This window comes from Medicago sativa, chromosome 5, assembly GCF_051527215.1.
Source record: "Medicago sativa cultivar Bolivia chromosome 5, Bolivia_mono, whole genome shotgun sequence".
Taxonomy (NCBI): Eukaryota; Viridiplantae; Streptophyta; class Magnoliopsida; order Fabales; family Fabaceae; genus Medicago; species Medicago sativa.
The window spans coordinates 72,066,959-72,119,695 of record NC_140753.1 but is presented as its reverse complement, the minus strand read 5'-3'; the positions used below and the strand labels follow the sequence as shown (position 1 = coordinate 72,119,695).

The window sequence follows — 52,737 nt, the reverse complement described above, 5'->3', positions numbered from 1 at the left end:
TTTTGTTTGTTGGTTTTAATAAATCTTCAACTATTTAAGAATATTTTTATACTTTAGGATATAAAAACTTTTCAAATATATTTTATTATGAAATTCATCATTTCGATTTTTTCGATTATATTGAAAATAAAATTTAATTACATTTATATTATTTAATGAATATTATATTGAAAATATTTTTAAAAAAAAAAAAACATGCTTGATAAATTTAACCATGTTTAAAAAATATGTTCTTTTTTTTTAAAAAAAAAAGTTTCGATTATAAGATTAACTAAATTTGATTATATATAATATTTAGAAAAATTAAATATTTGCAAATCAATTGTCACTTCAACCGTTTCATAATAATATATGCATAAAAAAAACGGTTTATAATATTTTTTAACCTCAAATATCTACTCGCATTCACTTATAATATTTTTTTAGGCACATGTCAAAGGATTTTCCAAGTTCTAACATCTTTTGTTTTAAAACAAAATGATCTTTCAACATCTTAATAGCTCTACTTAGATCACAAAGTGTTACTATGCTGACTTGCATTCACTTGTTGTTACCATCATTTTACTATTTTGAATCCAACTAAATCATTAATTTCAAATTAATCATGTTTTTAATTTATCAACAACATAAACAACCAATTTGATAGTAGTGAAGTTTAGTTTATACACCCTCCGGTCACTAATATAAGCAAAAATCCAATTTCTAGGTTCATTCAATTAATGATGTACATAGTCTTTAATAAAGACTACGTACATCATTAATTAAATGAACCTAGAAAGTGGATTTTTGCTTATATTAGTGACCGGAGGGTGTATACCTGATTACTTGTCACCAATGTACACCCTCCGGTCACTAATATAAACAAAAATCTAGATTTTAGGTTCATTTATTTAATGATGTATGTAGTCTATAATAAAGATTATGTGCATCATTAAATGAATGAATCTAAAATGTAGATTTTTGCTTATAATAGTGACCGAAGGGTGTATATACCTGCGCATTAAATTTTTTAAACAACTGTCTAGAAGGAGATTCATTTATGCACCGTTTGTTTTCACGTTTGTGAGTTTGCCCAACTCTCCAATCTTCAGCTTTGCAAAAATCACAATTGAAAATTGCCCATATATGGTGGTGGTCACGGGGAGGGTAGGAAAGATTAACAACTACAAGAGATTGACTACTATGTATGATGTAAAACTTTTTTACAAATATATTTAAGGGTTAATTATGTTAGGTCCCTATAAATAGGCGCGTTTCCAACATTAGTCCCTACTTAAATTTTATTAAATTTTTGGTCCCTAATGTTTTTTTTCCGTTAGCAAAATAGGTCCTCACCGTTAATTGTTGTTGATTGAGCAAACAGTTAAGCACACGTGGATGCCACATCTGACTTTTTTGTTGGGTTAAATATGTTTTTAGTCCCTATAAAATCGAGACATTTTAAGTTTAGTCATTACTTAATTTTAATAGTTGTTCTAGTCCTTACAAAAATACTATGCATTCAGTATTAGTCCCTGCTCAATTCAAATTTGTTTAATTTATGCTTAAACTCTTAAGTTTTTTAACAAATTTTTGTAGACGTGTTAAGAACATTACTAAAAGTTTCTCCACAAAAAATTATCGTAAAATTTGATTTATATGTCCATATTTTATTGCTTTTATCTTTAACTTTTATCGTTTTCAAAAATTCATATTTAATTCGTTTCATGTTAAAAAAAATCTAAATTTTAGTAATTGAACCTTTCATAGTGTTCTAAACTTGTCTCAAAAAAATCATTCAAAAATTTAAGAGTTTAAGGATAATTAAACAAACTTTGTTTTAGCAGAGACTAAAATTAGAAGTAATTTTTTTTTGTAAGGACTAAAAAACCTATTAAAATTAAGTAAGGACTAAACTATAACTTGAAAAGGTATTTATAAGTAGGAGGCATCCTTCACAATACAATCTGGTTTTGTAGAATTGAATTAAGCATTACTCTTTGGTTGATCTATAGGCATCTTGTATACTGCCACTAGTTTTGCATGAAATGGGAGCATATGGGTTGGTTTGAATTAATATGGAATTATTTTCCCACGCTCACTTAATATTTTGCTCATGGTTAATGATATTAGGTTCTATTCAAATAATCTATGCCGCTTCAACATCTTTTGGTCAACGTATTTTTTAAAAAAAAAAGAATAGCTTATTCTTGGGTATCTCATATGGGTTTCATAGTTCTAGGAATTGGTTCTAGGAATTGGTTCTATAAGTGATATTGGGCTCAACGGGGCCGTTTTACAAATAATATCTCATGGAGTTATTGGCACTGCCCTTTTTTCTTGGCAGAAACTAGTTATGATAGACTACGTCTTCTTTATCTTGACGAAATGGGCGGAATGGCTATCCCAATGCCAAAAATATTCACGACTTTCACTATCTTATCGATGACTTCTCTTGCATTGTCGGGCATGAGTGGTTTTGTTGCCGAATTGATAATTTTTTTTGGAATAATTACTAGTCAAAAATATCTTTTCATGATGAAAATACTATCATAACTTGTTTTAGTAGGTTTTTTTGTCCCTACAAAAAAGATAAATTACTTCTAATTTTAGTCCCTAAAACAAAGTTTGCTTAATTATCCTTAAAGTCTTAAATCTTTGAACGATTTTTTTGAGACAAGTTTAGAACACTATGAAAGGTTCAATTACTAAAATTTAGAATTTTTTAACATGAAATGAATTAAATATGAATTTTTTTAAAACGATAAAAGTTAAAGATAAAAGTAATAAAATTTGGACATATAAATCAAATTTTACGATAATTTTTTGTGGAGGAACTTTTAGTAATGTTCTTAACACGTCTACAAAAAATTGTTAAAAAATTTAAGAGTTTAAGCATAAATTAAACAAATTTGAATTGAGCAGCGACTAATACTGAGTGCGTAGTATTTTTGTAAGGACTAAAACAACTATTAAAATTAAGTAAGGAATAAACTTAAAATGTCTCAATTTTATAGGGACTAAAAACATATTTAACCCAACTAAAAAAGTCAGATGTGGCATCCACGTGTGCTTCACCGTTTGCTAACGGAAAAAAAAACGTTGGGGACCAAAAATTTAATAAAATTTAAGTGGGGACTAATGTTGGAAACAGGCCTATTTATAGGGACCTAAAACATAATTAACTCTATATTTAATTAAATAATTATAAATAGATATTTAAAAAATAAACCTAAAAAGGTCGCATTATTGAATAATTTGATTAAATGGAAATGTAAAAGATTTTACTTAAATTAAATTCATGGAATACTCATGATTCATAAAAGTTATTACGTGTTTGTTTTTACGGTGGGGTACCTTACCCAACGCACGTTTTGTCCAAAATTCCAAATTAAAATTTTTATTTTTTACGTTTAAAGTGTATTGAGATGTGAGAATATTGAAGTCATCGCTAAACCAAACATTGCCTTAGTTAAACAACTCAATAGTTGTAAAAAAAAAAAAAACACAATAGTTGAAAAAAAATCCATTATAAAATCACATGAGAATCTTTCCTATTATTTTAGAATTTGGCCAAAAGGAACATGAATAAGACAGGTTACACACATGAACAGCAATTGCATCACTTTGAAGTGGCTTTTTTTGAATATTCAAAGGAGACAAATTGGAATGTGTTTGTGACCGGGATTTACGTCGAATCTATCTCAATGACCAACCTTTCCTACACTTTACTTCATTCCATGCCACCCCACCCACCCATCACACTCATCCATTTCACTTCCTTTTTTTATGAAATAAAATATAGTTAATTTGAGTCACATAAACTCTAAAAATAATTAGTAAATACCAACTCATAAAGTGCCACTTAGAATGTAGATAGATATTGTATTTTGATATGATTACCTTTGACTCAAATAATAATATAATCAAAATCATTGAGTAAAAAAAAATGAAACGTGTACACAAAAAAACTTGTATAGAAAATCAATTGAAAAGAATTGATAATTTAAGAAATACAATCACTTTTTTATTACATCAAGAAAATTGAATAAAATTAAGCATTTTTTTTACAAGTAAAGCAATATTTTTAATTTGTGTCTTACTTTGATTTTCTCTTTCTGACTGGAATAGTTACTTTGATTCATGTTTGAGTTTGAAGTGAATATATCCAAAATCGTATCTAATTAAAAAAAATCAAATGCTTATTTATTATTTGTTGTCAAGATTAAATTAGATGGATAAAAAATTGTGAGAACCAAATGGATCAATATTCAAATATGTAAATATTTAATTGCATGGAGAGGTAATGTACTCAAAGATATAATTCATGATGTAATCGATGAATATGAATTAGTTGATAAAAAACTGATTAACTCGTATGATCTTAAACTTTACTTTCATTCTTGATATGAAAAAAAATACTGTAAAATGATTTATAAATACTTTTATTAATTAATATCTATTAATATGGTTGAACTTTGAGATCTACATAGTCTAATTCATATCAACTTATATTAGAGAAAAAATGATGAAGACAATGACATTTCCCTTCACGTAAGCTCTCTCATCCTTTGATTATGAAATATGGATTTCACTTTACTCATAGTACATTACTTTATCACTAATTTAACCTAATTTTACAGTGACAGCTTCATGATCTCACTCACCACACTCTTCAAAACTTCAACCCTCCTTGTTTTTTTCTACTTCATTGCATTGCTTTTTTTTTTTTTGTTCAAAACCCAAAACCCCACAAATTTCTGTTTCTCACTCACTCTTTCATATTTTCATTTCTTCAAACACTTGGTACCCATTTTCTATTTTCCTAAAAAGTTTCAATCTTTCTCATTGGGCTACCTTGAATTGATGCACAAATTCAGATCCATGTAAGTGACTCTTAATTCAACAATTCAACCATATGTTTTAGCTTTTTTATTTGAGTTTCAAATTTGGGGTTTTTATAAAGTTGTGATTTTTAATGTGTTTGGTTTCAATTCCATTGATTTATGTTGTTACTGCTTTAGGGTGTTCTGTAGCACATTGATTATGCATGTATGTAACTGTTTTTGTTATTTATTTTGTTGCAGGCATTTCTTGTGGAACAAATAACTGAAATATAAGGTTGTTTGATTTGTCTCGTTAATTCTGCTAACCAACAAGAAAAATAAAACAAAGGGTTGTCTGATTTGTCTGGTTAATTCAGTTAACGAAGGAGAAAAATAAAATAAAGTGTTGTTTCTAAAGAGTTGTTTTGTTTCTATTGATTAATAGTAAGAACTGAAGTTGTGATTTTGAAGATTAGAAGAGTTGGGTAGGTTTGATAGTTCGATTCGAGATTGAGAAAGCGAAAAAGTGAATTTTTTTAAAAATGATTGTGAGGAAAAACATGGGGAGGGTAAAGTCACTACTTATGCTGCTAATGGTGTTGGGATTTTCCTTTGCAACTTATAATTTGGTCTCTATGATGATGGAACATAAGGCGGGAAATTATTTGGGATCTTTTGATGGAAAAGCAATGGAGATTAGGAATACTAATTTGAAATACCATGTTGCTGTGACGGCAACTGATGCTGCTTATAGTCAATGGCAATGTAGGATCATGTATTATTGGTATAAGAAGACGAAGGATATGCCTGGATCGGCTATGGGAAAGTTCACACGAATTTTGCATTCAGGAAGGGGAGATCAGTTGATGAATGAAATTCCTACTTTTGTTGTTGATCCTCTTCCTGAGGGTTTGGATAGGGTATGTACTTTTACGTTTCGCCTTTTCAGCATGTTATTTTGGTGAATTCCTGATTTAATATCAAGTTTACAAATCCTGATATACATAATAGAAGTGCCCATTATTTTACAAGTTGGAGAAAGAGACAATGGTAGGAGAGAAGAATGAGATAGTTGTTTGGTTAAAATAGGGTGTTATACAATTTAGTAACTTAAGTGTGAAATTATGTTAATCAGCTGTATAAAAAGATTCACATAGAATTGGAATAAAGAAGAGAAAGAAGTACCCTTTGGACTACTTCCTTGTAATCCACGGCTTATGATTGTTACCCTGTCAAATGTTATAATTATGTCTTTAAATAGTGGTTGGTGTTATCCCGCAAATCTTTATTTTGTGGTAAAATGCAGTTGTGGACACTTCAAAACCCTTTATATTGCGGTTGTGGACAGCAATTTAAAACCATGGTTATAGTCATCATAAATAGTGTTCATTTTTTTCTAAAACTGGTGAAGAAACCTTCTTTGCAGTAATGGAAATGTTATTAGGTGAGACTAAGGGGGGAATACGATTGGTTTGCATGAATGGTTTTATTTGAATATCATTAGGCTCTGTTTGCGAGTTTGGAGGGGAGGGCCTTGGGTAAAAGGAAGGAGGAAAGGGAAATGGAAGAAAGGATAATCCCCCAACCCCAAATTGAACAGGGGTTTTGTTTTTTCTTCATAGCACAAAATGTTCTCAAAATGGGGGAACTAAAAAATTGTATTGTAGGAGAGTTTTGATAAATTCTTCAAATCTAATCTATGTTGTTATAATACTGTCAAAATTAAAAACATTCGTTTATCATTATCTACGAAAACACTCTAAAAAAATTTCTCTATTCCCCCCACCCCCACTGTCCTACCTCCAACCTTCACTATTATATCACTTGTTATTTTGAACTAGTTGGTGTTTTAACATTAATTCCTTTCAATATCTTATCTTTTTAGTCTGTCTTATAGCAATTTTTGTTCAAAAGAGGTTTTGAATTTGAAGAGTTACTTTTGCTTCCTTTTTTGTCTTCAGCAAATTATATTTTTCTGTTTTGACTTTTTTTTGGTGGTTTTATTATTATCTTGTTTTAAAGTACCTGTCCTCTTGCTTTAAGTTATGGATCTTTCTATTGCTGATGGTGATTGACACACCTGCTTTTATATCCATGTTTTTTATTTAGTGCTACCTAAGATCTGATACAATACATTGACTGTGTAGTGTAGACAACATAAACTGAAAATGCAGCAAGATAATATGATAATCTGCTGTAATCATTTGAGCATGTATGTATGATTTGTCCATACTAGAATATGATCGTAACATATTAATTTTTTTCAATGGATGCATCTAAGACGGTATGTATGATTCGTGTAACAATGGATGGTTGCACTTTCTATACTGATGGATTTTACCTTTCCGGTGAGAAGGTTTTGACTTAACATTTCCAAACTTGTCGATAAGTATCCATTGCAATGTTGCCAATTATGGATCGCGGATAATAGTTTTGTTCAAATTCCTCTACACTACAGTATAGCCACTATTTGACAAACTTCTTCTAAATAACGTATCACAAAACAATAGCAATTTGTTCAAATTCTGTAACGCTATAGCGCTATAGTCACACTATTTGACAACACCGATCTACTGCATCATGAGTATATATCATTGTTCTTGATCTTTCTATATATTTGCTTACAGTTCATGCTCTTATTAATTTTGCTTTTGGTTTAGGGTTATATTGTGCTAAATAGACCATGGGCTTTTGTTCAATGGCTAGAGAAAGCGGTTATTGATGAAGAGTAAGTGTCTTAATTTTCTAGGCTTAAAATGTTTTTTTACCAATAATGAAATCTAAGAAGCATTGCATTTTATGATTGGTGCAGATATATTCTGATGGCAGAACCCGACCACATATTTGTTAATCCTTTGCCTAATTTGGCTACAGAAAATGAACCGGCAGGCTATCCATTCTTCTATATAAAACCAGCTGAAAATGAAAAAATTATGAGAAAATTCTATCCTAAGGAAAAAGGTCCTGTTACTGATGTTGATCCCATTGGCAATTCCCCTGTAATCATCCACAAGGTGAAGTTTCAATTTATAATAGCTTGCATAAGGTTGATTTTAGGTTAAAATATGTTTTTGGTCCTTGCAGATATACAAATTTTTGCTTTTCGTCCATGTAATTTTCTTTCAATGCTTGCAAATATACCACTTTTGCTTTTAATCTTTGTTGTTTTATTGTAGTCCTTGTAAAATTAGTTCACGTTGGAATTAGTCTCTGTAATATGTGTGTAATACTTATTTTAGTCTTTAGGCAGCCCAAATTGGAGGGTCGAAAATCAAATGCTCTACAAATTACAAGAATAAATTCCAACGTAAAAAAATCATTTCAGGGACTAAAAAAACTAAGGACCAAAAGCAAAATGTTGTGTATTTGTGAGGATTAGAAGGGTGGTATAATTGGAGGGACCGAAAACATATTTAAAACTTAATTTCATTTGTTATACTAAGACCCCGTGTGGTTGTTAGTTTTCATTGCTGCTGTTATAGTTATCATCTGAGTTTCTTGTGAGTTACATTGTTTCTTCCTCCAAGGGTTTGATTTTTCGGTATATCAGTATTTGTTGGAGGAAATTGCTCCCACATGGGTGAACGTTTCATTGAGAATGAAAGATGATCCTGAGACAGATAAAGCTTTCGGATGGGTGCTTGAAATGTGAGTATTGCGAATTACCATAGAAATTTGAAACATGACGGCTTTATTTCTTGTTAGTTATCTCATTCAACTGATGTTGTTTTCATTTTATTATTTCTCGTCGACAATGGTCAGTTCTGATAGACCTAACCTTCTACTACTTTAACTCTGTTGAGTAAAGGTATGCTTATGCTGTAGCGTCTGCGTTGCATGGTATAAAGCATATTCTTCGAAAAGACTTTATGCTGCAGGTTCGAATTCCTCATATCTTCTACTATATTCATTTCCTTTTCTTTGCTTTGTTACATAATAAAGTTTATTGTATGAATCGTTGGAATTTTTCAGCCGCCTTGGGACTTAGATGTAGGGAAGAAGTTTATCATACATTTTACATATGGATGTGACTACAATTTGAAGGTGAGTCCATTTCTTTTTCCTTATTCCTTTTACCTATATCGGCCGTGCACGTTTAGTTGTTTGGTTAACTAGTAATTTACTCTTTATCACATCTTCAACCAGGGGAAACTGACATATGGAAAGATTGGAGAATGGCGTTTTGACAAGAGATCATATCTTATGGGTCCTCCACCCAAAAACCTTTCATTACCACCTCCTGGAGTTCCGGAAAGTGTGGTAAGTCTTTCCATTCCAGAATTGCACAAGACTTGTTAAGTTTCACCTACAATTTGTTGTCTATATCTAAAATTAGTTTTTTGGGGGCAATAAGGTCAAATGAATAGGTTATATTGTATTAGATTAAGAAGAAACTAGAAAGAGAAAGAATAAAGACTTTGCATTGATGATTTCTTGATACTAAAAATGGCAAAGCACTAACCATTGCTATGACTCGAAATCCTAACTAAATGAGAAGAAAATTCATGTTAATAATTAAGAAATGTGGAAACTAATCACGAGATAATTTAAGATACTAGAAAATATGTAACTGAATCCATGAGATAATTAAAACAATACCAAGCTACAAGATATTTTCTTATCTTCTAATATCATGCATGCTTGAAATGTTTTGCTTCTTCATATGATATAATAATAATAATAATAATAATAATAATAATAATAATAATATATATATATATATATATATATTTTTTTTTTTTTTTTGAAACGACGAATGTTAGTGTAGTTAGTATTATGATAGGAGTGGAAATCAAACCATCGGCCTTATTATCAATCTGCTCCTTAACTCCCCCACCCAGTGACGGAGTTTGAAAGATTTATGTGAGGTGGCCAACTTGCTAATGTGTATCAGCATGTGTGTGTGTGTGTTTTATTTTGCATCAAAATGGATACAAGTGACACTTATGGTTAAGTGTTCAGCTCTATTGACCATTGTTCTATGTAACGGTTCGAATCACGATTTTTGCATTATAGTATTTTTATTTAAATAAAACTACTTAAGAACTGTTTTCGAACTTAGGACATTAATACTTGTTGCAAGTTACCTTGCCGCTCGAACGCTTGGTTTATTTGTATCTTAAGTGCACACCATAACATATATGAAATATCATGTTATAATATGTGTATATAATATAACTATTAAGAATGTTCATTTTTTTTTTTAACAATGGGAAGGTCATGGCCTTCCTATGTCCCCTATAGATCCGGTAATGCCCCCACCCCCGCCACTAAGCGAACCTTATATCTCTTATGTTTTTATTTAAAACAATATCATATCAGTCATCTACTATGAACTAGGATATTGATGTTATGCCATTAGTACAAGATGAACAGAAATGTTTGGTTTTATTTAAGTGTTTGGTAAGTTATAAGCTGATATTACATTGTTGTCTTTACAGAAACATAAAAAGTACACTTGATTGAAGCTTCAATTATGCTGTGATACTTCCCTTATTCCTTTTTTTTGTTGATAATTAAAAGATTCTGTAATGATAATTTTGCAGGTGAGGCTTGTAAAGATGGTCAATGAGGCTACTGCAAACATACCTAATTGGGATTCATTAAATAGAAGCTAAGGGAAAGATAACAAACTATAACTCCTTGTGCTGCCTCTATGCCAGTGCTTTAAGATGAGAATTCGAACACTAAATATATGTCAAAATAGGTTAGTTGTCAAAAAAATACAAATGGTCATTTTGTGCTTGCTCTGAAGATAGATTTAAAAAAAAAAAAAAAAAAATAGCCAGTTAATTCTTTTGCATTAAAACATGTACAAGACATTTACAATCTATTATAAAATAGTTTTGCCAACTGATTGTTGTCAGAGTGCAAACAATGATAAAATATGTAACTTTTTTCACCCCACCAATCTTTCTTGGATGCTGCCTCTTCTCAAAAACACTTTACCACAAGTTAAAAGCAATTTTTCACAAGTTATATAAATGAGCTTAACAAGCTAAGTCCAAACTTTTCTAACTTTAGAGTCAACACCAAACCATTCATTTTTTCAGAAGTCAAGCTCAAGTTTTAGCTTTACTCTCCGTTTTAAAATAAATGTCGTTTAAGGTTGTTACACACATATTAAGAGATGCAACAATCTTGTCTATAGACATGACACATTTACTAAAGAGAGATGCTAAAAACAAACGCTCAGGCAAACGCTTTTGAACACACGCCCATATGGGCTGCCACGTTCTCAACTTTTGTTAACTAATTACTTGTCGACCGTCTTAACAAGTTCAGAATTTTTCTTTTCTTATTTTATTGTATGATTTTTGTCACACTTTTACATAGTACAAAATGTTTTAGAAACATTAATACTTGGTCCACTTTGTGTTTTTTTTTTTCATCTACTGGTGTACTGCCTACTGTAATGCCACCGCCACCAATGGTAGCTTTGCCTCGCACTACCGGATTCAATGTTTTCTGTCGTCGGACATGGTTGCTCGTGAGAGATACAAAGGTTTGTTGACACACATCAGATGATGTCGGCGAGGCAAAGAAGACATCGGCCATGGAGGTTGACTCGCCATGGTTGTTATGAGTGATGGGTCATGACATTACAGAAACTTCAATCACCACAAGTTTTGTGTAACACAAAATCTTCAGTGTTAAATTGAAATACCATAAAATAAAAAAAAAAGGAAGAAAGAAAAAACTAAAAAACAGTACCAACAACAAAAATGGAATGAAAGTTGCAATTTAAGGAGGGGTGAGTATTTGAGATGGATAGGTTGATGACGATGGTTACTGGAAAATGCTTGATGGAGTTCGGTGGTTGTGGTTGAGAATTGTAGTTGGCAGTATCTTGTGTTGGTGGCTTGGTAATGGGTAACAAGGAGGTGCATTAAAACCCAAAATAAAATAAAAAATAAAAACAAAAGTTACTTGACAACCGGTAGCCGAATAAAATTTTAGTAGAGAGTGTGGTTGAGGGAGTGTGTTTGAGAGTTTGACCATAGCATTCCTCTTTACTAAAATAGTCTTGTTAACTGTTGATGCATTTCCCATCATTATAAGTTAAAGTTAAATGTGGTACTTTGATAGTAGTGTGCATAATAATAATTAAGGCATATTATTGAAATAAAGTAATTAATAGGATATTGAAACGTGAGAATGACATCAATTTTAAAACAATTTTATTTTGCTAAAGTGACACTCATTTTAAAACGGCGGAGTAACTATTTGTCTCATTTACGCCCCTTACTTCAATATATGTTGACTTGAAGGGGAGAGGGGGGCTCCCAGCTAGCTTGACTTCAATGGAAACAAACAGTGTTATACTCCCTCCAGTGTATAAGCGAAAAACCAAAAAAACACGCACTTTGAAAAAGTGATTTTTTTTTTTTTTTTGTGGTGGTCGAGATTCGAACCTCGGACCTTGCATATATTATACATTGACCTTACCAACTGAGTTAAGCTCACAGGTGGTTTAAGTGTATTTAAGTCATTGTAAAAAAGTGCACCTTTTCAATTTTATTTTTGAAAGTACATTGAAAAGTGTTGAAAGAATAGTTTTACTTAAAGATAAATTTTGAATAGTATCATTAAATAATTATAGTAGACTTTTTGATTATATTCAAGACCTTCAGAATTTTTTTTGTTGCCCACATTCGAGAATTTGCTAATTTTTAAGTGATGATGTTTTTGTGTGTTATGTTTATGTTGTCTAAAACTATAAGTTGCATGTCTCATGAATTACTTTTATAATCATATTTTTTTAAGTTGCCTTTAATAATGGTGAAAATAATACACACACTGATACACATTAGCAAGTTGACCACCTCACATAAATCTTTCAAGCTCCGTCATTGGGTGGGGGGGGGGGGGGGGGGGGGGGGGGGTTAAGGAGTGGAGTGATAATGTGGTCGATGATTTGATTTCCACTCCCATCATAATACTACCTACACTAAGTCACTAACATTCGCCGATTCAATATATGTGTGTATGAAGCAACATTTCAAGCATGCATGATATTAGATGAGAAGGAAATATCTCGTATCTTGATATTGTTTTAAATTATCTCATGGAATCAGTTTCATATTTTCTAGTATTTTCAATTATCTCTTGTGATTAGTTTCCACATTTCTTAAATATTAACATGATTTTTCTTCTCATTTAATCATAAACTAATTCAAATACACAGCAAATCATAAAACGTATTGGAATAAGATAAGATCAAGATGTTCTAGCTATGAAATACAAGATCAATAAGTTCAATAAGTTCTATAGCTATGAAGTATAAGATCAAGAAGTTCTGCTTCTTCAAAAAAAAAAAAAAAAGCTTGTTGAATTGCCACAGAACGAACACCACATCATAACCAGAGGATAGCAAAAAGGGATTTAGAAACTACTGAGTTTAGATTCTCTTAAACTTGTCAAAAAATGGTTTTTTAATTCTAATTAGTTGTGAAAAATTGAAATATGCATAAAAAATCCTAAACAAATTAGTTATTTCATAAAATAATGTGAATCATTATCAATACACATGTTTGTCAGAGCCCTGATTCAAGTCAAGTTTCAACTCAAACCAAGTAAATTCAGTATTCAACAGCGAATGCTAGACAGTAGACACATAAAAAGGCAAAGCATAAAATACATCTAGAAGATCCCAAGTGTCTTAGAAGTCCTTGGGTAGATTGCAAACACTAAAGACACTAACAAATGGGACAAGACAGCGCATAAAACAAACAACTCTGTCTACTTGTTTATTTAAGTTGAAAAAGTCTGGTAGAAAGTCTTGAAACTCGAGTAGATATGAAAAAACTTCATGTATTACCTACAAACAAAATATTCACATCAAAAGCAAATTTCAATTCACTCCTTGTGAGATATTGAACTAGGGTACCAGACCAACAGTTGCTACCTCCGGTCTACTTTTCAACATAAACAATCAAACATTGCTGCATAGGTGAAGATAAGAGACAACTTAATCTTATTATAGATAGATACATCATATCCACAAGGACAGAAAAGACATATTCACGACCAACAATCCAACAGATATTATTTATATATAAAGTTCAAGTAAATCCCTGACTTGAAATAAAAAAGAAAAGTGAACCAATATCACTTGTCATGCAAACAAAGTATAAGAACCTTAACGGAGTTGAAACCCCTAAACACATGTAGCAAAGTAGTTATTCGAGCATAAGCATGCTCCACAACGTCATTAGCATATCCCATTATCCAACTTCAGACAACCACTTCAAACGTATCAACCTCCCCAACTAATTTGAAGCTTTGGGGAAGAAGAAGTGCTAGCACTACGTATCATTGGCAGCTAGTTGATGGTAAAATTTCTTACATTAAAGGTGCACCGTTATGACATTTCCAATAAGCGAACAAACCACAGGCATACCACCAATACCAGAAGAAAAAAGCCCCAAGAAAACTGGATAATCTTCTATGTATCACCTTCTACTATCCGTCCCCAACCAGAAAAGGCATTTACTTAACGAACTTCGAACTGTAAAGATGCTTTCTTATCTTCCTTCCTTCGGTCTTTAGAGCTCAGTATAAACTGCAATAATTCATAAGAAAATTATGCTCGGGTAAATTCACTAGTAAACACAACAATTAATCAACAGTTTAGAAATTTGACAGCAGCAATCGCAACACAGGGGTAAAACAGAAGCCACAGCATATCAGACACAAACAAGACATGAATTTGAAAGTTCAGTGAAAGTCGGTATGTTTTGACATCAATGATGGTACAAATTTCAAGCTGTTATACAGATATCGTCAGTATTAAGAATAATTTGGTACCAACCTTTTGGAGTAGCAAGTTCCTGCAACAAGTCTAGGCCAAATAAACTCCAATAACAGTCACTGACAAGAAGCTGAGTTGGAGTTTGAATGGATCTTTAAGAATCCTTCAAGAACCACCAATACATAACTGTTAGTAATTCCAAAAATTAAAATAAAAAAAGGTAACCACCAAATAAACAGCAACAAATCCAGACTATAAACATACCGTCAATATTCTTAAACCGACATCACACCAAGTAACGACCTGTCCAGATTGACTGTCCTTGAAATTGCTCAGGCAGTGAAGTAAAATGCTGATTTCCATTTGTGAGTGGTTGTGGTGGCTGCAGTTGCTGTTGATGGTGTGCTTTTAATAGCTCAGAAGTATGCCAACCATTCTGCATACCCCCCTGCATTGCAGATGGAAGTTGTTTTCCAGGGAAGGGAAAGCAAGCTGGCCCACTCAAAATATTGTTATTTATTTGCTGGGTATTTGTTTGGGTGTAAGTCATAGGACCATCTGGACCTAAAGCTTTGGTTGATGAAGGCAACTGATATCCATCCAACCAACTGTAATCGTCCATAATGGGATTCCCACTAATTGTATCTGAAACAGTAGATTCCATGTCTAGCTTAGGAGAAACATGACTGAAACCAGGGGGAGGTCCGAGGTGCCTAGAAGGACGGCTGACTGGAGATTTTTTCAAACCAGCTTGCAAAACTGACGATGACTTCACATAAGAGTTATCAGCAATGACTCCGGAAGATGCAACAGTGTCAACTTTGAATGGTATGAAGTCTTCAGCTTTTGAGAGACCATAAAATGAATTAGTACCAGTACTACTTACAGATTGATGGATAGGAACTGTAAGTGAGGCATGGTTAATGACTGGTACAGCTTCAGGCAGTGAGAGCTCAGGTTTTACTACATGCCCATTCCCCAAGAATCCAAGACCATCAAAACTGTTGGCCAGAGACATTCCCTCCTCTACCCACCTTGAAGAATGTTGGTGAACCGGTTGCAAGTATTGAGGCCCCATATAACCAGCAGAAGCAGGCAAAAATGTTTGATGGTTTACATCATTGGAAGGGTTAAAAGCAGAATTGACGTTAAATTTTATATTCCCTCCTGAAGCTGTTGGGACAGGCTCTAGGCCTTTGTGGGATTCCCCTGACGATAAAACTACCACATCTGTTCGCTTCTCGGCTATTATAGGTTTGAAAACAATAACCTCGTCATCATCCTCTTCTTCCACATGCTGGTGGCGGTCTGGCTGAACAATCCCTAACTTTGGCTTGTCTGCTGCATTTTCTTTCAATAATCCATCCTCAACAGGTATGGCAGAGGCAAGAACAAAATCGTCTGAGATACGAGGCTCAACACCAATTATAAATTTCTTTCCCTTGGAGTCAAAATATATCATTTTCTGATCAACCCTAACAATGTTAGATAAAGCCTTTCCTGCAGCTAAAATCCTTTCGACTCGCGCTTTTCTTTCTTTTTCACTATCGCTTCCAAGGGAATGCTTCCTTGAAAAATCCAAGATCGTTTGTGCAGGGAGAAGTGGAACAAATCCTCTTAACTCAAAGTCCTCCCACAAAGCAAGCCGGTTATCAGTTTCCCCTTCTTCATACCTACTCATGTTACTAAAACAAGTATCCTCTTCATCACCTTCAATAGACATAGACCCAACTGATAGTAGCTTGTTCAAGAAGGAAATACAATGATACCAAAATTTTGATCTAATGGCCGCTTGTTTCTCATCCACATCATTGCCAGCAGCATGATCAGGGTAACATGCCAACCACTCAACAAATACCAAAATGCCTGGTAAAAGATAACTGCAAGTAGGATCCTGCAACTGGATGCATCTCTCTATTATAATACTCATCAGTTCGAAAGCTGCAGTGAATGCATTCTGAAGTAGAACAGCACGCTGTACAATTTCTGCATAAGTTTGACCTTCAGATTCCTTATTCACATTATGAACTGTGAAGACGATAATGGAAATAATTCTGACAATGGCAAGACCATTCTCAAGAGTATCCTGGCCAAAATTCAGCTTTTCATCTTGGCCTGACGACAGAAGTTCCCGCAGGCCAGTGCATATAAGAGAGAGAACTTCAGTGAAAGTCTCCAGGCTATCATCATGAAAAAAATAAAAAATAAAGAAAGGAAATAAGTCAGAATGTATCCATCCTCAATGGTGTAATGCATAAAAAGTTCAATGTGTGTGCATCTGAAATATATACCTTGTACGAGTGAACAAGATTCCATTTAGACGGACAAAGCGAGTGCAGAAGGATTTGTAAGTCTCATGTACATTGGATGCTCCTTCATTTTTAGTACAGGCTTGCACACCATTACTCCTTGTCACAAGTTTTGCTTCCACTTTTCCTCTTCCTTTGCCAGCTAATTGCCCAGACGATTCCTTGACTGCAACAGCTTTAACTTCACCAGAAAGCTGAGAGTAACTTTGTCGATTCTATCATGGTATTGTAAAAAGATTATTAGGAAAATAAAACCATAACGCCAAAAAGATCATACGCAAGGGAAAACAATCACCAGGAAAAAAGACAACACCATACATTAAGGCAACAAATCAGACGATCAAAGTCAAGGGAAAATTCCTCATCCGTAGAAGGAGCCATACCAAAGAAACAATATTTTTCGCCTGAGATGGTGTGCTGTATTGAAGTTTTAAATAAAATCATATGTAACTACATGTTTTTTAGCAGAACTACTCATACGACAGTTGCTGAAGTCTGTTATAACTTATAGCCGACTCATCCTGAGTCAGCTAGGTTGTTTATAATAGATATAGGCATATAGCTATTAAGTAATTTAGTAGTTACCCAGTTAGTACCCTTCCTAATTCTTGAACTATAAATTTATCCTGGTCTGCATTGTAAAATGTTCAATCCATTATTTCCAGTAATAAAATTCATTCAAATTCTCTAAGCTACAAACATCATTGTCCCTTACACACGGTCTCTCACATTATTGATTGAATCACTAATAATATACACACACAGTCGACAATCATGTCTGAAAAACATGTAAACATCAATGCTATATTAACTTGTAAGCCGGTCCAAAACTTACAGCTTACAAACCTCTAATTCATTTAGCTTTGAAAATCAAACACTAGTAGTATAAATGACAGAACTTGAGATGTCATAGTTGTATATCAGTTTGCAAGGAAGCCGGAAAATATCAAAGTTGAACAACAAATAAAAAACAGAACAGGATACCAACATATCAAACAGCTGAGACTTTTGAGCATAAAAAATTTAGGTGTTTCAGAATCAACTTCATGGTTGCATTACCTTCTCAAATGCAACTATCAAATTATCTCTAGCAGTTGTAAATGGACTATCCACAGCCAGACTCCGAAAATATCGATAAATAGTTGCAAGCTCATCACCATAATATGAAGCCAACAAAGCCAGCTGAAATTGATAGATTTATCAAATTAAAATCATATAGTAATAGTTGCAAGCTCATCACCAAAATAGTAATATACTACATCGTAAAATATGAGTTGCGAGACAACCAAAATAAATCACAACAAATGCAAGAGTGCCAAAAACCTGATGGTGGGGATTCCCACTTTGAGGCCAAATAGACGCAGCTTGTATATAGTAACTAGAAGCTGCTGTAAACTCACGCTTTTTTGAGTCACCTTCTCCATACAAACCTTTGTAGCGAGCAAGATCACCCAAGTATATCAAACAACGATGACAAGATATCAAACTTTTCTTCATCTCAGCTGATTTCTTTCCATCTTTCTCCATCACAATCCGATTCTCCGAGTCGTCAAAGTAACCAAGAGGAAGCCCATACTTTGCTTTGATTTTCATGATAAGATCATGGTAAAATCCAGTTGCTTCTGAAAGGAAAGTCTTCAACTGCAGCCTTATTTTAGTTATCCGCTCAGGTCGTGCAGAACCTTTCCCACCCTGAGATGATTTTGAGCTTGCAGAAGTAAGAGCAGCAGTGAAATATGCCCTCAACTCTTCAATCCGTTTGTAATGCAATTGCCATAGAGCAAACTCAATACCGTGCTTCTCAGAAAAAGCATGATCCTCAAGAATTATTGCTTCATAATTCTCACGCAACTGTGGCCAAATATTGGGATCTGACGGGACCTGTGTCTGAGCTGATTTACGGCGCTTTTTCTCCAATTCAATGACCTATTAAGAAAAACAATTAAAATTTTCTCAAAAATATTCTTATGAAGTAATTAGAAGAACAAGTAAGCCACAGCATACAAATAACAAGAGTTACATGTTCTACCGGGTTTTCCAAAGCAGAAAACAGGAAGTTATAGGTTTTCATTTTATAATCAATTAACATTCAAGAAATCTACAAGTGCATACAAGCAAGTGTGAATCTGGCAGCAAAAGGGACAAATAAATCCGAAGTAACCAAAACACCAAAATATACAACAGTTTTCGGCAACAATACAATAAAGGAGGGATAACAAGGTCTATCACTAATTCCAAAACAAACCAAAAAGCTAGTTATCTTCCCCGTTAGAGGAAGAATAAGAAAAACACCAATCCATAAAAACCTGTTCCTCTAAATCACAATCTACAAAGCTAAATGGTATATCTTCCAAAGTGAACTTTGTACATGCATATGAAAGATAGAGTTATCTTCCAATTAAAGGGTCTGTTTGGGAGGAGGGCTAAGTCTATGTTTTAAAATATATCTGATATTTTAAAAAAATTCAAAGAACAACATGACAAATGAGCATATAATACTTAAATCACACTTAATTGATTTTTAGGAAAAAAGCATTTTACGGTGTTCGTAGTTTAGTAGTTTAAAAGAGAAAAAGTAAACCCTCCCCTCCGAACATACCCTAAAAGAAGAAAATGAACCAATAAACTCATTCCATTCTAACAATCCACAACAAAAACCAGAGCATATCATGCAAAGTGTAACTTCCCACTTCCCACACGCAACCCCTAATTTGATGATCACAACAATTACAACGTAGGTACCAATGAATCAAGATGAGAGCAAAAGAACGTTACATTGTCCAAAAGGCGTTGTGCACGCTCCCGCGATGAAGGAGCAGACATTTTATCCATCTCTACTATCATCATCCATTAATCAAACATTCATTGACTAGACTTAACCTGCGCAAAACCAACAAAAAAATAGTTAAAAAAAAAAAACAAACAAATTTTAAGTAACAGAAACAAAATAAAAGCTTAACACCCTTCTCGTTACACAAAATACACCAATCATCACATTCAATATAACCGTGATAACTAAAATCATCAATTTGTTAAAATAAAAAACGTAATTGAAATAACAGAAAATAAACCCTAAAAAACTAAACCTAATAAATGGTAAATTAAATTCTCCTACGAAGCTCTTAAACATAGGAATTTCATAAAATAAAATTATATTCAGGAAAAAATTGAAATGTGTAAATCAAAATCAGATCGATGAAAATCAAAGAACAAAATAAGGATAACAATACATACGAAGAGAAGAAGAAGAAATTGGGGGAAAATTGACTTGTGAGATTGGAATGAAGGATCGGTGGAGAATCGGTGGAAATTAGGATTAGGGTTTGGTAGAGAGAGAGAGAGAGAGAGAGAGAGGTTGTTGCGTTTTGAGGGTACAAAAGGGATAATAAAGTTTCTTGCAGGCGGTGAATGTTCAACGACGCCGTTTTTAGACTGGGCCTTCAAATTTCAATACTTTGAATTGACCTTTACCGAGTATTTTATTTTCTTCTTCTTTCAAATGTATATCTAATGATTTTCTTGATTTTTATTTTTGGGGTGAATGATATAGGTATAATGTTGTGGTTCATATGGAAAAAATTAAACAATATTAAATCATCCTTTGTCATGGCGGACCATGAAGTCATAGTCAATTTTTCCGGTGCGATTTGTCAGAGAGTCGTCGCAGTGCAGTTTAACACGATTATGTAGGGGAGATTTTTTATCGATGTTGTTGATATAGTCATCAACTGCGTGTTGGTTGACGGATATATTTTGTGGCTTTTAAAATGAAAACTCAATTTTGCACAAGAGATTTCTGATCGATTTCGTTCAGTGGCGTTGTCAGGACCCTGGTTCAGGGGGTTCACACTTTTAAATTTTAATTACAATTATATTATATATATAACTAATATATATTTAAAAATTATCTAGTATTATATATCACTAGCCGAAAACGGGCACGTGCATAACGTGTCAGTTTATCCACATTTTTTATACTATCTTTTGGTTGTTTTTATCTTCTACATAGTTTTTTGATCAACATAGCTCATACCCTAGGTTATGGGGTTCAAAGCTTTTCTTTTATTTCACACCACAACCTAGTTCGACTCCGCACATATAGATTTATGCGGAATTGAATTTGTACTTGTTTTAGTGCTTCACTTTCAACACGTCTTGTGTGGGGTGAATCACTATTGGTTTTAGCAATATAGTTTTAGCAATATATTTCATTTTGACTTATTAAAAAAATATATTATAAAACCTATGAATTAATTGATATAAAGAATTATCTATGAATTAATTAATATAAGGAATTAGGAGAATGCTACACTAATTAATTAATTCAAAGTTTACTGCATAATACTATAGCTGTCATTGGACTTATTAATATTACAATACTAGCCATTCACCAAATTCAAGCAAACATGCTGTCAAGATAATAATATTACCATGCTAGCTATTAGTATTCACTAAACTAATTAATAATATGCTGCAATGTATAATACTTGTTGTTATAGGACACGTGCTATTGCAATTTCGGTCCTAAGCATTATGTCATCTCAGCATACTTAAACTACACAGTCAGGAAAAAGTGATGTAGCTGGTGCAAATGTGGTGCAATGTTAAGATTTGAGGGGATTCAACATGATAAAAACATAACAATTTGAATGTATAATTAGGAATTGAGGGGGTTCACTTGAACCCCCTGAGCTCTATGTAGCTCCGCCAGTGATTTCGTTAATATGGTCATCATCTGTGTCTTGGTTGATGGATTAAGGAGAGATATTTGATCTATTTTATGGCTTTTAAAATGAAAATGTGGTTTTGCAGAGGAGATTTCTGATCGATGTTGTTGACATGGTCATCAACTACGTGTTGGTTGATGGATTAAAGAGAGATATTGTATTTGGTATATTTTGTGGCTTTGAAAATGAAAACACTACTCCCTCTTCTTGACCAAAAAAAAAAAAAAAAAATGAAAACATCATTTTGCAAAGGAGATTTCTTATTGATGTCGTTGATACTGTCATCAATTGCGTGTTGGTTGATAGATTAAAGAGAGATATTTGATATATTTTGTGGTTTTTGAAATGAAAACACGATTTTGCAGAAGAGATTTCTCATTGGTGTCATTGATATGATCATCAATTGCGTGTTGGTTGATGGATTAATGAAAAATATTTTATATATTTCTTAACCTTTAAGATGAATGTATTGAACGATATATATAAAGTTAAGATTACTATTCTAAAATCAATAATGTTTTTTTCTAAAAACAATATTGTTGTCTAGCTTTAAATATGCAATCTAATGCCATTGCAAAAATGTTGGACCGATTATGATTGAAAAATATTTCTCACGTTGCATTAAGTTCAGTTCATTCAATCAACTTCATTTGGTGTAATTTGTTAGTCGTTCGAACATCGAACAAATCTCAAACACATTTTGCAATCTTGAAATAAATGCAAATATGATTTTGCATCATCCATAAAAAAAATGGGTTAAAAATTTCATGTTATTGGTAGTAAAAAATTCACGTTTTAATAATAATTTTTTTAAAATATTGTCATAATTTTCTACGCATTTCTGAAAAATTTAATTAAAAAATATGAAGATTAGACTCGAGTTCACTAAAAAGTCAGGATTAATTTCATGAATGAAAAATTTTTGAGAACCAAAAGCCTAAGGAATATATTAAGGGGACTAAAATCAAATGTTGATATATTTATATGGACGATTTACTTATTTAACCCTTTAATTAAATAAATAAAGATTAAATTGTAAATAAAATCGTTTATAGGCTTAAATAGGAAAAAGGTCCCTGTAAGTTCGCGAGATTTTGGTTTTCGTCCCTGTAAAAAATTTTGTTGCGAGACAACCCTTGTATATACCAAACATTTTGACATTCGTCCCTGCCGTCCAATTCCGTGAAAAAAATGCTGAGCTGGCTAACGGAGGCTTATGTGGCGCTTCGTGACTTGGCATTAGTTGATGACTGGGGTTAATATAGGGACTAAAACCAAAAACGCATTTTTACATAGGGACTAAATTAAAAAAACATAATCTTCAATTTTTGAATTTTAAAACCTAGAAATCCTCTCTCTCTCTCTCTCTCTCTCTCTCTCTCTCTCTCTCTCTCTCTCTCTCTCTCTCTCTCTCTCTCTCTCTCTCTCTTATTTCCTTCTTCTTCCTCTATTTGCGTCCTAAAACTCAAAACTCATTTCCTTCAACAATGTTCAAGTTGTGTATTTTGGTTTGTAATGGTTTGGTTTATTTCCTTTTGAGTTTGATTGTAATTGAAACATGGGTTGTAATGGTTTAATTGAATGATGGTTGTTTGTTGCCCTTTATAGTATTTTGTGTGCTAAATTTGATAACAAAAAAACATTATTAAGTACTAACAAGCAGATAGATAAAAGTAGCTAGGCATTAACTTGCCAAATTGATTGTCAATTACATGTCATATGGCTATTAACAAAAGCCAGGTTACATCAAAACATGAAAAGGCATTAACTTGACAAATTGATTGTCAATTACATGTCATATGGCTATGAACAAAAGCCAGGTTACATCAAAACATGAAAAGGTTCATAACAAAATTACTTAGATATTAAGTAGACACAGGGCCGGCCTTGAGGGGGTGCAAACAGCTCAACCGAGCTGGGCCTCCCCCAAGGATGGGCCTCAAAAAAAAAATTATACCCAGTAGTATACTATCCAGTAGTATACTATCCTGCAATAAAGGGGGTGCAAACAGCGCATGACTTTTGATTGTTTTGTGCAGGTTTAATTTTCCTCTTGCTTTTGGTGTTAGGTGGGGATTCCTCATGTATACGGTAGTTATTTTCACCTATGGGTGTACCGCATATATACGACACGTTGTATTTATCTTTTAAAAAATATAAATAGAGCATTGCTCTTTTAAAAAAAATACGTTTTGATTTTATCACTGGTCTCTTTTCATTTCCAGAGCCGAGCCTCCGAATTCTCAGGGACGGCCCTGAGTAGACATGTTCAAAGCAAAATAACTTACATAATTTAGACATGTTCATAGCAAAATAAAAGCCTAGCTAGTTGCATCTATTCTGTAGGTTTTGTGTCTCCCCCATTAGCTCCACCTCCTTTCTGTTAAGATTGATACTGATTTTGAGTGGCTTGAGCAAACTAATTTTGAGTGGATTGAGCAGGTTAAGACTGAGTTTGAGAAACAGCTTCAACTACAGTAAATTGAGAAGGCTGAGACTGTTTTTTTGCAATCACATATGCATCAATGTAGATATTTTGAACCTGGGCATATTAAAATCAAAATTAGATACACCATAGTTGAGCATATGAATGTTTACATGCTTGATGTTTACGTGTATAACAATACAAGAACTTCTAGGCCTTTTTGATGGATTTTAACTGGCTTGAGTATCCTCATCCTCAATCACCAATGGTGCATGAGCATTACTTCCAGCTCCATGCTTGTTTTTCACACACTTGAGTTTCCTGCATCTATTACTCCTCCTCACACTTGACTGATTTACAACATTAGTTGAGTTTCCTGCATCTATTACTCCTCCTCCTCACACTTCTAGGCCTTTTTCACACACTTGATTTTTGTTGAAGGAAATGAGTTTTTGAGTTTTAGGGCGCAAATAGAGGAAGACGAAGGAAAGAACAGAGAGAGGAAGAAGGAAGAAAGAACAGAGAGAGATAGTGAGAGGAAGAAGAAAGGATTTTCAGGTTTTAAAATTCAAAAATTGAAGATTACGTTTTTTTTTTTAATTTAGTCCCTATGTAAAAATGCGTTTTTGGTTTTCGTCCCTATACTAACCCCAGTCATCAACTAATGCCAAGTCACGAAGTGCCACATAAGCCTCTGTTAGCCAGCTCAGCGTTTTTTTTTCACGGAATTGGACGGCAGAGACGAATGTCAAAACGTTTGGTAAATACAAGGGTTGTCTCGCAACAAAAAAACTTACAGGGACTAAAACCAAAATCTCGCAAACTTACAGGCCTAGTTTATATAAAGGATAAAATTGAAAGAAAAAATCCGCAAATATCTCTATACATAGTAAGATATAGAAAGGCTTCACCAAGCAAAAACATGTTTTTTTTTTTTTTAACCACGTCCTCAATAGTTGTGTGTCATCGGCATGAATATTCGCATCAACTTTGTAAATCCTTTCATATTTGGATCTATCCTTAATTGGATTTATCCTTAAAATATCATTCGGAGATCTTGGATTCTTGGTTTATCATAACCAGATTTTTGAAGAGCATTTAAGGACTGTTTTAGTCACGCTTGATCCTCTCTTTGATGCGAGGAAGACAGCATTCTGTTCCCATCAACAAAGCATTAAGGAATTTTAATCAAGGTGAAAACAGTTATTTTTTTTTTTTGAGGGAAAAACAGTTTGTTATCTATAAAGAGATACACTTTTTGTTTTAAAAATTTTCTTTTATTTATACCTCTAATTTAAACTATTTTATCATTTTTATGATATTATTTAAATTATTAATTAAAAAATCAGTTAATTCTCGTTGAAATAGGAAAAATCCACAACAATATAGACACAATCCACAACAATTATTACAATATCTGACACTAGAAAAAACTTATTTCAATATTATTTATAAAAAAATATCTTATATACAATTAAGTGCAACATAAAAACCGATAGACAGACACGTCAGTATTCGTCTTTCCGTTAATAGCACTAATGACGTTATTAATCAAGATCTTCTAAGAATACACCTATATGTTGATCAAGATGCCAGAGCCTTTAGCCACGGACAACAAATCAGAAAAGGTTACAAATTTCCATTGATTTATTTTAGAAAATATTTGATAAATGTAATGTTAAACAACAATTTTAAAACCAACTCGAAATAGTTCATTGTTAGATGCTATTAACCGGCATTTACAGTGAAATCTAGTTGGTGGAAGTGTTGGCATGAGAACAAGCATGTGGTTTATTTTAAGGCCTTGGCAACCATGTTTCTAGATTACTAGCCTAAAAACTTCCAAATGACTCCGCATATATGCAACCATTGCAGTAAACTGGGTTTTTAAGATAGCTTTTGCATCAGTCCATAGTTCATCTCCGAGTTGGCAGTAGAATATCGAAGTGGTGTCCGAGAATAAAAATATGGAACAAACCTGGTCTACATTGCAAAATTGGTAAAACTTCAAGAGTAAAATAAAAAAAATAAAAAAAGTGATCTAGGGTATACGTTGTATTAATTGCGCGCCATCTATCTACGGATCCCTCTACAAACTAGAATCTACTGCATTGCTTATTTTTCTTCTCAAACTACACCTGACTATCAAAACGTTATTGACTATCAAAACATTATCAAATTGAAACAGTAATCTCTCCATGAGGTTTGCTTAGTTTAGTCCATGAAGTTATCGGTTTGCATCGATATTTACCGATTGAGAAGGAAAAAAAATGCGGGAAAGAATAAGAAAAATCAATTCTTTTAATTTTATGGTCATTTGACCTTACTAGTGTTTGATTATTATTTTTATGGTTTTTTTTAAGGAGGATAGAATATGGTTTCTGCTGCCTTTATAATTCTGTTAATATATATTTTAACAAAGTTGTGTTTGAAGTTTGGGGTCTATTAGGGGAAAAAATGGTACTTGCATCATGCTGAAAGAAACAAATACTATGTGGTTTTGTGAGTTTGTGTGCTTAATGCTACCCCGCAGGTTTGTTTGCCAAATTGTTCTCACAAATTGCGAGCACAGCTTCATGTCTTATTTGTTGTGCCAAATTGGATATGAAGGATTCAATGTGAATATTGAACACGAGCTGTAGCACCATTTGTCTTCGCAATCCCTTTTCTTACGTCATTATCAAACATTATTAATTTGTGCATCATCAAGAGGTGTATTTGTTATTAAAAGAGTCTCATACACGAAATAGTTTTCTTCTTTCTTCCAGTAGATATCTTCCTTCCATATTTTTTTCCTCCCTTAGTCAATCTCTTCTCTCTAGAGAAGAAGAATTCTTTCAATATGGAAACGGGAACTGAAACAAAAGATGGTGTCAGCTAAAAGGCCTAACCAAAAAAAACGAGAAACGGGAACTGGAACGAGTAGGCTGAGGAAGATAGATCTGGAGGTTGATGATCTATGGGATTCCCTAAACAAAATTAGCATACATGTTTAAACATTATTACTTTTATGATTTATATAATATAAATTGAATTTACTTCAAAACGTTGTAAATTGAATATGTATGAAGAACACAGGGAGAAGGCAATTAGGGATCAGTAAGGTCATGGTCTCGCAACCAAATTGAGATACATTACGTAAGTGACAATATCCAAACCAATGGTTAATCATAATATCAATATCAAGATTCACTTTACAATATCTAGATGGAAATTTGCAACTAAGGACAATAATAGACTTTTATTTTCATAAAAGGCAACAACTGAACGAATCAACAAAATATTAATGAAAGAAAAAGGATTAAAAGATAGATGACACGGTCAAAAAGACAATACTAGTGGAGATGAAATCGGAATTGAAGATCAAACATTTTTACTTCAAAAAATAGAAAGACAAAAAGAAACTAATTTCATATTGCTAAGATAACATCATTTAAAATCATTATACTCCTACGAATGAATGGCACCGATGCTTGCAAAAGGCGTGTCAATGGAATAGTAACATAAATCCTGAGATCAATTGATTTTCTGCTAAGCATTAGAATCAAAAGAGGCCAAACTAGTAGCAAAGTGAAAACTGTGAAACCTTTTCCGCATCATTTTCCTTTCCACTAAATGACTATCATGTTAAAGTGCCAATCATTTTCTACCATCAGAAGTTGATCTCAATTCACATTCTTAGATCCCATATGAGAGTATTTTCTTTACATTGACTTGCAAATGTGCTTGCCAGTAGTTACAGAATATTTCCAAAGATCTCAGTGTTACACAGGCACTCGTTTACCTCTATAGCGGTCAAAGAACTGCAAGTGGACAGAAAATTTGAAGATTCAGTTTATAAATTTCAGGTTATATACAGATGAATGTGATAAAATGTTTTCAAACCTAAATCTTTTTCCATTCTTCAGTATTGTGAAAGTTTAGCAGGAAGTTCTCTCTAATATGTCATTTTTCATGTGAATTAATGAAAAACAAGACGCTAGAATCGACCAGAATCACTAAGGATTTCAGGAACATTGATTATTGATATGGTAGCATCAATAGTAGTAAATGTGTAAGGTGCTTCAGCGAAGATTTAGTTGGAAGGTAAAAACATGTTGATTTATCGCAAATACATACCGATCGGATGAATGGCTGTTGAATGATCCAACCAAGAACAGGAATCTTCTGTAGAAAAACAGCCAATGTAGGCCAGAATCCACTGCACAATATCATCCATCATTAGCTTATAGCATATTAACATAATTAAATACAACATTAGAGTTTCTTTAAAATTCCACTAAACCTGAATAGTACGATGAACCCATATGCCTCAATAATCATGCCCAGAATAGGCCATCCCAAAATGAGAATCAAGAACCCAATACCAAATGAGATTGTCCCCTAGTAAAAAAGTAAAAGGTAAATGGGAGTTATTTACCATGGAGTACAAGACAGAAAGTGAAACAAGCAGTAAACTGACAATGGACTTACCTTAAAATTACTCCGTTTCATGAAGAATTGCATAGTGGACTTCAGTCCAATGGTTAAGGATACTCCAGACACAAACAGGACCTTATTTGAGCAACATAAAGATACCAGGACATTAAAATAGATGTTATAAATACTAAGCAAAATATAATTAGAAGCAACTACTTAAACAAAAGCAAGAAACATACATTTCCCATAGCTAGCAATCCCTTGTCGAAGAAGAAGACAATCCCAAGGAAAGAGAAAAATATACCGAAGCCAGTTAATCCTAATCCAATCTCTGCATTGCATGCCAATTACATATATTAAATATAATAAGATAACACAATTGAAAATCAGTTGACAAAATAGAATTGTATTAGATGCCAAATATGTAATGTACAAAAATAACTTATATGTGATTTAGTCAAAACAATGCTTCGGGCGGCCAGTATGATGAGACCATAGCATAAAGGCAGTAAAATATGTCTGAGAACTATATCACGTTATAAATAGGACAATTTAATGACTTATATATCTTAAGCATATGTTCTTCCACCAAGAACCTAAAGAAAATCAACATGATGATGCATTGAGATATGATTGTGTATGGCACAATAAGCAATTAGATTATTGGTAGATTTCCATTAGCTTCATTAGGTGATGGCATTAATTTTAAATTTTAAATCAACTAAAAGCCGTGGCCGACATGCTACAAGAATCAGATGACATCATACTTTTAAATAATCAATTTGAAGAAAACAGTTTCATAAAATCACAATCATAGTGTTAGATACTGGTTCAGATGTGAATAAATACCGATGATAATTCTATGGTATTTGGGAGATTATAGCATAATAATAAGGGAATGATCTATTATTATTGATACAGGAAAGTAACTGCAGAAAAGTAACCAACCTCTAGGAATTAGAGAGCCTAGTCTCTCCCAAACCAACCCACATACAAAATACCCAATGCCCACCCTTTTCCTCTGCATCTTTATTTATATAATAGTAACTCACTATAACAGTTACATAGAAGTTCTGCAGATAACAGTTACTATGTAACAGTTACTAATTAATATATTAAATAAACAACTAATATTTTATAACTTATGCCCTTAGGAGTCCTATATCTAACAATACTCCCCCCTAAAGATTCACCTTGTCCTCAAGGTGAAGGATAACATAAGTGTCCACCAGGGTCCCATAACTTGAAGTAGAGCGACAAAGTACTGCTGACCACTAGAAAAACAGCCGTGTCCTCAAGGCTGAGATGAGAGAATTGGTTTGAGTACATTTTGTCATTCCTAACTACTAGAGTAGCCTTGACACAAGTAGCTTGCAAGTCACCCAAGCAATTGAACATGAACAATTTCAGCAAGACAACTGTTGCTACAGCACAAAGTAAGGCGACAACTAGGACAATGGCGATGAGACATTGAATTTCCTGATAAATGAATTCCCCAAAAACTCTCATTGTGCTGTAGTGTTCGAAAACCGAGTCATTTCCTCCAGGATCCCATTGATGGGAGCCGGACAAGCCCATTTCAAGTGATCGAGTCATCCACACAATTCCACTCCCATTGTAATTGGTTGGCAACCGACAACTAATGTATTTCACATGCCAAGGGCCTAATACATCATCAATCAAAGCCATCACCACCATTGAAGAGATCTCAATATTAAGAGTAGATGGCAGTGACAATTCCCTTTCCACTTCCATGTTCCTCCTGCTCATAAAAAGAATTACGCGTGTCTTCAACAATATAGATAAAACCACTTTGTTGTACTTAGTAACTCCTTCACCTTTCACTTGGATAAACTTATCAGCAATCAGATATAGGCTGCTCCAATGACCTTGAGATGGAATTCCTGTTTGATCTAATTGAAAAATAGTGTGCTTCAGAATATTTGTACGTATGTTATCCTTTAAGAGCCCCTTCATCAATAGCATCTTTATGACTGAAGGATGAATCACCGATGATTGTTTGAAAAGGTTTGATGCAAAAACCTCTAAATTACAACCATAGGGTTGTCTATATTTTATGCTATTTTTGGAATCTGGTGACTCTACATTGCTCCACCTTTTAATTTCTCTCACCCACTTACTAGAATTGTTTTGTGCCTGACCCACTAGGTTTATTGTTAGATCCAACATACAACCTGACCAATTTGTTCCACTGTTTTTCTCATTCTGGTTTGTATCATCTACTATAGCCACCCCCTTTTTCATAACCCAATGGCTATCATTAAATTGAACCGAACCTAGTAACTCTATTCCTGTCCACATTTCTAATACCTTCCATACCAAACAAAAAATAACTTGGGTCTGATCCATTAGATTAAAAGATATACCAACCTTAACAATTGACCCTGTTATCCTTTTGACCTCACAATCCTTCCCAACTGAAGCGACGTTGAAACGTAACCGTTCAGTTGCAAGTGTGTTGCTCGTCGTCGGTAGCGGTCGAACCATTGCAAGTTGGTTGATGCCAGGCGGTTCCGGCCATTTCAGCGGCGGTGGTATGTGCTGAGTATTAATTGTTGGCTCTTTCCCTTCCTCCTTGGATTGGGGACAGTCTCTTGTTGCATCTGAAGACGACCAATCCGGTGGTTTGGGTGGCGGTTCTCTCCGTTGGAGATCTGTCGCAGGTTGACTAGAGTCTAGCGACTCTGGTGGTGGTGATTGTGATGAAGGCGGATCTGGTGTCTCCGGTGGAGGGTGCAGATCGGGAACAATCCTTCTCTCCTTCTCACCTATCTGTGTCCCAGTTGCTGCATTGATGATTGTCTCAAACACTACCACCGATTCATTGTGACCTGCAGATTTTTGTACCATGCATTTTGTGAAGGGTGTCACATGAAATTCCTGATGTGACCGCTCTGGTGGTGGTTCGATGCCGCTCAAACTAAGCAGCGATCCAGAGTTTGTCTCCTTACCAACCTCCTTTGACTCTTCATAGTTTTCTGTGTTCTCATTCAGAACGTACTCATGGCTTTCTTGCTCCTCGCCTTCTGCAGACTCAAGCATATCCCATAGGTCTGGGATGAATTTCTGAATAAAACCTCTTTCAAATATCTTCCATGTCGCATTCTGCTTGCCATTCTTCCAATAAGACCACCAATTGGAAGCTTCTCCTCTGAAAGCATACAGAGTAACCCAGTCGACCTTCATTTTCTCTGTGATCCAAATATTGGCTTCAAAGTACCGTTTTAACTGGTTCAACCACCAATACGCATCTTCCTTTCCATCAAAAATAGGAATTAGTCTCTCCAACATCATTGGCTCTCACTCTTCTATCAAGAACAAATGTGATTTTTGTTTTTTTTTTTGGGATCAGAACTGCTCTGATACCAGTGTTAGATACTGGTTCAGATGTGAATAAATACCGATGATAATTCTATGGTATTTGGGAGATTATAGCATAATAATAAGGGAATGATCTATTATTATTGATACAGGAAAGTAACTGCAGAAAAGTAACCAACCTCTAGGAATTAGAGAGCCTAGTCTCTCCCAAACCAACCCACATACAAAATACCCAATGCCCACCCTTTTCCTCTGCATCTTTATTTATAATAGTAACTCACTATAACAGTTACATAGAAGTTCTGCAGATAACAGTTACTATGTAACAGTTACTAATTAATATATTAAATAAACAACTAATATTTTATAACTTATGCCCTTAGGAGTCCTATATCTAACACATAGTTCACTACAAAAATTATAATCACTGTTAAGTTATAAGCGTGGCTAATATTACGTATATTGTCTAGCTTCTTGCTTTAAGACTCTGGCAAGAAATTATGTTCTTAATTCCTCTATTTCATAGTACTTCTATATGAAGTGAGACACAAAATTCCCCCTATGCCATGGCCCAAAGTTTGGAGTAGACACCAAGTGACCCAGACGTTATAGGTTTATGCTGTGGAATCAGCCTTTTGTAAAAACAAGGTAAGGCTGCCTATTATAGATCATGCAGTGAGTCCAATTTTCCCGTCCTATCCCTTTTGTCTCTTCCTTCCTTTCTTTCTTCACATTTCGCGTAAATCTCTTGCCAATACACTCAAGGCACTGGGCACACAATGTTGCATAACGAAGGAACGCAAAGAGATGGTAACCAGGTATGTGCATATTAAATAACCAAGGCTAATATAAAATAGATGCCAATAATGACTTTACAAAGTATAAACATTCTACAAAATGGAGCACTGGTTTTTTTTAAATTCAACAAACTTTCTAGTTTAAGCTCTCTATTTGACCATTAAGAAATCCCAAGAAATACGCAAAGGTAGGGAAAAGGAAAAAGACAAATATTTTTCTTTCAAAAAAATCATAGCGTTGAATAAATCAAAACAAGATATACCTATTGCACAAAATAACTGCATATAGAATAAGATCACTAATTTATGGAACTATAGCAAACTCAACAATAATTCCTTCTTCTACACACACAAGTAATAAAGAAGTAGAGAACTCATACAATATCATTATTGCTGATACAAGAAAAAAATATAATATTTTATTCCACTTACTTTTTCGGTCGTTCATCTCAAAGGAAAGCATTTTACCAGCAATTTAGATGTCCAAGCACTTTGGCTTCTCTGCAATACAAAATAACCAACAGTTAATACATGAATGAGAATCATCATCTCTACAGAAAATTTAATTCAAACATCATACTGCAACGTCACCACCTGATGAGAAAATCTTGTGCGTGTTAGGTTACCAAACTTTAGTGTCACAGTGGATTTCCATAATCACAGTGAGCCATCATGATTTTGGCAAACCCACCGTGATACCAAACATGCACTTAATCCGAGGGAAAAAAATATCCTAGGAGCAGAGACGAAGCAATGAGTGTTAATGGGGTAGCTTTGGCTACCCAAAAAATATAGATTTTTTTACTTGAATAAGTTAGTATATTTTGTAATGAGCTACCCCAATAATATATTTAGCTACCAAATGAGTTTATCTGTCAAAAACAAGAAGAAATAGGAAAGCCAACAAATATCCACTTGTTTGATAAATGTATTTCGTCTATTTTTGACACTTTCCAATCTTTTAAGCAACAAAGAAAATTTCCTAATGAGCAAAGCACAATTCTAAATTTCAATTTATCCACCCATAAACTATGAGAGATCATATTCAAACTCACATAATACATCAAAATCATGTAAACATGCATGCTTTCAGAGAAAGTTACAAAAGTTTCTAGGTAATTTGTACCGGTCAACACCAATTTAACCTCATATCCTTTTTCGTATGGTTCCTAACTCAACTACCCATGATTTTCTGAAAGTTTGTTAATAGTTATAGCCACGAAAAGTAAAGTGTATTTTAAGTTACGAATCATACAAAAAAACACCAAAGGTTAGTCCTTAACCTGCAATTCAGTACCGTAAAACTCACACTAAAAAATGAAACCCTAAAAAACGAGAAATGAAGTTTCGACAAATACACAATTAAGCATAAACCTATCAAATTATTTCAAATTACAGCATCAAATAACCAGAAATGAACATTTAAAGCAAAAAATCATTGTAAATTGAAATTGAATTTGAAACAAGTGAATTCAAAAATGAAAAGGCGAAACCGCGGTGAGATCTTATCTTAAATCAGCGAAATCGATCTGAGAAATAGATTGAGAGTTACCGGTGTTAGGAGCGTGGCGTCGTCGGAATTCGGCGGAAATGGTGACCGGAAGTGACGGCGGCGGTGGTGAAATCGATCGTAAAATATAAAACAAATATTCTGGGTGCGAAATCTATCTCTTTTCACTGATATTTCACTTCAATTCATACATCAGGAAAATGGAGATACTTTTGACACTTTTTATAATATTATGCTTATTTTAATTTTTTTTTATATAGTTGCCTTAAAAGATAAGTTAACAAAAAAAATGCAATCATTTTTACATGGTCGTCCAATAACAATGGTGTATTTTGTTAAATTAACCGGTACACCTTGCAAGGATATGACCTGAAAAAATAATTAATTTTTATTGGATGTCGATGTTTACGTTGATAAAATTTATCTATCAACACTAAAAAAATAATAGTTATTCAATAAAATTATGTAAATTCATTTTTTCACTATTTAATTTTGCTAATAAAATGTTTAGGTGAGTTTGACTCAAGTGATTTACTAAGGTCATAATATGTCTTAAGACTTAAAAACATTTATATATCATCTATCAAAGAAGTCTTCACATCGACCACCAGAGTTGAAATCATGATTTTATCTTATGGGTGAGTAAACAACCTTTCGGTTTTCCACTATCTCATTTAAAAATAAATATATGAAAATATTGAAAGTTATGCATTTTGAAAAAAAATCTTTATATGTAAAAATAGTTCTTCTCACTTATAAAAATAAAAATAAAAGTAATAGTTTTTCTCAATCATATAGTAGAAATCAACATGAACATACTTTTTGTCAATAAAAATAAAAATAACATACTATTCATAAAAAAAATGGGCATACTCATTTTCTACTCATGTATTTTAAGGCATGTAATTCTTTTTTAGACTTCAAACTGACGTTATAAGTTATCATCTATGATCTTTAACGATATCCTTTATTTTCATATATTTTTACCCCCAAAAATTATTATTTTTTCCATGAGATTTTATATTATTTGACATAATTTCTGTGAAAGGTATATTTATTTTTAGTTACAGTTAATCTCTCAAGGTAACATCAATAAAATCTCCTTTGATGGAGATCTTATTTTATCATGAAAATTAACAAGTCTTCGTCTCTTCGAACTAACTTCATAAATATAATAAGTAGTTTCTAAACTATATGAAATCCGTCAACTTGTCAATTTAGTCAATAACACTCTTAATATCTGGGAAATAGTCTTTTTGATCAGCTATCATCTTATTTCCATTTTCCCAAAGATAGGTGTATTTGGAAAGGTCCTGAATGGAAAGATTCTTTCTGAAATTTTCTTTATCAACTTTGTGCAAAAACTTGATTTTCATATTTTGATGATGTTTGTTCTTGATAAATAATGGAAGGCTTATGTTCGTTCAAAAGTTATCACAGTTACTCAATAGAAGACTAATTGTGCAACTGTTTTTTTTTTTTTGAAAGAAGACTAATTGAGGAACTTGTGATGACAATGATATCTGTGTGTTTAACATGAGTAGGAACCTAAATCTGGTCTATGTATTTATTTAGTTGTTACTTCTCTTTTCAAGTATAGTATAGTATGGAGTCGTAGAATGATTGGAGATGGTGACATCACATAATCTATTTCAGTTACACGTTCATTTATTGTCATATCAAACAGCACACTTTATAAGTGAATCTTATACATTGCGCAACATAAGAGAATGTATACATTTTTCTGTGTTTGTATACACCTTGTCCTTGGTTAGTGTTGTGTGATCTTTATATATATATATATATATAAAGTGCCCTCCTTTTTTGCCTTTATTACTATATTTAGGTCGAAATATCTCTTATACTCCTCATGAATACATATGTTTTCATAGTTATGGTAGAAAGGAGCCTAACAACTACATTAGTGAGAACCTAAAATAAGTGTAAGACCTAAAACATAATATAATAGCACCATGAATAACCTACTAAATATGCAATCACAGTATAGCATAACAATCATTTTCACATAGATTGAAATTAGTGGCAATTGCAATACAAAGAATTTGCCAAAACGTCACTAATATTTCCTCATTGAAGTTGTTTTGTTCAACAACAAAATTCTCCCATCTATCTATTAACATAACATAACATGTAATTACACCACAAACTCCACCTCCTCCCCTAAAGTAATATAGGAAATAAAAAAGATTAAAAAAAAAAAAAAACTGGTGAACCAAAAGGAAAGCATTTCAACTCCAACAACCTTTCACTACCAAAATAGAGGAAAAAATAGAAATTAATTGGAACAAAGAGAATGAAGCAGTACATTGAGACCACAAATGATAAGGATACAAATATATGCAATGAGTCAAAGGATATACAACATGTCAAGCCAAAATTCTTCACCAAGGATTATTATGAAGTTGTTATTTGGCTGGTCAACTCCATGATGGTGATGTTGGTTTGTAAACCATGTCTTGGGAAGTGGTAGAACCATAGTTCAAATCAAGGTTATGAAGCTGTTCCATCAACTGCGAACGCCTTTCCTTGAAAAAATCGAGACGAGTTGTTAACTCTACTAATGTTGAAGATGCTACAGACGGATGTCTTCCATTATATTCTGTCACCTGAAACCAATGATTGCTACTATATTAGTTCCTAGTAGAGTTACTGAAGTTATGACATGGAAGGAACTCGATTATAACCAGTGTTGTCAAATGGAGATCGCGGAAAATAGTAGTTTGATCAAATTCCGATATGCTAAAGTGCTATAGCTGACAACAGTTTGATCTAAATAGCGTATCGGAGCACAATAGCAATTTCTTCAAATTTCGTTGCACTATAGCTGCTATTTGACAACACTGGATGTAATAAAATGATGGTAATAGATTTTAATGTACAATCCTTGACCTTAACTCTTACCTCTGCTGCCCTTGAAGTGGAAGGCACTGAGCCAGAATCAACAACACCAAGCTCATCTACAGACATGCTTGTCGATGCCTCGGTGCTTTTTGAATCACTAGGACTCGAGTCTATAAATGGCTTCCGAGATGGCTGCCTACTACCATTACCAGAAGCCAATACTTGTCCTTTGATATTTCTCCAATCAGAGCCTAACACACTCTCCTGTTGAAATGAAAAGCCAAAGTTTACCTGTGTTATAGAAGCAAGAGCCCTCAAAACCATAAATGAATATAACAAGCACAAGAAATGGATTAACTTTATCACAAAAAAGAACAAACAGTAAAGGACAGATTGCATTAATATTTTCATGTTAAGAGGAGGCCATTATAATAAACTCATTAAAACTATTTAAAATTTACTTTCAGACTTTTAAAAATGCAAGTTACTTATTAATATTTACAAAGGTCGGTAGAGGCGAAAATAAAACTACAAGTCCACTTTTATGCACAGTTGAACAAAAGTTTCCATTCTGTTTTTTTTTTTTTTTTGTTCTGAAAAACAAATTATAAGACATACCTCAGTCCTTTGTTTCCTTTCATGATTACAGTATGCAAGGGTTGAATCAAAATCTTGCTGAAGAAATCTCCTGCATATGATAGATAACCTTATATAAATTCACAAGGTTTTCAAATAATCACTTTATTCCACACAATCCTTAAAGATAACATATGTCAGCATACTCACGGTTGAGGAAGATTCTGGGCATGCTGGTATCGATCACCTACGTCTGTAACTGAACCATAGTGATGCTGTCTTTGCTGATTAAGTTGATGGTGAAGTTCTGCAACCTTTTGCTTCAACCTAGCCACATCAGCTTCAGCAAGTGCAATCTCCTCTAGCTCAGCCTTTGTCTTTACATAAGTAGATTTCGTAAGATTATTTGTACTATGAAAGCAATCAAAAGGGAAGAAAAAAAAAAGTCGCGAAAATAAAGACCTTTGAATCCATCCCACGTGAATTGGAAATCTGTCCTGAAGACATGCTCAAACCAACTTCCAATGCAGCTCTAAGATCCCTCTCAGCTTGCAACTGTTCTTGCAATCTTGAAACCTTTAAAGTTAAAAATCAGTTAGATCAAATAAGAAGTGCAACAATTCAAATAGAGCAATAGGTAAATATTTAAAAAATTAGTACATCTTGTTCAAGTGCCAAGCGTCGTTCATGCAAAGCTTGTTTCCTTCTCTCTAAGCTTGCTTGTAAAATAGCATTGCCTCTAGCCTAAAATGAAAACAAGACCAACTCCATTAAAGACAAAACATCAGCATTATGTGATATGGCATAAAATAAGCTAGAAAATAAACATACCTCCTTTGCAATTCTATGTTGCAAATCATTTTTTGCAATTTCTAGCCTCTGAATAGCGAGCCTGCAAACATCAAAAGTACTATGTTAATGCTTTCTCAAGGTAAAAATACAAAATGGAAAAAAAATCGCATAATGCAAAGAACAATCCAATAATATTTCTTAACTCTAACAAGAATCACATTTAACCAAGGAAAAAATCAGTTCAAAGCTAAGAATCTTACTCCTCTTCTCCAGAAGAATCAACCGATTCCACTGACGGTGACTTCCTTGGCTGTTTAAATCAGAAAAAATTATAAGATGCCAAATACTTAAGGTAGGGACACAGCTAGAAAACTAAGCAGGAAAGAACAAAAAAACTAAAACAATTGTGTTTGTTTACCATAACGAAAATAAAACAGTTACGAAAAATAATTTTCAAGAGAAACTACTCAAACTTATTTGAAGGTGTTTTTCGATTTTTTTAGATTCTTGTTTAAAAAAAATTGACATCAGATTAAAACTTCTAAAAGTGATCCTTTTTTTAAAAAGTCACAAAAAAACCTGTAACAAACAGACCCTAAGTAAGCATATTTAAATTGCTAGCTCATAGCAAGTATATTATCAATGTAGCACAAAAGTCTCACGCAACAAACTCTTCAAACAAAAAAAATAGAATTGTCACCAAATCTAATAACAACTCGCATTCTATATTCACAACGTAAGTTTAGATCTCCTACAAAGTTGTTAGAAAGTTAACGGTCAAAAAATAACAAACTCACATTGCTCCTGCCCCAGAATGTTGACCGCTTAGTACTAAAGCTTGTGCCACTACTAGCTTTACCGGTTGTTTGCTTTCCAGAACCTGATTGCGCTTCAATCACAGGTAAATGGTTGCCAGGGTCCATTGACGATAAAATCTCACCCATGGAACGATAAGATTCTGTGGAAGGCAACACAATTGGTGGATCATCATCAACTACATTCTCATTGACCTTTCTTTGCTTGCTTTTATCCTCAGACAGATGGTTATCAGGAACAGCATTCAGATTTGAATTTTCAGCCTTAGCATGATTACTAGTAGAGGATCCAACATCAGAATCATCTCCTCCAAATGCCTGCTACAAAGGGCACACAAAAAATTAAGGAAAAGAGGGAAAAAGAACATTGCAATGATCTGCATAGCAAAAGAGAACAGAAATCGAATACTTAGGGCCTGTTCGGATCGACTTATTTGAACTTATCTGTTGACACAAGCACTTGTGATACTGTTTAGGAGAGCTTATGGAATGAACTTATGACATGTCCATAAACTGTTTTCAGCTCATTTCCATAAGCACTCAAGGATAGTTTATGAAAGCAACTTATAGTATATATAAAATCAGTTTGTTTTTTTATTTATCTATTATTATAAAAATAACTAATACATAAGCACTTATGTGATAAGCGCTTGTGCTTATAAGCGCTTAATTAAGTTGTTTTCCAAACAGGGTCTGAATAAGTATACATCAGACCCAGGATCAGAATAAGGGATGAAATAGGATGCAGTATAAGACAACCTTGTAATCATAAAGATCACTGCCAGCATAACCACTACTTTCACTTAATTTTCCACTGTGAACACGATCAGCATCATCATCTGTCTCTTGATCATTTTCATTCTCTGCATCATGGTAACCATTTTCTTTTACATCAATATTATCATCATCAGTTGAATCTTCAGACCCGCTGTTTTCAACTCGAGAATCAGCTGAAATGGAACATCTCTGTATATTTTCTTCCTGAAACAGCAGATAGAAATTAGGCTCTATATATACACAAACCAGAAAGCAATTAATCAAAAGAATATAGATTGATTGAGAGTTTCTTACATCAAATACATTCTCATACTCCTCCAACAAAGTGGTAATAATAGCTTGAGCGTTATTTGCGGCATTAGCAGCGGCAAGAAGCTGAGCTGAGCTATCACCGCTAACATCAAATTCATCCTCCAGCTCACATTCTCCAGCTAACAGAGGCCGTAAGAGCAAGGGTGCCATGCAAGCAGCAACAGCAGAAGCAGTCATCCTATTCATGTTAGAATGAGAAGCAATTGTGTGCATCATCTTCAAAATTCTGCGGAGGTAGAGATGACAATAATTAGATTAAGGACAAATCTGAGAACTTGACATGAATGTTTGAGAGAGAGAGAGAGAGAGAGAGAGAGAGAGAGAGAGAGATACCTCTGTAACAAACGTCGATTTGGCTCTGGAAAGGTCTCCAATACAGCACAGCGCATTGCATTAATCCTAGCCTCCTTGCGATCAATTTCTTGTAAAATAAAAAACAGTAACAAATATATGAACTTCTATAAGCATAGATTCCCATGCAAAGAACTAGAGGTATAGAGCGGTACAACAAAATTTGACAACTGAAAGTTAAGCAACGAAAATAAAAGTATCAGACATATCACATAGATGCAATCAAGTTGAGGAGATAATTGAAAGGCCAAAAAGAAATTTGGCCTTTGGTTTTTTGTTAACCAGGCTAACTTTTTGCTTAGATGAATGCATTCACTAGAACAACAGGTGTCTTTCCCACATATATAACAACACATGTAGAATTAATAACCTAATCTAGGTTGCCTCAAGTTGGAACAAGCTAAATAATGTTAGGAACTTGCTACTTTGGTTTGGTGGTTTTTTTATTTTCCGAGTTTTAGCTGTTGTTAGCGCAGTTGTGAAGACTGCTGTAGGAGTTAATATTCACGGTTGTACTTCTGTTTTGGTGTTTTTGTCTTGGCAACGGTTTTTTCTTGGACTTGCTACTGTTCTGGTGCGGTTTGGGGGAGTTTGTGTTAGGCTATGGTTGTGTTTTCATAGGGAGGACATTTTCTGTCTGGCCCGTCACTTGTTGTATGTCAAGTAGCAGCTGCTTTATACTTCTAGTACTAGTATGGCTAGTGAGCTTTAATAAATTTTTGCTAAAAAAAAAAAAAAATCTTCACATATTCATGAAATGTAAAAACTGAATGGCGAAGTTCAGATTACAGTGATTTATATTGAGCTCGTCCTACACCCATGTGACACAGAAACAGGCTGGCCGAGCCTGAATAACTGGTACCAAGCTGGCTGAGCTTAACTAACTGTTGTAGAGTTTCTTGAACACAGTAGAACCATCTAGATGCCGAAGCTTGTTGAGCAAGGCAGCGAATAAAGTTTTCTATTCAGTGTTCACCCAAAGAATAGGAAAAGCTCTTCCACGTCTAGGACTGAATATATGGAGTGTGATCTGAGTGACCCGATAACACGTGGCCAAACATATCTTGGATAGGATCTGATACTGTCTTCGATTTAGAATTGAGCCTAACTCATCATTACAAAATAAGCTTGAAAGATGAGAGATGCCCCCCCAATTATGAACATTTTTCAATCCATATCAGATTGAATGTGTGACTTTTCAACATTAACTAACTAGCTAATAGGGTTATCTAACAAATCATAAGACCAAACAAAAACCAATAAAAAGAGCAAAAACAAACAGAGCAATCAGCAGCATTTCACAAGACTATCATACACCATTTGTTCTTAAAATCATATGATTATAGAGAAAATAAGCACAGAACTAAACTTACTATAAGCCTCCAACAAAGCAGTACAGCATGAAGCTGGAACTGGAGAGGAAGGAAGCTCCCTTAGAACATGCTGTAAATTGACCAAGTTGAAAGTCATTCAATAAAATGCATATAACCTAACAGAACTTAAGAAAAGTAATCAAGACTAGCATTAATACCTTAACACAGTCACCAACAACATGCGCATCTTCCTCTGCATCAAACTCAACCTTTCCTGAAAATATAAAAAACAAGCCATTCCTAAGTTTCATGCAAAAAAAGCCATAAATTAAATTCAAGTTTAAGCCTGCATATTATCCTCAACGGTCTTTCATCCATAGAAGGTTCGAAAATGAAAATAATTATAACATTGGTTCTATGTAGATGTTGACTGATACAAAAAGAGGCTCCATACTTTGTAATATGGAAAGCAAGAAAGATCACATCAGATTGATGTTTTTTATTCGACGTTTGAATCCCCAATTAACTTCATTAATATCATCTGTAACTCTACTCTCTTCAAATGCACTTAACACTTAGAGCATTTAAGAAAATCACTGGTACCTTGTTCATATTCTTGAACTCTGCGGTCTACTTCCTCAACGTCTGCAGACTGCCGCAATATTCCTTCAACTTTAGTTCCTGCAAAAACATGTCTTGAGCATTAAACAGTGTTTATGCAATGCAAGCAATGATTTGGGCACCCTAACTTTTACACTAAAGAATTCTTCCAATGAGCTTTAACGATTGAACCCAAATGTTTTTATATATATATAAAGTTTCAGAAGTTCAATCTCCATTTCTGAGATTCAAGGATATTTGACAAAGGTCAAATTTTATGAAGTAATTGCATTATGACTTTCCCAACATTCCCTCTCTATTGAGTGAAATTCATGTAGTTCTCACCACTTCATATGGGATCGCAGATACCACTTTGACTTAAATTGTCAAATAAATTGGAGAATTATAATAGTGACACGTCATATCTCATGGTTAACGTGCTGTCATAGCAGAAAGTTGTAATTCCGCTACACAATAGTGCTATAAACCGCCACAACCGCTATCTGACAATATTTTGTACTAAATAGCGTATCGCAGAACAATAGTGATTTGTCTACATTCTGCTGCGCTATAGCTGCTATCTAACAACACTGATTGCCGCCAATTCAGAAATTTGTGTCAATAGTAAGATCATCATGTGCGAAGCGCTCGTTTCATTATTGTATGTGCATGAAAATGCAAGCAAATGTTATTCTTTATAAACGTACTTTACAATTATATGTGTAAGACGTTAATTAATGATAGAAATTATTATTATTTTATTTAATTATATTTTTAGTTGAGTTAATTGCTGCAAAATTTTAAAACAAAATTTTTATTTAATATTTATTATTAAGCATTTTTGCCCCCCATTTGATTCAATCATTTCTATATATGTCCCTGCCTACTCTAGCAAATAAGTTTTTGCTTACAGATGAAATAAAACTTTACCGGAAACCACTACTAAAATTTGAATTATGAAGGACAAAAAGTGAACTGAAATACAAAAGTAACGCTTAATACAAGATCATAACTTACCATACTTCTCTAGAAACCTAAGAGCTTTTTCAAGAAAAGATGGCCCTCCGTCAATATCTTCAAGTGCTAGCAGAATCGGTCTTCCAACAACCAAAGACTTGACTGGACGCTTGTCTCTCCCTGGAAGCACAAGAACAAATATAGAGAAAATGACTTCTACAGGTTGTTTGCTATCTAAATAAAAATCTAAAATTACAAAAAATCTGCAACAACCGATAAATAAATTTTTAATAACAAAAGCAATATTATTATTGGCATGAAGAAAAAATAAGTTTATAAACTTAAAACAAGTGAAAAAGATTCAATTAATAACGAGTACGAACATTGATGGAAAGACCCGTCAATAGAATCAGTTGTATCGTTCCTGAAAATTCCATTGTGTCCCATAACAAGGGCAGCACTTGGTGCTTGTGCAAGGGCTTGTTCAAGAGCTGTCTTCCATTCAAACAAATCTTCCGAAGTCTCCGCCTTAAGGGTGAATGCTCGACCATCACGCCCGTCTGGAAATAATACTGTAAGCAGCTTTTTGTCTTCTCTAACAACAACACTGAAAAATAAAATTCCCAATTTAAAAACAGATCATCAAAATTCACAACACCACATAAAAAATAAAAATAAAAAATTCCAGACATACCTTCCTGAATTGTTTAAGTCAATACCGCCCAGTGTCATGTTTACTTCCCCACCTCTCTGTGGAAGGGTACTCTACATGATCAATAAAGAAAATTCAGTCATAGATAATGGCAAAACCAATTCACAAGTATTTGAGTAAAAGAAGAAACCACCAAATTAGTAGAACTGTTTATAGTATTGCCGGTCATTTAAAGGTCTACACTCTATAGTCACATCTTATTCTAAGGACCTAATTGAATTGACTTATTTGAGCTTACCTACTAGCACAAGTACTTTAGTGACTGTTTAGAAGAGCTTATATAAACAGCTTATAGAAGAGCTTCAAAAAACAAATCGGCACTAACTATATCCATAGAATGTTAATATATCAAGTAAGCTTAACCAATCACTTATCAGTGTACGTTTTTGTGTTTTAAAAGAATGATACATACCCATGTCTGTTTAATTAGAGAGTTGCATCATTCAGAACAAAAGAAGGGAAGAAATGAACACAAAAACTATCCAAGTTAAGATCTTAAGAATCATAGGAAAGATTTGAGTGATACTAACTGGATCATTTTTGAAGAAAACCAATGATGTGCGTGTGAGTATAAACCACCGCTTTTTCCATGACTTCCATCCTATTCCTACAAAATAGGAAAGCATTGATGAATTCCTATATCATAACATTGGCAGAAAACAGGAACTACCAAAATATAATTAAAAAAATAATTTGATCGCGATTCTCTGCAAGAACAAAGATTGTGAGGCGAGCACGACTATAACCATGGTTTTAAACCTTGTAGATACAGCGGGAGGGATATGGACACTAACCTTTGGAAGATATGAAAAGTGGGCCACTTTTGAAAACCTGCAAAGTAGTAGTGTGTTAGAAATTAACCCAGTCAAACAACTATGACCAAAATACATACTGAAAAAAGTAAAAATAAAACTAAAACAGAAAAACCAATTTTATCCTTTAGTAAATACTAATAGTATCATATAAGGGAGAAAAGGAATTACGAAAATTAACATCATTCAGAATCTCTCTAGCCTATTCCTTCATGTCAGCTACCCACTATGATTTTACTTGCTTTCCTCTTATTGAAGAATGAAGATATAGTTCAGCAAGTGCATGAATAAAACAGGTTTCATTTAATTATATAATAGGTTACATCGTTTAATACGCTTCTTTTTCAACTTGTCTCACTTGCCAATCTGTTTGTTAAGTTTATATTTTATAGTCTGCCGCCTTTCTAACATGTAACCCCCTCCAGTCAAGTGTATTTGATACAAATTTGGACCAAATACATTTGACGTTTTGCTTAAATTTAAAACCAGATGGAATAATGATTACTAAGCATACGTTTATTTCTGCAGCGCATTCACCAAAATCAAGGTGAAAAAACACATTGACGCAAAGCTTAATTTTGAAGCTTCAATGAAATTGTGGTAAATACGGTCTAACACACGAGATTGAAGTCTCAAACGTGAAACCAAACATATGCTAAGCTAATTCTTAGCTTCCTATGTAATTAAAAATCCTAATTTTAACAGGACCAAGATAAACCACACTCAGCAGTAGCACACAATTCCTAATCTAGCCTCAACACTTAACTAGGAAATTGAATCTCCAAACTCTACTCAATTTCCTTCACTCATTGAATCAAAACAAACTAAAGCATAAATGAATCAAACCAAATACTCCTAATTCATTCAATAAATCAACCCCTTTAAAAATCAAAACTTCATACTCAAACTCAAATTCTAATTATCTAAAAATAGAATATATTCTTAATCAAAAAATTAAAAATGGCTAAATCTGATAAATTCCCTCCAAAAGAAAAACATACCGTATTAGAAGCCCCAGGTCTAGGTCTCTCAAAAGCCGCTAAAGAAGCAGACATTTCCACAATATATCACTGATGAACCAACATTGCCATTACCACTGAATTCAACTCAAAAACACCACATTCAAAAAAAACCTTAAAATTTCCAAACACCAAAAAAACAACCTTTGTCCCCAACCCAATCAACCCATCATAGAGATCCAAAAGCAAACTCCAACACCAACATCAACAAAACCAAAATCACTAAGATCTAACCAAAAAGCCACAAACTTTCAGTACCAAGTACTATATGTTTACATCAGATTCACCCTTCAAATCAAGAAAAATCTCAACTTTATAATACCCTTTTGAGAAAAACACATAAGGGTATAACCCTTCCCTTCTGGGGTGAAATTTTGTGTCACTTTCCAATTGATTTTCTCGCAGTTTTTTCCTCTGATTGTGTTTTTGGATTAGGTGAGATGAGGAAGGAACAGTAGTTATTATGTTAATGTGAAAAAACAAAGATGGGTTCTTTGCTTTTCACCTACTTCTACCAGAGAGTAGTTTTTTGGTTTTTGAGAGAGAGAAAGAGAAGGGTAGAGAGAGAAAGTGATATTGGGTCTGATATAGTCAAGTTTAAGTCTTGTCAGGTATGTGTCCAATGAAAATGTGCCACGTCACCAACATATACAAGGGTAAGTGGATGTAAATAAGTTAAGGATGTTACCTAAACACATAAATATGTTGTTTCATGTATGGATGGTTGGATTTGGTGTCTGTCGTGTGTGTGAGTGCGATAATTCAAATATTCATCCACCTCTTTTATTTTTTGTAACTTCCTTATTTATTTACTGTCTCAAAACATTGATTAAAGAATCAACCAAAATAAATAAATTGTTTGAATCATGGGTTAATTATGTTTCTAGTCCCTATAAAATAGCGACCTTGTAAGTTTAGTCCCTACTTAATTTTAATAGCATTTTTAGTCCCTATAAAAAAAAATTTACTTATAATTTTAGTCCCTGCTAAAACAAAGTTTGATTAATTATCTTTAAACTCTTAAATTTTTGAACGATTTTTTTGAGACAAGATTAGAACACTATGAAAGGTTCGTTTACTAAAATTTAGAATTTTCTGACATGAAATGAATTAAATATGAATTTTTTAAAACGACAAAACTTAAAGATAAAAAGTAATAAAATCTGGATGTAGAAATCAAATTTTGCGATAATTTTTTGCGGACGAACTTTTAGTAATGTTCTAAACATGTCTGCAAAAAATTGTTCAAAAATTTAAGAGTTTAAGCATAAATTAAACAAATTTGAATTGAGTAGGGACTAATACTCAGTGCAGAAAAACAAAATTAGGGACTAGAAATGCTATTAAAATTAAGTAGGGACTAAACTTACAAGGTCGCTATTTTATAGGGACTAGAAACATAATTAACCCTTGAATTATTGGTGGATTAATTGCTGTACTGATTTTTAATAATAAAGTTTTCTTTTTGAAATTTAAAGTATGTATTGAAAAATTGACTTATTAGTACATATAGTCAATTTATGTACTTTAGTGACTTACGCATGTTAAGTGTGAAGAAGTGACTTACTTGCAATTATCAACTAAATTGTACTTGTGAAATCAATTTAAGTGTATTAGTTGATTAAATATTGTATTCACAAAAAAGATAAAGAAAAAATTGGATGGTGTAAAGTTTTACGTGACTACTAAGAACAACTTCAACAACCAATTTTATCTAAAGATTATTTTGTAAGTTCTATAACTCACTCATTTTTTGGTCAAACAATACACCTCTAAAATACTCATATATTTACCTCGCATACTAATATTTTATTCAAGTTTGTTTTCATTGTAACTTATATTGGATCCCATAACAATTATTACAAGCTTGTGGAGTACTCCTGGAAAAAAAATATCGCAAAATTTGATTTATATGTCCATATTTTATTACTTTTATCTTTAACTTTTATCGTTTTCAAAAATTCATATTTAATTCGTTTCATGTTAAAAATTCTAAATTTTAGTAATTGAACCTTTCATAGTGTTCTAAACTTGTCTCAAAAAAATCGTTCAAAGATTTAAGAGTTTAAGGATAATTAAACAAACTTTGTTTTAGCAGGGACTAAAATTAGAAGTTTTTTTTTTTTTTGCAGGGACTAAAAAACCTATTAAAATTAAGTAAGGACTAAACTATAACTTGAAAAGGTATTTATAAGTAGGAGGCATCCCTCACAATACAGTCTGGTTTTGTAGAATTGAATTAAGCATTACTCTTTGGTTGATCTGTAGGCATCTTGTATAATGCCACTAGTTTTGCATGAAATTGGAGCATATGGGTTGGTTTGAATTAATATGGAATTATTTTCACACACTCATTTAATATTTTGCCCATGGTTAATGATATTAGGTTCTATTCAAATAATCTATGCCGCTTCAACATCTTTTGGTCAACGTATTTTAAAAAAAGAATAGCTTATTCTTCGGTATCTCATATGAGTTTCATATAATATCTCATGGATTTATTTGCACTGCCCTTTTTTCTTGGCAGGAACTAGTTATGATAGACTACGTCTTCTTTATCTTGACGAAATGGGCGGAATAGCTATCCCAATGCCAAAATATTCACGATTTTCACTATCTTATCGATGACTTCTCTTGCATTGTCGGTCATGAGTGGTTTTGTTGCCGAATTGATAGTTTTTTTTGGAATAATTAATAGTCAAAAATATCTTTTCATGATGAAAATACTATCATAACTAGTTTTAGTAAGTTTTTTAGTCCCTACAAAAAAAAAATTACTTTTAATTTTAGTCCCTGCTAAAACAAAGTTTGTTTAATTATCCTTAAAGTCTTAAATTTTTGAACGATTTTTTTGAGACAAGTTTAGAACATTATGAAAGATTCAATTACTAAAATTTAGAATTTTTTAACTTGAAACGAATTAAATATGAATTTTTTAAAACGATAAAAGTTAAAGATAAAAGTAATAAAATCTGGATATATAAATCAAATTTTGCGATAATTTTTTGTGGAGGAACTTTTAGTAATGTTCTTAACACGTCTAAAAAAAATTGTTAAAAAACTTAAAGTTTAAGAATAAATTAAACAAATTTGAATTGAGCATGGACTAATACTGAGTGCATAGTATTTTTGTAAGGACTAAAATAACTATTAAAATTAAGTAAGGACTAAACTTAAAATGCCTCAATTTTATTGGGACTAAAAACGTAGTTAACACAACAAAAAAAGTCCGATGTGGCATCCTCGTGTGTTTCGCCGTTTGCTCAATCAGCAACAATTAACAGCGAGGACCTATTTTGCTAACAGAAAAAAACGTTGGGGACCAAAAATTTAATAAAATTTAAGTAGGGACTAATGTTGGAAACACACCTATTTATAGGAACCTAAAACATAATTAACCCATTAATATTATATGTATCAGTTAATATATTGCTCTTTAAGTGCATCATTACTTTTATTTTTGACTCAAAATACATCAATGTTTGATAGTGATAAACTTTTTTTTAACAAATAATAGTGATAACTTAGTAAAGGCAATATTTTATCTCGTTCATTTATATATATTTTAAGAGTAATGATAAATATAGCGAAGAAAAACACCACGAATTTATCACGACACTGCACACATGTATTAGCACTAGTTTTATTTTTATTTTTTAAAGAACCACCAGTTTAATTGATCACTATCGTATGTTCCCCTCATTCAATATGTATTTTGTTATCACTTATCTATGGTCTTTTGTATTCCATCCACGTGCATTTCAACTTTCATGACACTATGTGATTCACTCTCCAACTCATCTATAATTACCAACAAGGACCATGAAATAGGTACACTCATGAAAGTGGATTAAACCAAGAAGAGATCCCATGATATATACCTTCACATACTTTACAAACAGGATGGTTTTAACTATATTCGGGACAAATTCGTGAGTGCTATTTTCGTGATATTATAGCACCGCTGTAATTTGTGTAAGATAGTTAAATAAATATTGACTACTTTCTCTTTTTCACAATGATTAACTTATTTGATATATGTGACAATTTTACATAGACAGAGAAAAATGTATAAATAAAAGAAAGAAAATATAACATAGTGAATACTAATACTTTATTGGTATCCTAAAACAATTTGTAAATAATTTTATTATTGGAGTACTATTGACCTCAACAAAAAAAAAAAACAATAGAGGGCAATTTTTCAAAACAGTTCCTCTAAGAAAAATCTTTTAAAACAATTAGTATTTATGGCAATTTTTAAACTACCGCTTAATTTTTTTATAGACAAATATTAGTTGAATACCTTAAAAAAAATATTAGTTATCAATGATTATTTTATTTTCTTGGAACGAATTAGGACCTCTTTTTAAATTTCTTTCAACATTCTTTTAACTCGTCAACCAAACTACATAGTTTGGACAAACCCATGGACTAACTAAGTGTGATTAAAAAATAGTAGTAGGATAAAGAGTAAAAACCCATTTTGCTTCTTGATAAAATGTGCAAGTGCCAAATAGTCCTTGACCGTAAAAAACTATTTATTACTTTAAAAATTAAAGGGTTAAATATGTTTTTGGTCCCTATAAAATTGTGACCTTTTAAGTTTAGTCCTTACTTAATTTTAATAGTTCTTTTAGTCCCTAAAAAAATATTCTGCATTCAGTATTAGTCTATACTCAATTCAAATATGTTTAATTTATGTTTAGGGTGCGTTTGATGGTCAAAATAGGGAGACATGATATGATACATTAATCATATCCTGCTGAAATCTCATGTTTGATGCACCAAAGAGATAGGATAAAATAAATTATTTTCCTATCCTATCCTGACTTTCCTTTGTAATTTCTATCCTGAGTATAGGGTGAGTTAGAAATTATCCTGATGGGATTAGAATATCATTCTTTATTTATTATTTTGATATTCTTCCATTTTTAAAATATTGTCATTTTTAAAATAAATGATAGCATGTATTTTCGATTATAATTAATAACATGCCATTTTTATAATATTTAATTAATTATGAGAGCAATTTTTTCATTTAATTACCATGATATCTTGTTTGTTATCATGTGCGCATCAAACACATGATAGGATTAATGTTTATCATGTCCTTATCATATCTTATCTCTATCCAGCTTTATATCATATCCTGCTGCTATCCTATCCTGACCATCAAACGGACCCTAACTCTTAAGTTTTTGAACAATTTTTTGTAGACGTGTTAAGAACATTATTAAAAGTTTCTCTGCAAAAGTTTATCGCAAAATTTTATTTCTACGTCCAGATTTTGTTAATTTTATCTTTAACTTTTGTCGTTTTAAAAAATTCATATTTAATTCGTTTCATGTTAAAAAAATCTAAATTTTAGTAAATGAACCTTTCATAGTGTTCTAAACTTGTCTAAAAAAATCGTTCAAAAATTCAAGAGGTTAAGGATAATTAGACAAACTTTGTTGTAGTAGGGACTAAAATTAGAAATAATTTTTTTTGTAGGGAGTAAAAAACCTATTAAAATTAAGTAAGGACTAAACTTATAAGTTCCCAATTTTATAGGGACCAAAAACATATTTAACCCAATATTAAACTAAAATAATTTAGTTCTTCCGTCAATATTTTTTTCCAACCGGTTTTTTCTACCTATTTTTGAACCATGATTTTAAAAAAATAATTTAGTAAATGAACCATTATTTTCTCCATTTTTTTCATATAAAAAAAGGTGATTTCTTAAACTTTAAGGGATCAAATTGACACTTCTTTTGTTGGCCGAAACAACTATCATCGCTGATACTGCTTGAAAACAGAGGGTGTAGGAAGCAGAAAGAGAAAGCAAAAACAATGAGAAGCAAGAAACGAAAACAGAAGGATGTGTGTTTAGAGTTTTTCAATTTCTCAACTCATTATTTATTTTTACGTTAAACAGTTCATTTATTCTCTTTTTGCGTTAAACACGACCATTTATTCTCTTTGTTTATGTGTTAAATGATTCATTCCTTCTCTTTGTTTTATGTTGTTTTCTCTCTCCGTTTTTTTTTAACTGAGACCTTATAAAAATTCTTTTAATTCCATGTTTACATTTAATTGACATTGTTGAAATCGCGTAGTCAAATCAAAGATACACATGGTAAGTTCAATGGTAAAAACTTATTTATGGACTAAATTATATTGGTTTAACTCTTTTTTTTTGTCTTAGATGAAGTAGTAATCCATTGAAATTAAACTCACACACAACCGTGAGGTATCAGGTTCGAACTCAAATCACGACGTCCAACTTTACAATTTCGACATTTGTCAGTTGAGCTAGGACTTTTAAACATATTGGTTTAACTCTATAAGGACTAAATATAGTCTTTTTATTTGTGGATGACTTATTTGATCTCTACATATTTTGTGAGAGATCAAAATAGATCCTCACTCTAGTATATATTACGTTGAGTTTCACGTGTATATTTAATGAGAAACGGCTAGCTTAATTAACTAGGCTTTAAATTTTGTAATTTCACTATGGATAAAAAAAAAGGTAGGTTTGGGATAGTGTTGTTAGGAATATCTCCCTGTTCCTCCATATATCCGTGATTGCCACTGCTGTTCTGCACATGATCACTAAGCTCTATGATCATTGATCAACACCTATATAGAATATTGGAATAGATTATACCCACAATAATACTTACTAGATGTGACTTTTCTGATTTTTATCCAATATATATATATATATATATATATATATATATATATATATATATAAGTT

At 32.9% G+C, this 52,737-nt stretch overlaps 4 protein-coding genes across 9 annotated transcripts; 1 reads left to right on the top strand and 3 right to left on the bottom strand.

Annotated features, from left to right (window-relative positions):
• Nucleotides 1-4,387: 4,387 nt before the first annotated feature.
• On the top strand, nt 4,388-10,683 carry LOC146924701 (hydroxyproline O-arabinosyltransferase RDN1). 2 transcript variants are annotated; one of them, XM_085709657.1, is made up of 9 exons: nt 4,388-4,533; nt 5,067-5,725; nt 7,466-7,533; nt 7,618-7,819; nt 8,356-8,453; nt 8,614-8,683; nt 8,778-8,849; nt 8,952-9,065; nt 10,352-10,683. In XM_085709657.1, exons 2-9 carry the CDS (start codon nt 5,348-5,350, stop codon nt 10,421-10,423), a joined length of 1,074 nt encoding a protein of 357 aa, XP_085565783.1. In that variant the 5' UTR covers nt 4,388-4,533; nt 5,067-5,347; the 3' UTR covers nt 10,424-10,683. The 2 variants fall into 2 exon arrangements, with proteins under 2 accessions (XP_085565783.1, XP_085565782.1); XM_085709656.1 differs by having other exon boundaries at nt 4,481-4,865.
• A 3,076-nt stretch (nt 10,684-13,759) lies between these two features.
• LOC146924700 (nonsense-mediated mRNA decay factor SMG7-like) lies at nt 13,760-20,228 on the bottom strand. 2 transcript variants are annotated; one of them, XM_085709655.1, is made up of 8 exons: nt 20,103-20,228; nt 19,644-19,748; nt 18,192-18,794; nt 17,928-18,050; nt 16,851-17,083; nt 14,824-16,739; nt 14,620-14,722; nt 13,760-14,370 (listed from the first exon to the last, which is right to left on the bottom strand). In XM_085709655.1, the coding sequence occupies exons 2-6, from the start codon at nt 19,713-19,715 to the stop codon at nt 14,846-14,848; spliced, it is 2,925 nt and encodes a 974-aa protein (XP_085565781.1). In that variant the 5' UTR covers nt 19,716-19,748; nt 20,103-20,228; the 3' UTR covers nt 13,760-14,370; nt 14,620-14,722; nt 14,824-14,845. The 2 variants fall into 2 exon arrangements, with proteins under 2 accessions (XP_085565781.1, XP_085565780.1); XM_085709654.1 differs by having other exon boundaries at nt 20,137-20,228.
• A 7,131-nt stretch (nt 20,229-27,359) lies between these two features.
• LOC146924699 (vesicle transport protein GOT1-like) lies at nt 27,360-34,281 on the bottom strand. Its single transcript, XM_085709653.1, has 7 exons — nt 34,131-34,281; nt 33,011-33,079; nt 28,679-28,770; nt 28,494-28,574; nt 28,306-28,403; nt 28,140-28,221; nt 27,360-27,823 (listed from the first exon to the last, which is right to left on the bottom strand). Exons 2-7 carry the CDS (start codon nt 33,039-33,041, stop codon nt 27,785-27,787), a joined length of 423 nt encoding a protein of 140 aa, XP_085565779.1. The 5' UTR covers nt 33,042-33,079; nt 34,131-34,281; the 3' UTR covers nt 27,360-27,784.
• Nucleotides 34,282-36,093: 1,812 nt separating this feature from the next.
• On the bottom strand, nt 36,094-46,545 carry LOC146924698 (Rho GTPase activation protein (RhoGAP) with PH domain-containing protein). Of its 4 annotated transcripts, none has more exons than XM_085709648.1 (21): nt 45,969-46,545; nt 44,950-44,986; nt 44,686-44,762; nt 44,138-44,208; nt 43,827-44,050; nt 43,504-43,623; nt 42,490-42,567; nt 42,105-42,160; nt 41,947-42,016; nt 40,556-40,643; nt 40,205-40,448; nt 39,893-40,114; nt 39,116-39,454; nt 38,579-38,628; nt 38,358-38,418; nt 38,187-38,270; nt 37,989-38,102; nt 37,737-37,903; nt 37,569-37,638; nt 37,011-37,241; nt 36,094-36,715 (listed from the first exon to the last, which is right to left on the bottom strand). In XM_085709648.1, the coding sequence occupies exons 1-21, from the start codon at nt 46,020-46,022 to the stop codon at nt 36,527-36,529; spliced, it is 2,646 nt and encodes an 881-aa protein (XP_085565774.1). In that variant the 5' UTR covers nt 46,023-46,545; the 3' UTR covers nt 36,094-36,526. The 4 variants fall into 4 exon arrangements, with proteins under 4 accessions (XP_085565774.1, XP_085565776.1, XP_085565775.1 ...); XM_085709650.1 differs by having other exon boundaries at nt 37,011-37,214; XM_085709649.1 differs by having other exon boundaries at nt 39,116-39,451.
• Between the last annotated feature and the right edge of the window lie 6,192 nt (nt 46,546-52,737).

Excerpts from the sequence above, each read along its gene's own strand:
- LOC146924698 (XM_085709648.1), bottom strand. The coding sequence starts at position 46,022 with ATGTCTGCTTCTTTAGCGGCTTTTGAGAGACCTAGACCTGGGGCTTCT. Across the intron at positions 38,419-38,578 it reads GATTCTTCTGGAGAAGAGGA|GCTCGCTATTCAGAGGCTAG; the intron begins GTAAGATTCTTA and ends TGATGTTTGCAG. Across the intron at positions 37,242-37,568 it reads AAAGGAAACAAAGGACTGAG|GTAAACTTTGGCTTTTCATT; the intron begins GTATGTCTTATA and ends TCTATAACACAG.
- LOC146924700 (XM_085709655.1), bottom strand. The coding sequence starts at position 19,715 with ATGATGATAGTAGAGATGGATAAAATGTCTGCTCCTTCATCGCGGGAG. Across the intron at positions 18,051-18,191 it reads GTGGGAATCCCCACCATCAG|CTGGCTTTGTTGGCTTCATA; the intron begins GTTTTTGGCACT and ends TATCAATTTCAG. Across the intron at positions 17,084-17,927 it reads TGATAGTTGCATTTGAGAAG|AATCGACAAAGTTACTCTCA; the intron begins GTAATGCAACCA and ends ATACCATGATAG.
- LOC146924699 (XM_085709653.1), bottom strand. The coding sequence starts at position 33,041 with ATGCTTTCCTTTGAGATGAACGACCGAAAAA. Across the intron at positions 28,575-28,678 it reads GATTGCTAGCTATGGGAAAT|GTCCTGTTTGTGTCTGGAGT; the intron begins GTATGTTTCTTG and ends TGCTCAAATAAG. Across the intron at positions 28,404-28,493 it reads TGAAACGGAGTAATTTTAAG|GGGACAATCTCATTTGGTAT; the intron begins GTAAGTCCATTG and ends CTTTTTTACTAG.
- LOC146924701 (XM_085709657.1), top strand. The coding sequence starts at position 5,348 with ATGATTGTGAGGAAAAACATGGGGAGGGTAAAGTCACTACTTATGCTG. Across the intron at positions 5,726-7,465 it reads TTCCTGAGGGTTTGGATAGG|GGTTATATTGTGCTAAATAG; the intron begins GTATGTACTTTT and ends CTTTTGGTTTAG. Across the intron at positions 7,534-7,617 it reads AAAGCGGTTATTGATGAAGA|ATATATTCTGATGGCAGAAC; the intron begins GTAAGTGTCTTA and ends TGATTGGTGCAG.